Source organism: Caretta caretta, chromosome 6 (assembly GCF_965140235.1).
Source record: "Caretta caretta isolate rCarCar2 chromosome 6, rCarCar1.hap1, whole genome shotgun sequence".
Classification (NCBI taxonomy): Eukaryota; Metazoa; Chordata; order Testudines; family Cheloniidae; genus Caretta; species Caretta caretta.
The window spans coordinates 94882901-94954989 of record NC_134211.1 but is presented as its reverse complement, the minus strand read 5'-3'; the positions used below and the strand labels follow the sequence as shown (position 1 = coordinate 94954989).

Genomic DNA, 72089 nt, shown 5'->3' with positions numbered 1-72089 from the left:
CTTATTAAACTGCACATCCCAAGCACCTCTTTACTTTTCAGGATTAGAGGGAAATGTTCTATTTTAGGGAGAACGAAAGGCCATTTGGGAGTGGACGGCCCAGAGCAGTTACAGGTAAGGCCTGGATGAGAGCTGGAATCAGCCATTGTTATCAGCTATTTCTTTTTTGTCATTCAAATGATTTTGGGTCATGGCTGACATCCTAGCCATCTTGTAAAATGCTTCCCTGTGGCCTTCTGACATGCACACAGAGGTATCTCACTGCCAAGTCCCTAGCCTAGGAGGGGAGAGGGAAGGCTGCAGGATCATCTCCCACCTCCATGCAGCCAGTGGCCTATGCTTGCCACTGCCATGCTGGAGCCTCCACATTTATTTATTGACAAAATTTGCAGAATTTTAAAATATTGTGCACAGAATTTAATTTTTTGGTGCTGAATTTTCTCAGGAATATGGGGTGCTGTGCAGCTGGGGGACTGTGATGGGCACTGGGGGGGGGGGTCTGTGCGTGGGAGATTGCTGGGCATAGGGATCTGTGATGAGATCTCTGGGTGAGGGGCCATTGGGCATGGGGGTTGCTGGGCAAAAAGGGGTGTGGAGTACTGGAAAGTGTGGCGGGGCACGCTGGCAGTGCAGGGCTGGGTTTGGGCGTGCAGGTAGGAGGGACATGCAGGGGTTAGGAGTAAAGGCAGCACTATGCAGAGGTTAGGGGTGAAGGCAGCACAATTAAACTGTTTTTAATAAAGTGCACGTGGCAAGTTTTCCAATACTGCAAGCTTATGTTTGAGTTGCTAAGAGCAAGTCGGGCATAGGGGCACCAGTTTAATAATACTGTGTAGGGCCCCATAAATCCTAGGGACGGCTCTGCGTGGCAGCTTGGACTAGGTGCCCGATTCCAAGCCCGTCTGAGTGCAAGCTCCGGCATCTAGCCTGAGCCACTGCCCTTGCTGCTAGTCCACACTGTTAGCTTGAAGAAAAGGAGGACGACTTGTGGCACCTTAGAGACTAACCAATTTATTTGAGCATGAGCTTTCGTGAGCTACAGCTCACTTCATCGGATGCATACCGTGGAAACTGCAGCAGACATTATATACACACAGAGATCATGAAACAATACCTCCTCCCACCCCACTCTCCTGCTGGTAATAGCTTATCTAAAGTGATCATCAAGTTGGGCCATTTCCAGCACAAATCCAGGTTTTCTCACCCTCCGCCCCCCCACAAACTCACTCTCCTGTTGGTAATAGCCCATCCAAAGTGACAACTCTCTTCACAATGTGTATGATAATCAAGGTGGGCCATTTCCTGCACAAATCCAGGTTCTCTCACCCCCTCACCCCCCTCCGAAAACCACACACACAAACCCACTCTCCTGCTGGTAATAGCTCATCCAAAGTGACCACTCTCCCTACAATGTGCATGGTAATCAAGGTGAGCCATTTCCAGCACAAATCCAGGCTCTCACCCCCCCCCCCCCTTTTCCCAGGGACACACACACACAAACTCACTCTCCTACTGGCAATAGCTCATCCAAACTGACCACTCTCCAAGTTTAAATCCAAGTTTAACCAGAACATCTGGGGGGGAGGGTAGGAAAAAACAAGGGGAAATAGGCTACCTTGCATAATGACTTAGCCACTCCCAGTCTCTATTTAAGCCTAAATTAATAGTATCCAATTTGCAAATGAATTCCAATTCAGCAGTTTCTCGTTGGAGTCTGGATTTGAAGTTTTTTTGTTTTAAGATAGCGACCTCACCTCTCAGCAGGAGAGTGAGTTTGTGTGTGTGTGTGTGTGTGTGTGTGTCCGGGAAAAGGGGGGGGGGGGTGAGAAAGCCTGGATTTGTGCTGGAAATGGCTCACCTTGATTACCATGCACATTGTAGGGAGAGTGGTCACTTTGGATGAGCTATTACCAGCAGGAGAGTGAGTTTGTGTGTGTATGGGGGTGGGGGGGTGAGAAAGCCTGGATTTGTGCTGGAAATGGCTCACCTTGATTACCATGCACATTGTAGGGAGAGTTGTCACTTTGGATGGGCTATCACCAGCAAGAGAGTGAGTTTGTGTGTGGGGGGGCGGAGGGTGAGAAAACCTGGATTTGTGCTGGAAATGGCCCAACTTGATGATCACTTTAGATAAGCTATTACTAGCAGGAGAGTGGGGTGGGAGGAGGTATTGTTTCATGATCTCTGTGTGTATATAATGTCTGCTGCAGTTTCCACGGTATGCATCCAATGAAGTGAGCTGTAGCTCACGAAAGCTCATGCTCAAATAAATTGGTTAGTCTCTAAGGTGCCAGAAGTACTCCTTTTCTTTTTGCGAATACAGACTAACACGGCTGTTACTCTGAAAACTGTTAGCTTGATCATGCAAGCGCAAGGTGAGCTACTGCAGGTCTGCCTACCCACGCTGGGAATCACATCTCCCAGCTGCAGTATAGACATAGCCTTGGAGTTTGGGACAGTGGAGATTTGAGGGGCCGTTGAATGGGACACATTTCTCATTTTTATCTCAACAAGTCAGCAAAAACAAAACAAAAAACATATCCCTACTAGAACCTTAGGTAACAGTGCAGCCTGGTGACATTTGTTAGCCGTTCTGTTAAATGAAAACAAGCTGATAGTAACCAAACAGCTGGCCAGTAATAAGGGCTTACTGCAATTAAGCCAGTTTTTCAGTGGAGTCTGGAAATAATTGAACTGAACATCTCTGCCACCCTCTACAGCCTTTTTCTTTTGGCTTTAGTTTCTGGGTTCTTTTATTTTAATTGTGTGGCCCATATTTTTTTTCTCCCAACCTTTGCTTTCATTTACAGCCAGCTACATTTTAATAGCATTAAGAACACTTGGAGGGACAAGAGCAGGAATAGCTTATTACCACTGGTTCGAAGTATTATTGACTCGCTGTGTTCTGCACTGAGGTGAGAGACCTTCTGTACTGCTTAACCTTACATGTCCAAGGCTTCCTCTTTAGAATAAACGTGTTGCTAAACTGATGCCTCCGCTCCCAAAAAACAAACAGCAGAGAAGAGTTGATGAAATAATGAAGCTGTTTCCCTACGTTCTTATCCCAGTGGGGGGGGGGGGGCTTGTTTGTTGTCTTTAGAGGGCTTTCTTAATTGCTTCAAGACAGCAGGGCATTTTCACAGTTTGGGACAACTGGGGATAATGAGAATAACTCCAATATGACAACAATTAGATAAAGAGAGAGAGAGACCATTGGGACCATCTACTCAGGCTTTTTCCTTTTCATCATCCCTACATTTGCTTCCATTTCTCTTTGTGTTCTCTAGGTCATATTTAACTTGTCAGCTGTTTTGTTTCACCTATTTGAATTGCGATAGTACATAAATTGTTTACACTCCTAGAGCAACTGATACAGACTGACAGCTTCTGTTGTTGGTGTTCCTCAGCCTCATGTAGGGCAAGAAAGCAAGAACGATCAGGTGGGACTGAGATCTGTCTCTAGAGGGAATGGCTGGATTGGCAGCCACACCACACTCTCACTGCATCTGAAAAGAGGAGGAGGTCACTGGCTGATTTAAACACCAACAGGAAACATTTAAGGATCCTAATGTTTCAAGGGGGTGGATGAATGTGATCAGCATCTTCTTACCACCATTGGTTTTGACCATGCTGTTTCTTCGAGGAGAAGACTGTGTCACTAACATTGTCTCCCCACTCTTGATGCTACTGTGCCAGAGACCAAGCCATTAAAACAGGGAATGAGCCAACAGGTGAGAAGTGGCTATCTGAGGGTCTGTCTACAGTGCAGTTTAAAACCCAGAGCAGCAAGTCTCAGAGCTCGAGTCTACAGACTCAGACTCACACTATGGTGCTAGAAATAGTGGAATAGGCATTGTGGCTCGGTCTGGAGCTCAGGGGATGGGCTTCAGAGCCCAAACATCTACACTGCTGTTTTTAGTGCTGTAGCACAAGCACAAATCCTTAGAGCTGGGCTCTGAGACTTGCTGCTGAGGGTTTTAACCTGCACTGTAGACACACTCATAGATAAGTAGTCACGGGTATTTTTAGTAAAAGTCATGGACAGGTCACAGGCTGTAAACAAAAATTCACGGCCCGTGACCAGTCCATGACTTAATAAAAATACCCATGACTAAAACTTGTGAGGGGGAAGGGGCTGCCCAGGGGCTCCGTAGGTGCTGAGGGAGGGCGGCCTGGCTGCTTGGGGGGAGGCAGGGGTGGCAGCGGGCAGCCCAGGACCCCTGCTGGTGCTGTGGGGGGTTGGTGGAGCTGGCAAGCTCTCCACCTGGCTCCGCGCCTCCCACCCCCAGCAACAGCAGAGTTTGAGTGTGGGAGGTGGCAGGGGCGGTTCCCGGCCAATGGGAACTGTGAAGGCAGTGCTCCGGGCAGAGGCAGCGTGCAGAACTGCCTGGCCATGCCTCTACCTAGCAGAGGAGCGAGGGAGGTGTCACCACTTCCGGGGAGCACCCCAGATAAGCACCGCCCAGAGCCTGCCTCACCGCAGCCCTTGCCCCAAACCTCTACCCCCTCCCACACCCAAACTCTGCTGATGGCGGGATGGGAAGTGCGGGGGCCCAAGACTGCCCCAGAAGCGGCTGATGCGCCTAGCTCAGTGGCTGCCTGAGCTGCCCCTGAGCCAGGTGCACCGGCCACTGCAGAAGTCATGGAAAGTCACGGAATCCGTGACCTCTGTGATAAACTCGCAGCCCTACTCATAGAGGTTTCCTCAGGAACATTTCTGATGCAGCAGCCTGATGTCATCCACCATCACCTGTACTGGATTTTGTTTCATTTCTCACTCAGCACTGATTCTGGGTATTTAATGCAAATATCACAATTTCATGAGCTGAGTGATGGTTCATTCTTTTTAGTTTCTCACTAATCCATCCAAGAAAACATCAAGACCCTTCAAGACCCTTCAAGAGTCTAAGATGTAAGAGGTAAGGCCTCCAGGAACAAACCAGACACAAGATGATAAAAATTACATTATCCACACCTTTAGTATTTGCGAGTGACTCATAAATCAGGTCTACTACAACCAACCTGAAGAGGAGAGGGGGTATCACTCCTTTCACCTACTTGCTAAACCTGTTTTTACAAGCCATTTCCCATATCCTGACACAAAGGCAATGCCCCGTTGTTCACATTCACAGCTGGATGCAGAAGAGTTGGAAAAAATAAAATAAAAAAAAAAACCTACAAAGCATCAATTAAAAGGATGGAACAAATTGTGTACTTGGAAGTAGAATTTGGCTCAGTGGGCCAAACTCACCCTTGATGTCATTCCACTGAGGCCATGATGGTTCTAACAGGGATGAATGTGGCCCACTGTTTGGTTCCTGTATAAAGGCGAGTTTCAGAGGAACAGCCGTGTTAGTCTGTATTCGCAAAAAGAAAAGGAGTACTTGTGGCACCTTAGAGACTAACCAATTTATTTGATCATGAGCTTTCGTGAGCTACAGCTCACTTCATCAGATGTATACCGTGGAAACTGCAGCAGACTTTATATACACACAGAGAATATGAAACAATACCTCCTCCCACCCCACTGTCCTGCTGGTAATAGCTTATCTAAAGTGATCAACAGGTGGGCCATTTCCAGCACAAATCCAGGTTTTCTCACCCTCCACCCCCCCACACAAATTCACTCTCCTGCTGGTGCTAGCCCATCCAAAGTGACAACTCTTTACATAATCAAGTCGGGCTATTTCCTGCATAGATCCAGGTTTTCTCACATCCCCCCCACCCCCATACACACACAAACTCACTCTCCTGCTGGTAATAGCTCATCTAAACTGACCACTCTCCAAGTTTAAATCCAAGTTAAACCAGAACATCTGGGGGAGGGGGGTAGGAAAAAAAAAGAGGAAACAGGCTACCTTGCATAATGACTTAGCCACTCCCAGTCTCTATTTAAGCCTAAATTAAGAGTATCCAATTTGCAAATGAATTCCAATTCAGCAATTTCTCGCTGGAGTCTGGATTTGAAGTTTTTTTGTTTTAAGATAGCGACCTTCATGTCTGTGATTGCGTGACCAGAGAGATTGAAGTGTTCTCCGACTGGTTTATGAATGTTATAATTCTTGACATCTGATTTGTGTCCATTTATTCTTTTACGTAGAGACTGTCCAGTTTGACCAATGTACATGGCAGAGGGGCATTGCTGGCACATGATGGCATATATCACATTGGTGGATGTGCAGGTGAACAAGCCTCTGATAGTGTGGCTGATGTTATTAGGCCCTGTGATGGTGTCCCCTGAATAGATATGTGGGCACAATTGGCAACGGGCTTTGTTGCAAGGATAAGTTCCTGGGTTAGTGGTTCTGTTGTGTGGTATGTGGTTGTTGGTGAGTATTTGCTTCAGGTTGCGGGGCTGTCTGTAGGCAAGGACTGGCCTGTCTCCCAAGACTTGTGAGAGTGTTGGGTCATCCTTTAGGATAGGTTGTAGATCCTTAATAATGCCCAGCAGAAGCAGCTGTTCTATCTCGGGGCCTCTCCTTCTGCCCCTCCACCCCCACGAACATGATACAGTTCTGTGGTGACCTAGAATCCTATTTTCAACGTCTCCGTCTCAAGGAATATTTCCAAAATACCTCTGAACAACATACTAATCCACAGAGGTCTCCCTGCCAACACTACAGAAAGAGGGATTCTAGATGGACTCCTCCTGAAGGTCGAAACAGCAGACTGGACTTCTACATAGAGTGCTTCCGCCGACGTGCACGGGCTGAAATTGTGGAAAAGCAGCATCACTTGCCCCATAACCTCAGCCATGCGGAACGCAATGCCATCCACAGCCTCAGAAACAACTCTGACATCATAATCAAAAAGGCTGACAAAGGAGGTGCTGTTGTCATCATGAATAGGTCGGAATATGAACAAGAGGCTGCTCGGCAGCTCTCCAACACGAGTTTCTACAAGCCATTACCCTATGATCCCACTGAGAGTTACCAAAAGCAACTACAGCATTTGCTCAAGAAACTTCCTGAAAAAGCACAAGATCAAATCCGCACAGACACACCCCTGGAACCCCGACCTGGGATATTCTATCTACTACCCAAGATCCATAAACCTGGAAATCCTGGGCGCCCCATCATCTCAGGCATTGGCACCCTGACAGCAGGATTGTCTGGCTATGTAGACTCCCTCCTCAGGCCCTACGCTACCAGCACTCCCAGCTACCTTCGAGACACCACTGACTTCCTGAGGAAACTTCAATCCATCGGTGATCTTCCTGATAACACCATCCTGGCTACTATGGATGTAGAAGCCCTCTACACCAACATTCCACACAAAGATGGACTACAAGCCGTCAAGAACACTATCCCCGATAATGTCACGGCTAACCTGGTGGCTGAACTTTGTGACTTTGTCCTTACCCATAACTATTTCACATTTGGGGACAATGTATACCTTCAGATCAGCGGCACTGCTATGGGTACCCGCATGGCCCCACAGTATGCCAACATTTTTATGGCTGATTTAGAACAACGCTTCCTCAGCTCTCGTCCCCTAAAGCCCCTACTCTACTTGCGCTATATTGATGACATCTTCATCATCTGGACCCATTAAAAAGAAGCCCTTGAGGAATTCCACCATGATTTCAACAATTTCCATCCCACCACCAACCTCAGCCTGGTCCAGTCCACACAAGAGATCCACTTCCTGGACACTACAGTGCTAATAAACAATGGCCACATAAACACCACCCTATACCGGAAACCTACTGACCGCTATTCCTACCTGCATGCCTCCAGCTTTCACCCTGACCACACCACACGATCCATCGTCTACAGCCAAGCTCTGCGATACAACCGCATTTGCTCCAACCCCTCAGACAGAGACAAACACCTACAAGATCTCTGTCAAGCTTTCTTACAACTACAATACCCACCTGCAGAAGTAAAGAAACAGATTGATAGAGCCAGAAGAGTTCCCAGAAGTTACCTCCTACAGGACAGGCCTAACAAAGAAAATAACAGAACGCCACTAGCGGTCACCTTCAGCCCCCAACTAAAACCCCTCCAACGCATTATTAAGGATCTACAACCTATCCTAAAGGATGACCCAACACTCTCACAAGTCTTGGGAGATAGGCCAGTCCTTGCCTACAGACAGCCCCGCAACCTGAAGCAAATACTCACCAACAACCACATACCACACAACAGAACCACTAACCCAGGAACTTATCCTTGCAACAAAGCCCGTTGCCAATTGTGCCCACATATCTATTCAGGGGACACCATCACAGGGCCTAATAACATCAGCCACACTATCAGAGGCTCGTTCACCTGCACATCCACCAATGTGATATATGCCATCATGTGCCAGCAATGCCCCTCTGCCATGTACATTGGTCAAACTGGACAGTCTCTACGTAAAAGAATAAATGGACACAAATCAGATGTCAAGAATTATAACATTCATAAACCAGTCGGAGAACACTTCAATCTCTCTGGTCACGCAATCACAGACATGAAGGTCGCTATCTTAAAACAAAAAAACTTCAAATCCAGACTCCAGCGAGAAATTGCTGAATTGGAATTCATTTGCAAATTGGATACTCTTAATTTAGGCTTAAATAGAGACTGGGAGTGGCTAAGTCATTATGCAAGGTAGCCTGTTTCCTCTTTTTTTTTCCTACCCCCCTCCCCCAGATGTTCTGGTTTAACTTGGATTTAAACTTGGAGAGTGGTCAGTTTAGATGAGCTATTACCAGCAGGAGAGTGAGTTTGTGTGTGTATGGGGGTGGGGGGGATGTGAGAAAACCTGGATCTATGCAGGAAATAGCCCGACTTGATTATGTAAAGAGTTGTCACTTTGGATGGGCTAGCACCAGCAGGAGAGTGAATTTGTGTGGGGGGGTGGAGGGTGAGAAAACCTGGATTTGTGCTGGAAATGGCCCACCTGTTGATCACTTTAGATAAGCTATTACCAGCAGGACAGTGGGGTGGGAGGAGGTATTGTTTCATATTCTCTGTGTGTATATAAAGTCTGCTGCAGTTTCCACGGTATACATCTGATGAAGTGAGCTGTAGCTCACGAAAGCTCATGATCAAATAAATTGGTTAGTCTCTAAGGTGCCACAAGTACTCCTTTTCTTTTTGTATAAAGGCGGTAAGCCCTCCTCTACCGGATATAATCCTTTGGTTATATTTGCTTTCCGGTATTAGTTCAGGTATTACCTGAACTAAGGTTTTAGAACATGTTGCTTATGCAGTTTAACAAAACACCTTTTATCTTATGCAAGACAAACCCATTCATAGGTGATGTGCATATAACTTTAGCCTCCAGAGTTGGTGGATGCTGACCCCTTTCATATGACAGGGGTGTTCCCATTTTAGTCAGGTGCATCACACACTTATTACGATGTGCAGAGTGGTGTAAGTTACACTTTGATAACCAGACTTTGGGTGTGATTGAGTTTAAGTGGGTGAAAAGCACTCTGCATTGGTTCACCTTACCTGCCAAAGGTTCAGGTTAATGTAAGAGCCTTCTTTAATTTGCACCTCCATGCTTTCTCACATCCTCCAGTTATTTACAACACTCTAGACTCTCTTGAGCTCTCACTCTGCAACACTGTGTAGCTTACACATCACCTCTGGATTTTGGCTTCTGTAGTCCATTATGACCCTCCAGAGTAAGTCAACTCACTGGGCTGTTCTCAATTTACCAGTAAGAGCTCCCAGTCTCTTGGCATCTGACTCTGCATTAATAAGAGATTAATAAGGAGAAGAGGTGTTATATCTATTCAGTTTTCTTACACATTTCTTGCAAGCCACAGCATTGATAGCTGATTTAAAGACTGAGCACAGCTTTATCTACAGTCATTTGTAAAGCAGCCCTTAGTGACCTTGCCCACAGAAATGTGAGTTTGAGTGTCAAGGTAACAGTGGAATCATTATAGTCTCCACTGTTGAATTAATAAACCAGCATTTCTCAGACTTTTTTTTTAAAACACCTTTCCCCTTAGCTGAAGAAAAATACCACACAACAGATCATGAGCTAGTATTTTTTCTTACCTTTTTTCTATTGTTGTCACAATGGCAAAGACTAATAAAAAGGCTTTGTGAACAAGCCTTCTCTCTCTGTTCCCTGCTAGTGTCCACTAACAATGTTAGAGGGTTGGGGGGGTTGTTTTTGACAGGGTCCCATGTGCTGACTGGATGAAGGAGGCAGGAAGGCTATATTTCAGTACATAGAGTCTTCCATCACAGCCTAGAGAGAACAGACCTGTGTTTACAAGTAATGTCTGAACTTCAGGTGGCATTAGAAGGATTTTGGAAACAGAAAATATCAAATTACTGAGAAGGAAACACAAAAAATATTAAACTCTGGAGATTTCCCCAGGAGCTCCCATTTAATTTTGGAAGGTGAATTTCTTCTGCTGCTGTTAAATAAGCAAAAACTCCCACTATTTTAAAGGAGATATATACCCTGTTGTTACTATGAATGTATAGCACCTTTCATCGGAAAATCTCAAAGCACTTTACAAACACTAAATGATCATGCCTTGTACACCTTATTATCCCCTTTTGTAGATAAACTGAGGCACAGATTATAAAATTTACCCAGTCACATGGTGAGTGAGTCCCAGGTTTGGGAATAGGACCTTGAGGTCCTTACTGCTGGTCTGTTGCCACTATGTAACCATTTTCACTATAGAGGCAAAAGGGGGGAAAAAAGTCATTCTGACTCATATTTCAGCATACTCAGTAATACGGTGATAGACGAATAGTATTTTTTCATGCATGCATTGTGGAATTATTTCCTGTGTTTTCTCTACTTGCCCATGTTTTATAATCCTGAGAGTCAGAGCTTTAGCAAGCCAACACTCTAATCCAATTTATATTACTTATTTGATGTAGTATATTTTGTCCATCGAGACTATGGGTTCTGATTCAGCTATTGCATTACTGCAGTTTTACACTAGTGTCACTCCACTGAAATCAATTTTACCTGGGTAGGATTTTATTGCTTTGCAATGAAAAGCTGCATTTACTTGCCCAAAAATACAGCATGGGGAGAAGGTCCCTGAATTAAATTCATTGGATGCTTCAGGGACTGCTACCTTTCATGGGCAAATACTTAAAGAGCTGAAATTGGTTGCTCTGGTGAACTCAATTCAAAAATAAGGCTCACAGCAACATGAACTTCATGGACACTTCCTAATTAGTATTATTTATATTATACAAACAGAAGCCTCCAGTGCCCCATTATGCAAAGCATTGTCGTAGCAAAGCGACGACTCACTGGCGCAACGCCTCCTGCTGGTCGTCCAGGGAATTAGCTCTTTTTAAGCCTCAGAGCGCCCTCTGCAAGCCAGTGTCTCGCCTGCTGCTGTCCCCATGTCCCTCCCAGACCCCAGTGCTCCTTTTCCTGAGGGTTCTGCCCCCAGCAGTAACCCACAGTATGGGTGTCCCCTCCCAGGGGAACCCCCAACCCTCTAAACCCACCTTGCCTCAGTGGCTACTGCCAGTCGTCATCTAACCCCTGCTCACTGTGGCAGACTGCAGTGTAATGGCCACTCATGCCTATCTCTCGGCTGTATCTCTGCAGCCCCAGTACCTCTGTAGGCCTTCACCAAGGCCTGCAGCCTGGGGGTTTACCAGGCTGGAGCTTCCCAGCTCCTCTTGCCCTTTTCCCCAGCACTGCTCTGCTTTGGTACCTTGCTCCCAGGCAGCTAGCCCTTCCTACTCGAGGGACTCCTCCAGGTCCTGGCCCTCAGCTTTCTTATAAGGGCCAGCTGGGCCCTGATTGAGCTGGCCACAGCTGTGGCTGCTACTCCAATCAGCCTTGCTTGGCTGTTTTAACTCCTCTTCCCCAGCTACAGCCCTCTCCTCCCGAGGCCCGCCAGGGATATCAGCTAGTGGCTCCTTCATGGGGCCATGAGCACGGGCGTGTATTTGGCATGGTTTACCCCTATCCCAGACACCTGCCCCTTCTGCGGCGAGAGGGAGACTCTGGCGCACGTTTACTTGGAGTGTGCCAGGTTGCAGCCCCTATTCCGGCTCCTCACAATTATTCTGTTACATTTCTGTTTGCACTTTTCCCCTCACCTCCTTCTCTATGCACTCCCTATCCATGGCCCCACAATGTCAGGGGACCTCCTGGTCAACCTCCTCCTGGCCCTGGTTAGAGCGGCCAACTATAAAACCAGGGAGAGGAGGTTGGCCAATGGAGACTCCTGTGACTGTGGGGCCTGTTTCCGATCCTCTATCCGTTCACGTATCCGGGCAGAGTTCCTCTGGGCGGCGTCCACTGGCTCTCTTGATGCCTTTGAGGAGCAGTGGGCACTGTCTGGGGTTCTCTGCTTGGTGTCCCCATCAGACTCCCTTCTTTTGACCCTTTGACTGCGCTCCTGTCCCTGTTATTTCATTAGTTGTCCCCCGGAATCATTTGGTTTCCAGGTCATGTAGATCCTCCCCTTAGGCTGTGGGGGGGGAGGGGGTCCTTAAGCAGTGGGGGGGGTGGTCCTTAAGCAGTGGGTACAGCCCTCTCAAGGGCTGCTTTAACCCATTCAGGGCCGGAGTGGGGTGACCACCCTGCTACAATTGTATAAACACAGTGAGAGACATCCCCTTCCTCAAGGAATTTACAATCTAAGGTCTTGCTCACATGAGAATAACTGTATGGGTCCCATTGAAGTCTATAGGCTCTTCAAGGGAGATGCCAGTGTCCCCATTTTTGGAGTCATTACAGGATTAGAAACAAAATAGACAAGACAGGAAGAGTGAGAGAAAGGCAGTGTTAGCCTCAATGTACAGATGGAGAAGTGAGGGACGGAGGGATTAGCTGTGTCAGAGCCAGGAATTAATCCCATTTCTCCTGAGTCCCAGTGCACTGCCTTAATTTCAAGAGCATCCTTGATCTCTGTTTAAATCAGAGCTATGAGAGTTAGTGACTTTTTCGGGGGAGGGACGGGTGGCAGCTGAACAAATAAAAAATTGAAGTAAAATTTGAAACAAAAAATGATTTTAAATAGAAGACTTTTTTTTCCAATTGAAACAATTTGACAGATTTGACACAAATTCATTAAATATTTTGGTCAAACTTGAGCCGTCTTTTTCAGTAAAAAAGTTGTATCTGAAAAATTTCACCCAGCCCCAGTCAAAATCACATATAATCTGGTGCAGCTGGTTGTCTCTATTCAGAGAAAACTTAGAGACACATTGGCACATGGGATGCTATAAATCATGAATGATGTTGAAAATAGCCAAGAAACTTTTCCAGCGATTGACTAGTCTGGCCCATCCTTCAAGGTGTGGCATAAACCTCTTGCCTGGGGTTTACTACTTAGAGAGGCTTCTCTTCGCTCCCCGCATAGGCTGGATCCTGGTTTCTTTATCTAGCATATGGTGATTCACCTAAGGTGACTCCTTACTCTGCCTGAGACACAAGGGGTTCTGTCCCTTGGGAAAATTAAAAATGTTACCACTGCTGGCAAGGAGTATAAAACCTAGTACACAAGAAACAATAAAATATGTGTACCAGGGCTCTCTCCTCTTGAACACTTCCATGCGGCTGGGTGCAGAATCACAGTTCTTTTCTCACCCCGGGTGCCCCCTGCAGGCTGCTGACTTACCTTGGTAGGTCATCAGTGGCTTGGCTCTCCAGCCAAGTCACAGAGTCCCAATAAACCCCTTCCAGGGTATTAAAGGTCCAGAAAATAAATGTCTCTTTGCCCTCTGAAAGGTCTGCAACCAAGCTCTGGATCCTTTAAATGCAGCCATTTGGACTCCCAAATAAGTTCTGCCCCCTTAAGGGTTTATACCATTTTATCTGTAGCAGCAGGGGAACCTGGACCCACCCACTTCTATGGGTTCCAACCCAGGGACCCTATACACAGCAGCCACATACCACTTACCTGTTAACTCTCTGGGCCTCTTCCAACCAGTCTCTTTTTATCTCCAGCCCTATATCAGGGCCAACATCCTCAGGTCCTTCTCTCTGTCTCCACAATCCCAGTTAGGTAAGTTCAGCCAGCCATAAACTCTAGCTACTTGTCAGACCCTTGAAGCAGGGAGGAGGTGCACCCATCCTGACTTCTCTCAGCTCAGCCAAGAACTGACCTGCTAAGGTTAGGCAGCAACTTTTACCCAGCCCAACAGAACCCTGATTGGCTATTGCTAGCCTCTCTAGCCCTTAGAGCAGGGATCAGCAACCTTTAGCACGCGGTCAGCCAGGGTAAGCCCCCTGGGAGGGCGGGCTGGTTTGTTGACCTGCTGCATCTGCAGGTTCAGCCGATCGCAGCTCCCACTGGCTGTGGTTCGACGCTCCAGGCCAATGGGGGCTGGGGAAAGTGGCAGCCAGCACATCCCTCGGCCCGCGCCACTTCCCGCAGCCCCATTGTCCTGGAGCGGCAAACCGCAGAAAGTGGGAGATGCAATCGGACGAACCTGCGGATGCAGCAGGTAAACAAACCGGCCCGGCCAGCCAGGGCCGCATGCCAAAGGTTGCCGATCCCTGCCTTAGAGGAATAGGTTTCTGTGGTTTTCAAAATGGCCACTCCAGAGAGTCCTCTCTAGGCAAGTTTGGAGGACCAACCTTCACTGCTCTTTTCATCTCTGCTCTTTGGGGCAAGGTGTAATAGGATGGAGTAGATCATGGGGCCCCAAGCATGGAGCCTCCAAGGCCCAATACACCCCATCACAATACATCAATGCAAACCCCAGCCTAGAAATTACATGCCCAAAAATAACAATATGACCAAGGGGGACTTTGGAGCAGAAATGCATGATCTGGGCTGGAAAAGGTTGGGGTTAACTAAGTACTCAAGCATCAATTAAGTACTCAGGCATCAACAAACTGACTAATTCCCCACCTTCCAACACTCACAAGTCTTCCCAACCACCAGCTCCTTCCCTGGCACCTTTCCAGGCAGGTAGTACACTGAGGATGAGTCCAGACACAAGTACTGTGAACACTGGGTGGCTTAAACAAAGAAAACCCTTGCGATTCCCTTATACTGTCTTTTCCCCGGGATGATGCAGGGTCCTCTCCTGGCTCACTGGTCTGGACTCCTGTAGAGGTCTTGACGGGCTCTCAGTAGCTGGTGCTCGGTTGGATCTCTGCCACTCTGGATGTTGGTTTCTGCAGGGCAGGAACTGCCTGAGCTATCCACTAGATTTTACAGCAGTTCAAAGACTCTCTTCCTGGGGAGTGGGAGTTAATCAGAGACTCCCTGAGATGTCCTGCTTCTCTCTCAGCTCCCAAACTCAAATCAAAGCTCAGAACTGAAACTAAAATTAGTTTGTCTGTGAGTCAGACTTTCCTCTCCTGAGGGGTTGAGCAGCCCTGGCTCATTACAGGCCCAGCAAATTGCTTGTCCATATCAGCCCATGCAGAAACCTCTTTATTGGCCTCAGCTGGAGTTTCTAGTCTATTCTGTCCCCACCTCCAAACATGCTGGGGAATGGTGTAAAAGGTCTTTGGTAGCCATTATTGTCAAAGTGCAAAGGGTAGGACCCCTTAGAGGCACAGTCCAGCGTTCTAAGGATCTGGCAAACTCCAAGTGGAGGTTACACTTGCACTATGCTTACCCGCGTGCAACCTATCCTCCTAATCCACCTGCAGCCTATTCTCCTAATCCCCCTCTCTCCTACAGTATTACAATTCAGCATATGACAAGAGAGGGTTCTGCCTTAGCAGAATTCTGAGTGATAACAACTCCAGCAAGCAAGAAACACTAAGTTCTTGCTTTCTTCATCTTCCCCAGGCTGCTCTTGCAAAGGTCAGCAGCTACATAAGGAGTCCAGCCCCCAGAGTTTGAGTCCATTTGGGAAGAATGACCCTTGGCTTTCAATCAGAAATCCTGCTGCTGCTAATACTGTGGAGTGAGAATAAAAGGAGGATGAATGACTACTAGTGACATCCTGCACCACGTACCATTCCACTGTTGAGACTCCACTATGGCCTTCCCAAAACTAAGCAACTGGATACTTTTCATTAGAGCTGAACACAAAATCAGCTCCGTCCACCCCCAACTTGAAATTTAAAGATGTTCGAACCAGATCAAAATTTTGGTAGTGACCTCTTTTGGTATGATGGGCAGAAAACAAACTCTGGAAGCAAACACCTCTGCACGTACAGAGCATACACATTCTGGCTCCCTTTCAGAATGTTGTAACTGGGGACATCTTCAGTTTTCCATTGTGCAAAGTCTGAAGATGCAGGGAAGGAGAAATGGTCCAATACGGGACAGAAAGGACACAGCCTACTGGAAACTTTCAGACACATGTAGTTCATCAGGGAGTCAATAAAGTGCTTGAGCTTTTTCCTTTAAATCAGGGTTGCAGAAAATTATTTGATCTAATTATCTTTGTTTGAACAGGTTTTAAGAAGTGGGTTAAAAAACAACAACCCTTTATCTCCATAACTGCTTGCTCAGAAAATGGAGGTAGAAAGGGCCTGATTCTCACTTAAACTAAAACCACTGGTCTGGCAGTATAAATGGGCCTTAAATGGGATTAAATTATCATGACTTTCATGTTAAGGCCCCTTTGCATTGAGAGAATGGTGGTAAAGTGATTTTGGTGTAAATTAGAATCAGGCTCTAAATTATCATTCAGCTAGTTCCAAAAGTGAACCTGATGGGCATATCTGGCAGAATAGTAAAGAAAAAATAAAAGATTTGCAAGCTTTTTTACAGCTGATTAAGATCTCTGCTCCAACCATAACATCAGTAACAGTCAGGAACAGTATCCCCGATAATGTCAAGGCAAACCTGGTGGCTGAACTTTGTGACTTTGTCCTCACCCATAACTATTTCACATTTGGGGACAATGTATACCTTCAAATCAGCGGCACTGATATGGGTACCCGCATGGCCCCACAGTATGCCAACATTTTTATGACTGACTTAGAACAATGCTTCCTCAGCTCTCATCCCCTAATGCCCCTACTCTGCTTGTGCTACATTGATGACATCTTCATCATCTAGACCCATGGAAAAGAAGCCCTTGAGGAATTCCACAATGATTTCAACAATTCCATCCCACCATCAACCTCAGCCTAGACCAGTCCACACAAGAGATCCACTTCCTGGACACTACAGTGCTAATAAACGATGGTCACATAAACACCACACTATACCGCAAACCTACTGACCGCTCTACTTACCTACATGCCTCCAGCTTTCATTCAGACCACACCACATGATCCACTGTCTACAGCCAAGCTCTATGATACAATTGCATTTGCTCCAACCCCTCAGACAGAGACAAACACCTACAAGATCTCTATCAAGCATTCTTACAACTACAGTACCCATCTGCTGAAGTGAAGAAACAGATTGACAGAGCAGGAAGAGTACCCAGAAGTTACCTACTACAGGACAGGCCCAGCAAAGAAAGTAACAGAACGCCACTAGCCGTCACCTTCAGCCCCCAACTAAAACCTCTCCAGTGCATCATCAAGGATCTACAACCTATCCTGAAGGACGACTCTCACAGATCGTGGGAGACAGGTCACTCCTGGCTTACAGACAGTCCCCCAACCTGAAGCAAATATTCACCGGCAACCACACAACAAAACCACTAACCCAGGAACCTATCCTTGCAACAAAGCCCGTTGCCAACTGTGTCCACATATCTATTCAGGGGACACCACCATAGGGCCTAACCACATCAGCCACACTATCAGAGGCTCATTCACCTGCACATCTTCCAATGTGATATATGCCATCATGTGTCAGCAATGCCCCTCTGCCATGTACATTGGCCAAACTGGACAGTCTCTATCTAAAAGAATAAATGGACACAAATCAGACGTCAAGAATTATAACATTCAAACACCAGTCGGAGAACACTTCAATCTCTCTGGTCACTCGATTACAGACCTAAAAGTTGGAATATTACAACAAAAAAAACTTTGAAAACAGACTCCAACGAGAGACTGCTGAATTGGAAATAATTTGCAAACTGGACATCATTAAATTAAGCTTGAATAAAGACTGGGAGTGGATGTGTCATTACACAAAGTAAATCTATTTCCCCATGTTTATTTTTCCCCCCTACTGTTCCTCACAGGTTCTTGTCAACTGCTGGAAATGGCCCACCTTGATTATCACTACAAAAGGTTTTTTCTCTCCTGTTGGCAATAGCTCACCTTACTTGATCACTCTTGTTACAGTGTGTATGGTAATACCCATTGTTTCATGTTCTCTGTGTATATAAAATCTCCCCACTGTATTTTCCACTGTATGCATCTGATGAAGTGAGCTGTAGCTCACGAAAGCTTATGCTCAAATAAATTTGTAGTCTCTAAGGTGCCACAAGTACTCCTGTTCTTTTTGCGGTACAGACTAACACGGCTGCTACTCTGAAACCTATCAGTAATAATGAATCACTGAGTTTGGTTTGGAGTCACATTATTATTTAGTGAAGATTCAGAAAGCTGCTGGGTATTGGTGAAACCAATACATCCCTGAAAATTGACAGATTTTAGCATTGATGTTCATTCATCCACAATTTGAGATTAAAAGCACATTACACGCTGATCTTGACATTGCCATTGATCTCACTGGGCTCAGGATCAAGTTCTATTTGATTGGGTTGGAAAGAAAGAAAAAAATGCAACATTTTCTTTCACAGTCACCAACAGTGGAAATTGTAATGAAAAATTTGAAAAATGTCAGCCAGTTCTATTAATTATTTATACAGTATTGTTTGCTACCCATTGGCCTGCTATTTGAAATGGTTCAGACACTTAATCAGACTATACAAATACTTAAAAGCATTCACAATAATCAGGACTGATTCACAATTTGCATGCTTCATTCGGAACAGATATTAGTCATAGCAATTTGAGTACAGCTTCAAGAGGGAAGATTGAGAGCACTCCACCCCAGAAAACCCTACAGCCCAGTGATTAGGGCACTCATGTGGGACGTGGAAAACCTTTGTTCAATCCCTGCGCTCAGTAAGGCAGAAGAGGAATTTGAACCTTGGTCTCCACATGCTAGGTGAGTGCTCTAACTACTGGAGTATTGCGGGGGCACCACCTTCTGCTTCTCTTTTGTGGGTGGTAGGCATGCTCTAAGCACACCTACCAGATCAGGCCCCAGAGGCAAGAGAGGTGGGAGACACCTAGTTTGTCCATCCTGCCAGGGGCTTAGGCATGAGCTGAACACCAAGCAGCTTGGCAGTGCCAGGATTTGGGTGGCTTTGTGGATGCCCACCCACAAAAACTTCAGTACCTAATGGATTTTAGGCACCTATAATATTAGGCAGCAGCTGAGTGGTGGTTTTATGAATGCCAGTGACACTTATACCCCAAAAGGGGCAGCCAGGTGCCTAACTTCTTGTGAATCTAGACCTAAGTAACACATCTCTCTGTAAGTGGTCGCATTAAAGTCAGTAGGATTGTTCATGGAATACGATACTATCCAATGTGAGTAAGGGTGGCAGAATCTAGCCCTGAGAAAGGACATTGAGGGAGGGGGAAAGAGAAAGGAAGCATGGCTGTAAACATAGTTCAATATGTATAACTCAATACCTTGTTAACGTGATCCAGTTGCCTGGAAATCCAGGCTGGCTCTAAAATTCACTCACCAGATTAAACTAACTGACAAAAGTGCATAAGCAAATAAATGAGCTGTGTGTAATGCTAGCTGGAATTCATTGCTGTTATAGTCCATTGGCACTGTGACCTTGACTCCTTCACTGATTTCTCCTCATAATTAATTCAGGAATTAACTGTGTCTGTTTTGTAGTCCACAAGAGGGTAAGTAATAGCAAGAAAACCCTGCTTCACTGGTATGCAGCATTAGTAGCACTGTGTCCAGAAATGCCAACTGGATGATTATTTCTATGGTACAATCCCCCTGTGAGTATTTAGATACCCTGCTGGCTTTTGCAGCTGCACCGTCTTAACGATACCAATGTTAGTTAATAAGGAGACATGTTTCTAGGTTGCCAATGGAAACTGCAATTACCTAATCAATCCATATTCTGTGGTTATCTTTAGGATACAGCCCCATCATATCTGGCTCCTCCAAAGAGAAGGATGGAAGAGATAACATGATAGTAGTCAGCTCGACTCACCTCCTTACTTAAAGGCTTGGCAAAGACAGCAAAGTAATTTAGTTGGAGTCCAGAGTTTGCTGCCTTCGCTTAGCTTTGGGTACTCCTGAAACTTTCTCAGTCTGAATCTCTCAGAATAGGAAGGTGTCCACAGGCGCCGACTTTCTTCTTTCCAGGTGGGTGCTCCACCCCCGCTCTGCCCCAAGGCCCTGTCCCCACCCTGCCCCTTCCCCCAAGGCCCCACTTTTGCTCTGCCTCTTCCTGTCCCTGCTCCGCCCCTGCCCCCCCAGCACCCTGCCCTCAGTCCACCTCTTCCAACCCCGCTCCCCCCCCCGCCACGCCTCCTTCCCGCTGCTGAACAGCTGATCAGCAAGGCCCACCCAACAGCTTATTGACAGGTGGCTCCAGCCCCAGAGCATTCACGAAGTTGGGACCTATGCACAGGCCTGTCAGCGTTGTCTAGTTGACTCTTCTTAATTTAGTCCTGCTGATTTGGATGAATTGGTTTGGCAATTCGGGCACCAGTCAATTTGGCAGATAAATAGATTTTCTCAGGTAAACTGAAACAACGTGGAGTCCTTGTGGCACCTTAGAGACTAACAAATTTATTTGGGCATAAGCTTTCGTGGGCTAACACCCACTAGTCTGTAAGGTGCCACAAGGATTCCTCGTTGCTTTTGCTGATACATACTAACATGGAAACCCCTTTGAAACCTGTCCCCAGGTAAGCTGAGGCATTTCTTGTCAGATCATTACGTATGCATTAATGGTACTGCATAATATATATGTGGGGCCCTACCAAATTCAGGGCTGCAAAACACATGTCACAGACCATGAAATCTGGTCTCCTCCATGAAATCTGGCTATTGGGCGGGGGGAGGGGGCTATTGCCACCCTTATTCTGTGCTGCCTTCAGAGAGCTGGGCAGCCAGAGAGCAGCAGGTACTGCCAGATGCCCCACTCTAAAATCAGCACCACTCTCAGCAGCAGTGCAGAAGTGAGGGTAGCATGGGATGGGAAGGGGGGGTCTCCACTTTTTGGGGGGGGCAGCCTTATGGGTGGGTGACATGGGCAACCTCCCAGGGCACCGTGGTCGGGGGGGTGGGGTGCCATGTTCACCCCACCCACACGCATACAGCCAAGGCCGCTTTAGCCACCAAGCACTGGGCCCAGAGCCGGGGAGGGGCAGGGCAGGGCATGGGGAGCCCGCCGTGCTCCGGCTCCAGCTGCTGGAGAGGAACAGGACTTCCTCTTTCATTGCATGATCCACTCCTAGGGCCCACCTCCAGGAGCCTCCCCTGCTTGAAGAAGCTCTGCGGTTGCTGACTGGGAGCCCAGCTCTGAAGGCATTGCCGCCGCCAGGGACAGCACAGAAGTAAGGGTGGCAATACCGCAGACCCCTTACAATAGCCTTGCACACATACCCCAACCCGCTTTTGGGTCGGGACCCCCACACTTACAACACCACAAAATTTCAGATTTATATATCTGAAACCATGATTTTTAAGATTTGTAAAATTCCATGACCGTGAAATTGACCAAAATGGATTGTACAATTGGTAGGGCCCTATATAAAAGAAGTCAATAGCAAAGTCACTCCTGACATCAATAAAAGTAGTATTAGGCCAGTAGAATCAGGGTTGTCCAGAAATACTATATCATCATCATTATCTTTACCCTTATTTTCCAGTAAGCCAGGGTTATGTAGCTTGCATGGACTCATAACAAGCAACTGGAAAACTTCTGGGTTGACAGTGCTAGTGAATAAAATCATCTGTATATTCAACAGGTAGAGCACAGACCAGTTTGTCTTTAACAAGAATATGGATCATCATTCTTAACATTTCTGTTTATATAGCATTACCACCAAGATACTCAGGGATTCATACAACATATATCTGAATTTAACAGCCTCGTATTCCAATAAATGCACTATAAATGGTGACACATTACAATAAATACATTCAATAGAATGTGCAATGTCAGAATCAAGTAAATATATTGAGTTTTTTTATTGTTATACACACAAAATATGTTAAAAGAACATTAGTAAGGTTGCAAAGTCAAGCACTCAAAAGTCAGGAAATGCCAGAATTAAGGTTGTCTGTGCAACCATAATTCAGCCCCTTGTGCACATGCATTAGGATTGTCTTTAATGACATGTTCATGCTATTATTTCCACCTACCCCTGTCTCATTCAGTACACAAGATGGACGGTGCTCACCTAATGAGCTGCTATTCAATATTTTGTTTTCCCCTTGTTGTTCAGTGTGTGGCACCAGGCCTTGTTTACTGAAAACTATTAAGAACATGCTCTGAAAACAGAATTATTAATTTCCTCATGGACTTTTCGATGGTGCTCATTACTATATTGTGAGTATTTCACAAATATTAATGAATTTATTTTGACAACCCTCTGTGTGATGATGATGTAGTAGTATCCCCATTTTGCAGATGGGAAATTGAAGCACAGAGAGATTACGGTCAAAAGTATCCGCTAATTTTGGGTGTCCAATTTGAGACACCTGGAACCTGGTTTTTCAGCATGCTTAGCACTTTATGTGTTCAAAACACAGCCCCTATAGACTTCAGCTGCATTTGTGAGTGCTCATCACGTCTGCAGATCAGAACCCAGGATCTCAAGTTGGGCACCAAGTAAATGAGGAACACACAATTAGTGACCACCTATGAAAAGTTTTATTTATTTAGCATCCCCTAGGAATGCGGTGAAACAGTCAGACATAAAATCCAATTCTCCAGGGCATGAGAACCATCCTTTCTCTTCCTGCAGTCCCTTGCCTCATTCGCCACACACTTTCCAACTTCTGTAACAATTGAGCCTGGGATCCTACAGACTACAGTCTCCTTCACCACAATCCTGATTCAATTGCAGAGTAGGTCCATCCTGTGCACTGAATGGAGCAGGAGTCCAACTGAAAAAAATAGTACATGATCATGTAATGAAAGGCTGTCTCATTATGCATATGCACTAGGAGGGCTGAATTAAGGTTCCACAGGCAACTCTTGAGTGATTGACTTTGCAACCTTAGTAATGTTTTTTGATGTAATGTTCTGTTGTTTGTTTGTTTGTACTTTCCTAGGATTTTAAAAAAGCAAACTGGAAAACAAGACTTTCCATCACATGGCATCATATTGACACTCACATGAGACGTCATCAGGATTGGAATGTTTAGGTCCACCACACAGACCTCTGCCACTTGAACTAATGGAGGAACTGATAGCAGTCATGGTCATCCTATGTGTGGACCAACACTAGAGTCGGATAGGACATTTTGTCAGAAGGATTCACATTCGCTGACAGCAGTGGAATTGTGAAACCCAAGAACCTTGGATTCCCTTACAGGTTCTGGAGGGAAAATGTGTTCCAGGGATCACAAACTCTTCTGCTCTTTCCTCCCAAGAACAACCCCTTCTGCCCCATCCCCTCCAATCTGTCCCAGACCTGTCTCTTCCTCATCCCTGGCTCCTTATCCCAGTCCCATTCTCCTCACCTAGCCAGTCCCATGTCTACTCCTCAGCTTTAGCATCCTGGTCTCCTTTCCCTACAAATCCTAGTCTCACCTCTCCAGACTCCCCATCCATTTCCCAATCTTGAAAGTCCCAGTTCCTCCCTCCCAGCTCCTCATATTGCCTGTCTTTCAAATTTCTTGCCCTTGCTTTCTAGACACTCCATTAGGTAGCCCTTGTTATATCTGTGACCTACTCCCCTTCAGTATTCACCCCATGCTCCTTCCGCTCTGCTAATGATACCAGACTTGATACACTTTTTGTCTCCTCTAGTGGACTCCTCCTCTGTGACTTCTTTCATTTGCCCTCAGACATAAAATGCCCTGCCTGATCCCTTTCTCCAAAGTAGCTCCATTGCCTCAATCAAGTCTCTCACTTTTCCCATTTTGCTTGCTAAAAAAATTAGGAGGAAAGGGAGACAATTAATTTTCTATATTCATCAAGATATGAGCATGTATTATAGTATGATCATTATTTATTATTGCCCCTCATCCCTCTTTTTGTCTGTTTTTGACCTTCACTTACTGTCCAGTGCTGAAATCATACTATACGTTCTCAGGGGCAGAGCCTACCTAACTTTTGTTAGCTGCCTAGCACACTTTTGGATGCTCAAATAACAGTGATGATGCCAGTGATAACAATAAAAGTAGCTGTTTGGTAGTGTTTAGGAAGTTTGGCAAGGTTTTCTCTTACATTTTAGAGAAGAACAACTTAAGGTCAGATCCCACAATTGTAAACAAATCTCAGAAGGGCGTAGAGAGGGAAATCAGCTGTTCTGTGCTTGATCCTTGTCAGCTGCTGTGAAATGAGCACCTAAAGCCTTTACAAAGAAGGCAGTTAAATATCTCTTGGTATTGTGTTGAAGCAGAAATCTTTTCCCTTTGAAACTCTGATTGCCAAGCAGTGGGGTCAGAAGAAATGCAACACTAGAAATTCTAAAAAAATCCCTGTCTAAAGCAAGGAAATGCCATCATCCTCTTTGTGAATGCAGCCTTAGATGAAGTGCTATTTTAGTTTTGGATTATATTGTGGAAAAAAATTGATCTGCTTTCCAAACCACTCGACTCTCAGGTAGGACTAGATATAATTTTGATTTCAGGTGATGCCAGGCTTATAATGCTAGCAGCAAGGGACTTAGAATTGCTCAAATGTGTAAATAAGGGAGGGGAGGAGGATATGCATGTCAAAGTGTGAGGGGGTAGGGGGCAGATTCTCACAATTCATGTAAACCAGTTTTATGTTTGTAAGAGTTGTCCTCCCTTGCCTGTTTCTTTATCAGGAGATTCTCCTCTATTCCCAAAAGAATTATTTTTCTTTAAAATCCTTTAGTCCTGAAATACCAATTTCAGGTCAATTACAGCTGCACATTTAGGCTTTGAAAAATTCAAGACCAATACAAAGTCTATTTAGATCACTAGTTACATTAGATTCCAGTCTACAAAGTGTAATGTTCCCCTGGCGTGCTTACAACGTAAAAGCATCACAGTCTGGCGCTAATGCCCAGACCCAGAAAGAAAGGCTCACTGGAAACTAAAATGAAACTGACTAGTCCTTATCATTGTTCAAGCTGAATGAAATGCAAAAGGTACTTATTAAACATTAATGCCAAGAAGTATCTGATTTTAAAAATGTTTCTGTTTTGATAAATGTAAGCTGTTATCAATAACACAAAAAAGACTGTGGTTGTTCTTTTTTTAATATATGGTTTTTAACATGAGAGTATTCCTTTGAGAAAATATGTTTAAAAGGATTACATGGTCTAAAGGGCATGTGCAAATTGAAACAATGCCCTTTTTCTTTGAATGTGAGGTAATTTAAAACAACGATACTTTGAACTTCCACAGCATTTTTCATCAAAGCTCTTTACAAGTATTAATTCATTTGTATAGAACCCATGTAAGGACTGTAGTTTAGAACATTAGCCCCATTTTACAAGTGGGGAAACTGAGGGTCGGGGGATTAAGACACTTGATAAGCTTTTCAACTGAGCTCATGGTAAAACCTGGAGCAGAGGCAAAATGTCTGGCTCCCATTTCCCTGCTCTGCTCACTAGACAATGCTTCAAAGTGGAACCTCTTCCACAGTGCAGAGGCATTTGGGCTTCAGGAAAATTGACTCTGGCATTCTGTTTATAAAATAAAATTCTAATATGAAAAAAACAAGAGGGCTGTTTACACCAGTAATATAGGCACTGTACTTAGTGGGCTGTGTTATTCCTTGACAGCTCTCAGCTCCCCCCTTCAAACCACCTCCAGGCTTTTAGTCATGATTGTGTTCCCTTCTCAAGCCCTGTAAAGACTCTGCAGAAGAAAATCTTGCCAGTTTACACTAAGCTGTCGTCCTTGCTGCCCCTGCTGCACGCCGCTCAGATGTGCTCTTTGCATCTATAGTGTTAAAATTACTGCAGTGTGGCTGCAGTTTAGTTGCTATAAAAGAGGCAGCGTTCAGTCCGTTCCACATTGTGTTCTATTGGAGCTGGTATCGCCAGTGGCCTTGTGAAAGTCACATGTGAAGTTATATGAGAGTTGGTATTGGAAGGCCACTGTTTTAGAAGTTTGTTGTGGAACATAGGAACTACCTTGCCAGGTCAGTCCATTCTAGTCCAACATCCTGTGTCTGACACTGGCCAATTCTAGATAGTACAGATAGTATCATCTTGAAAGCAAGGTTCACCCAACCTCAAATGAACAGTAAAAAACTTATCCATAGAGGAAGTATCACACCAAGTAAGCACCCAGTTAATGGGCAGTGCCATTTATCAGGGGACAACTAAGTTCAATCTACTGGACAGGGAGGGTTTCAAAGTTAACCACCTAATAAGCCATGTTTAGGGTAAATTCCTGATTTGTACTCACTGCCTGAGTATTTGTGCACACAAATTAGACACTTGTGCACCTATCTGGCCCTAGGTATCACAGATTAATAAAAACCTCATACCAGGAGGAAGTAGTAACTGGGCCAAATCTTGAAGACCGTGTTCACTTTTTACTCACGCCTCAAAAAATCTCTCACTGAAGTCACTGGAGATTTGTGTAAGCACAGGCCGAATAAAAGCTGAGCATTTGGCCCATGAAGATTTCCTTGCTATCATCTCCTCTTTATGTTTTCTCCATTTGTTGGCTGCAGAAGGTCAGAGCCAGGAAAAGAGTTCATGAGGCTTTGGGTTTAAACCTACCCATTTTGGGAAGGGAGTTTTAAGAGCCAGTGTCTTTTCTGATTTGAGCCAAGCTTTAAAAGCTTCAAATCTCAGCTCTGAGGAGGAAACAAAGTTGTTTCCTTGAGACGTATCAACAGATGATAAAAGAGAAGGGCAGATAGCAGTCACAGAGCTGTTTAGGAGTCTCCAGCTGGGATGTGAAAAATAATTTTAAAATGTCAAATGAGCTTTGATCCTGAGAGCTGCCAAGAATCCTCAGCTCCCATTGATTTCTCAAGACCAAAAATCGGAATCAGATGGGACTACGCAGTTACAGTCAGAAGGAAGTGGGAAGGAAGAGAGTAGGATGCAGGTTGACAGGATATTGACCAGAGCAGACTACAAGGCTGAAAAGAGAGTTTTTAAGAATCCATGGCCAACTAGGGGAAAAGATTTTCAGTGGTACCTTCGCCCTCATTGCTAAGGTATGTGTGTGCCCATAAACAGAAGTGTAACTAGTCTCCTCAATACTGGCCCAACCACTGTGTGCAAGGTCTCAATTCATTGCCATATTATGATGTCATCAGCACATGATATCTTTCAATGGATCAGTCCAAAGGAAAAGGGCACACTGATTAGCTCTTAATAATACAGCATTAGAAATGTGCTAAAGGCTTTACAGACAAATGAGACAATGGCTCTCTCCCAAAGAACTGAGCCCTTCAATGAAACCTGCTCTTCAGTCATGGAGTGACAATGATTTATTGGCCAATAGCCAAGCAGGATGTGTCTGACTGATACTGTCCCCAGTCACTGTTCATGGAAGGAAAATCTAACAACAGGCTATTAAAAATAAAGCTGGAAGGAACAGGATGCAAATGCTGAAGCCAGGGGCACAGATTGGCTTTTTAGAGAGTTTGTCTGTACCACTGGGAAAGAATCTATCAAACCTCGTTGAACTATTTAAAGTACAATGCCCAAATGGGTGCCACTGCATGGTGGATTGACATCCAACCACAAGTGTGAGGGCTGCACCTATATTGAATCACATTTACATATTTTGTAAAAAAAAAATTGTTGCACACTGAAGTGTGCGGTAAATCACTTAGACCCAGGACTATAACCCATTTGTGCTGGAGTGCTTATTTTATGTAAATTGTGTGTTATAAGCCATACAAAAATAGAATGTCATTTGAAAACATCAAAAATATTAGCTCATGAATAAGCTCCTCTATTGTTGTGGGAAGTCACCGAGAGATTGGTGATTGGTCTCTGTCCAGACCACCCTCTGCTATTTCTGTCTCTCTGAGTACCCGAAGCGAAGCTTTTATAATTGCAATCAGAGCCCACACAGCCCAGATGTGAACGAATACTCCTACTATTTCACCCCAATTAGACCCTTTATAAAAGTTGATCCAGCTGTTCACTCAGTTTCTCTAGCTCATAGCTAGTTAGTGTACTACATGCTGCTCCATATTATCCCTCCCCTAACATTTGAAGACATTTTTTTCATATAATAAATAAAAATTGTTTGTTGCTTGAGTTCACCTGCATTAACTGGCTGGAGTTGATCAGCTTTGCTTATCTGGGAGTTTCCAGAATGGAGTAGCTATGGGTTACAATTTGTGACCTTAGAAGGCATTTTTGGCTCTTAGGAAACACTTTTCAACCCCCTAGTTTATTGGTTTCTTTTAGTAGTACATCAATTTTAGCTCATCAGATTTGGAGCTGAAGGGTGGGATCAGTTCTATTTCCTGGGCTGTATGCATGTGCATAACTAGCTGCCCCTGGGGTCTGTTTATATACATGGCCATGCCTCATTGTTATACAATATTGACAGAGACCTCTGGCTGGTGTGCTCTATATCTTGCTTAGTATTTGTGAAATAGGGGTTAGCAAGAACTCCCAAACATAAATTCAGCTGTGGCATTAAAGCCAGAGAGGAGCTGCTTTTTATCTATAATTAGAGCCCAGCTTTGTACACAGGGAAGCTTGTACAAACTGGAGTTTGGTTGGAACAAATTGCATCTTTGTCAACATAACTAGGAGCTCAGCACTTTTCTGATTATTAATGTGCCTTAGAAATCTGCTGGGGCTGGTTACACAGAACCAATGAAATATTGTTGACCTACTCAGCTCTCTGTTGCTTGGGAGGCTGGACATCCTTTCAGCTCTGGAGCCATCCCGTTTTCAGCATGTGCTGAAAGCAAAACAAATGTAGTGTGCGTATAGCCACATCCACATGACGAGCCTATTCGCTGCTAATGATCCCATTCCCATCTGATGCTCAAATACCATCAAGCTGTGGATCTGCTAAAGGTTTGCAAGGTTGGTTAAACTTCAGTTTTACAACAGAATGAGACTTTTCTTGCCAGGAGTGGGTATTTTTCAAATCATGGTGAAATGTTTCTTATTTCTTTATTTTAGTCTTTTTTGAATATATGATTGTCCAGTTGCCTCTAGCGCCCTCACATGCCTTTCTCCTCTGCTCCTTGGCTCTGGGACCTTCCGCTCGAAGCACAGAAGGAAGATTCCAGCGCAGAACTCAAAGTGCACCGGTATGAGTTTGGCTCTTTATTTCCCTTTTTAGTCCCGCACTGGAGCTGGCTAAGTCCTGCACAGTTTTTGCATTTGATTCTTGAATAGCTGTTTTATTCAGCCATGTACATGTCCCTTAAATTCCCCTATTTGTGAACATTTGAATTCATAAGATTTGGGGGGCATGCATTTTGGGGGTGGCTGCTCTTTGGAAGAGCACAATATGCCAGTTAAAAAGGGTTCACGCATAAATTAGCAACATATAATACTCTGATTGTGAGCTCTTGGGGCAGGAACTGGTTTTTGTTCTGTGTTTGTACAGCACCTAGCACAATGGAGCCCTGATTGGTGCCCTTCGGGGTTGCCAGAAAGCTAACAATAATTTGTCATTGGTTTGTTATTCTGTTTAAAAAGTTTCACTCACCCAGTCTGGGAGAAGTAAGATACCACTGGGTTGACATTCAGAGCCACTAAGTAACCTCAGGTTTCAGAGGAACAGCCGTGTTAGTCTGTATTCGCAAAAAGAAAAGGAGTACTTGTGGCACCTTAGAGACTAACCAATTTATTTGAGCATGAGCTTTCGTGAGCTACAGCTCACTTCATCACTTCACTGATGAAGTGAGCTGTAGCTCACGAAAGCTCATGCTCAAATAAATTGGTTAGTCTCTAAGGTGCCACAAGTACTCCTTTTCTTTTTAAGTAACCTCAGTTTCCAAGGTCAGAGGGAGCCACAAACATACAGCACCTTGAAAAAGGAAGCCACCAGAGACTTACAACTAGACACCACAAATCATTATTGGTCACCGTCAACAGTTCAAACCATCAGCTGATATTTTTTCCACATCAAGTGTTTATGAAGCAATGAAATCAAAGTCTGGGTGTACTGCTTCACAGGCAGCAAGGGCTACATTTGACAGATCATTTATTAATTTGACCACCCACCAGAGCTGCTGAGAGCTACATGGTGAGAAAAGGGACAGCATTCAGATGCTTCCACTCTCAGACCACAGACAGACCTATTCCCTTTTTACTCAAAGGAGATTACATTTCAGTTGTTAGCAACAGAGGGCCCGGGCCTATGATACACAGCTGAGCAGTTCTGATTCCGTTCCGCGGAGGGCAGTGGCAATCGTACATGCTAGCCAGTTTATTATGTATTTCCTGAGTTACACAAAAGGCTTATCCTGAAACATTTGGGGTTCACAGGAATTGAGAGCTGAACTTTCACTGCAAGGTGAGGGGTTCATATGCCCTATTGGGCCTTTATCTTTAAATTTACACCCACACACACCAAGGACAAAAGTCTCCAGGATTGTCAGGCTGGCTCCTTTCACCAGCTCCAAATCTTGGCACACAAAAATAAAAGCCTCAGAACTCCACAAAGGAATTTCTTGCTGTATTTTTGCTTTGTTCCCAGCGACCTCTCCCTAGTTGGGAGAATATTGGAAAGGATTCTGTGTTTCTCAGCTAACTCTCGGCTGACAGCCCACTGTCCCAGCCAGAACTGCACAGCCCACCAGTGTTAGCATATTGCAGCCAGACAATGGCAGCACATCCATGCACAGAAGAATAAAAGAGGAAATGTAATGATGGCATAGGAGTGGGTTGATGCCAAAGGGAGAAAAAAATAAATGCTGTAAATATAAATTTCTGCTGGAAACCAGATGCAGGGGTTTTTTAATTCCAGGAGACAGAGAAACTTTAGGGAGGGTATTAAGTAAATTTGGATGATATGTTGTTTTGACAAATTTGGGTTAAAGATATTGGATCAGTTCCTTAGCTGATGTAAAGCAATGTAGCTCAATGGACTCATGTGGCTCTTCACCACCTGAAGATCTGACCCAACAGGTGAAAACCAGGGTGGGAACTGGAGGTTTGATGTTGTAAAACTCTTGTGACAGGTTTTGTAGTCTGGGAGAGCTATGCTTGGCATAGAATCATAGAAAGGGGTCCAAAGGTGGCTCTTGGCCATCTGTGTGCCTCCCTGATTCAGGATCTAACCTAACTATTTTCCAGACTCATCTCCTTTTCTCCAACTATGCCTGCTAGGCTTGGGGCTGGGCATGGAGTGGCATATGAGTCACTACGCCACCATATGTCCCTTTGGATTTCTTTACATAAGGGGAATCCTCAGGTAGCCTGTTAAGACAGCTTTCTGCTTGTGTTGTGCACTGAAGCCAGAATGGGGCTTGTTTTTAACATTAGCATTTTACACATCAAAACTGAGGGGCTACCCAGCCCTAGAATAGTGTCATGTGCTGGAGGTCAGCATTGAGCTCCGGTGACTTAGATGCATGTGCAGCCCAGGACAGGAATAGGACTGAGCTTCAGAAGCACAGTTGTATGGGGAGCCTAGAACCAGCATATCAGGAAGGATACGAGGCCAGTGAGTAATGCTAATTTATCGAATGCAGGGGTTTTAACCCTAAGCCTAACTGTGCATAAAGCAATAAGAGGCAATCTTCTTGTCCCGCATGAAAGAGACGGGGAGGAGAGAGACACTTGAGAATAATCAGAGCTCGATAGGAAAATTTAGTAGCAGCAAACTAAATTTATATTTCCATAAAGCTGCCTTGGTGGGGGGTGGTTTCTCCCAGCGGGTTTGCATATTCTTATTAATTGTTCCCCAAGAAGACTGGATTCCTTTTCTTTTGTTCTTTTTTCTCTTTTCCCACTTCAGTAGAAAAATGTCTAGAGTTTTGTTTTGTTTTTGTTTTTTAAAGGGAGGAAATGAAAGGTCATTCCTTCCCCTCCACCAAGGTTCTCTTCTCGCAGCTGAGTTTGTCACTTCACATTTTAATAAGCTCAATTGGTGCAGCAGCTCTTCATTGGGGGAGGAGAGAGAAGAGGTAAATGAAATTCGGTAACAAGAATTAATTATCACCAGGAAATTTATTCCAGCCAGACTCATACATCAGCCTTAACCGCATCCCTTCTTCCCACAGTGCACTTGGAAGGGGTGGAATTTATGCAGAATGCTGCCTGAGGAAAAGCTAATGTGATCTGTGAGTATTCTTTGTATAGAAGAAGTGATGGCTGTAGGAGCTACATTCAGACCTTGTGCAATCAATGGATTTGCATCCACTGACACCCAAAAAAGCGAATAGTAATTGGGGAGGGTCACAGGTAGATATTGTCAAAAGGGGAAGGAAGAGAGCACAGGGATGGAGCAGTAGGAGAAGGAGGGTTGGGAATGGCACCAGGTGGTGCCAATGGATCAGAAAGGGAGTCAGCAGTGATATGGGAAATGTATGGTATTCTACAGACAGAAGCAGCAGGAAGGAAGGTAATGGTAAGAAAGGGAAAGGACTGGCTCTGAACTGGGAGGGAAGTTACCCAAGGCAGGTGGGGACTCATCATAGACTGGGTAATAAGTCTCCAATGGGAATGGCATATAGCAGAATGGTGGGGAGGAAAACCCCAAGAGGATGAGGGGGGGGAAACTGAGAAGAACTCCAACAGTGAGAGGTGTAGGGCAGGAGAGGGTGGAGGTTGCAAACACAGCTACTGGGCAGTTTTATAACACCTCAAAATAAAGCATCCAATTCAATGCATCCCTCACAATGAAGTCTGTTGATTTTTCCATGGAATTTTTTCTTTCACTTTAATGTATATTTTTCCTATGATAACAAAACAGGTTGAAAGGCCTCCAAATCTATGAAAGCGTCAATTTATAGTTAATTGCTGAAAGAATGGTTTGTAAGAGTAAATTATTTTGTGACCCAGGAAAAGGAGCTCAGCCTGGTTGCTCTGTTCATGTTGGCCATGCCCTGACGTTTTCTCAAGTCCAGGGTCTCAGCTCTGACCCTGCCTGGTGGAAAAAGCAGCCAATCCACAGAGAGACCTGCTAAGATACAGTCAGTCACTCTTCCATGTGAACATCTCCAAAGGGTATTATCTCAGAACCATAGCGATTACAAATGGAAGAGACCTATTGGATCACCTAATACATCCCCTTCCCGTCCTGCCAATGGCTGTATCTAGTGAGGCACTATCATTCCCTACAGGCTTTTGAAGAATGTCGGCACCTAGGAGGAAGAGAAATTGTTTATGGTGGTGTGAGACATATTGAGACATACTGGATACAGTGGAAATAGAAATATTGAGATAAAAGAAGCATAGATGACTTGTGCCTCCCAACACTCAATGGGCACAATCTAAAAGGGAGGAAACATGACCACCCATGTGCCTCCTCTGCCCAGTGACTCCTCCCACCCTGCCTGGGCTGCCGTGCTCTCCTGCCCCATGTTACCTGTGGGGGGCAATGGGGAATGCACTGTCCTTCTCTCCCTGTGCCTCCCCCCAAGCATGGTTGTCTGCTCTCCCTGGTAGCTGGGCCGGGAGCAGGACAGAGCTGCTTCTGCCTGAGAGAGCCTTCCTGGGAGGCAGCAGCGGCCCACTCCCTGCCTGGGCTCGGCTGCCAGGGACAGGGGCCAAGCAAGCCAGAGCCCCCCTTGCCCCAGCATGCTCTGCCCCGACCCCTGAGAGTGTGGAATATAATATACAAAGGGAAGTGGTGGTTGTTCTGTTGTTAAAAGGGAACTGATAGATGGGAAGGAAAATAAATGACCTTTCTCCCTCTCATGCACCCATCCCCATAGCTTTGGGCATCAAATCCTAATGGACCCTTTTCAACTCTGGTTTGTATGACCATTTTTATTCCACCAGATCAGATCATGAACAATGACATGGCAAAATTATGTTTCCCCCAACCCCCAGCACACACTGCTCTTGAGAGGAGAATTAATTGTGACTGGACCATGAGATATTCCATTGTCAGTACAACAAATTCCTGTTAGTTATTTTTTTTATAGAATCATAGAATATCAGGGTTGGAAGGGACCTCAGGAGGTCATCTAGTCCAATCCCTTGCTCAAAGCAGGACCAATCCCCAACTAAATCATCCCAACCAGGGCTTTGTCAAGCCTGACCTTAAAAACTTTTAAGGAAGGAGATTCCACCACCTCCCTAGGTAACACATTCCAGTGTTTCACCACCCTACTAGTGAAAAAGTTTTTCCTAATATCCAACCTAAATCTCCTCCACTGTAACTTGAGACCATTACTCCTTGTTCTGTCATCAGCTACCACTGAGAACAGTCTAGATCCATCCTCTTTGGAACTCCCTTTCAGGTAGTTGAAAGCAGCTATCCAATCCCCCCTCATTCTTCTTTTCCGCAGACTAAACAATCCCAGTTCCCTCAGCCTCTCCTCATAAGTCGTGTGTTCCAGTCCCCTAATCATTTTTGTTGCCCTCCGCTGGACACTTTCCAATTTTCCCACATCTTTCTTGTAGTGTGGGGCCCAAAAGTAGACACAGTACTCCAGATGAGGCCTCATCAATGTCGAATAGAGGGGAACGATCACGTCCCTCGGTCTGCTGGCAGTGCCCCTACTTATACATCCCAAAATGCCATTGGCGTTCTTGGCAACAAGGGCACACTGTTGACTCATATCCAGCTTCTCGTCCACTGTAACCCCTAAGTCCTTTTCTGCAGAACTGGTCCCTAGTCTGTAGCGGTGCATGGGATTCTTCCGTCCTAAGTGCAGAACTCTGCACTTGTCCTTGTTGAACCTCATCAGATTTCTTTTCGCCCAATCCTCTAATTTGTCTAGGGCCCTCTGTATCCTATCCCTACCCGCCAGCATATCTATCTCTCCTCCCAGTTTAGTGTCATCTGAAAACTTGCTGAGGGTGCCATCCACACCATCCTCCAGATCATTAATGAAGATATTGAACAAAACCGGCCCAAGGACCAATCCTTGGGGCACTCCACTTGATACCGGCTGCCAGCTAGACACTGATTGGAGCCATTGATCACTACTCGTTGAGCCCGACAATCTAGCCAACTTTCTATCCACCTTATCGTCCATTCATCCAGCCCATACTTCTTTAACTTGCTGGCAAGAATACTGTGGGAGACCGTGTCAAAAGCTTTGCTAAAGTCAAGGACCAACACGTCCACTGCTTTCCCCTCATCCACAGAGCCAGTTATCTTGTCATAGAAGGCAATTAGATTAGTCAGGCATGACTTGCTCTTGGTGAATCCATGCTGACTGTTCCTGATCACTTTCCTCTCCTCTAAGTGCTTCAGAATTGATTCCTTGAGGACCTTCTCCATGATTTTTCCAGGGACTGAGGTCATAGATCATAGAGATCATAGATCATAGAATCATAGGGTTGGAAGAGACCTCAGGAGGTCATCTAGTTCAACCCTCTGCTCAAAGCAGGACCAAACCCCAATTTTTGCCCCAGATCCCTAAATGGCCCCCTCAAGGATTGAACTCTCAACTCTGGGTTTAGTAGGCCAATGCTCAAACCACTGAGGTGAGGCTGACTGGCCTATAGTTTCCAGGATCCTTGTTCTTCCCTTTTTTAAAGATGGGCACTACATTAACCTTTTTCCAGTCATCCGGGACTTCCCCGGATCGCCATGAGTTTTCAAAGATAATGGCCAATGGCTCTGTAATCACAAGTTCACAAGTATAGTTCAGCCTGCCTGCCACAAACACAGACCCTGTGATCAGAGGTCACCACTGACGAGATAAAGCACAGCAGATGTGTTTTACTACGAGATGATAAATCAATGATGAGACAGAGAGGTCCTGCGAGGGCTTGTGCAAGCCTCCCTGTTCAATTCTGGGACTTAGGAAGGAGAATATCCACTTTCATTTGGAGGCAATAAGTCTCTAGGCCTCTTCTTTGCAAAGAATAGCTTTGAAAACACACAGATCTAAATAGATCACTGGAGCTGAAAGCAACAATCAGCTTGGCTCTCATTCTGCAGCAAGAGACGAGGTGTATCTGAAGATCCACACAAACACACTCACTTTCATATAAAATGAGTAAGTCATGTTTGAAGTGTAACCCAGAGAATCATCTTACTAGTATTCCCCACAGTCCTGAGGCCATCTCTGCATATAGGGATGTGATCCTGCAGGACAGGAATTGATTATATTAGAGGGTAAGTGAGAACAATAATATATGTTTAGACCTGTCCAAGGCTGGCTCTGCTTTTTAACATTTTTAACCAGATCTGAGCCTTGGGTCCAGCTAACTGTTGGTCATTCAGGCAGCTGTTGCCCAATGGTTGTGCCTGTTAGTAGTGCAGCTGCTTTTGCAGGAAAACTCTTCTCCTGCCCACCGAAGAGAGCTGTTAAGAGTGTTTGAGGGGATGCACTTGGATGGTACTTATGCAGGCAACACACATACACACCCATATTCATTTCAGAAGGAGGAGGAGGAGAGAGAAGGGCAAGCTGCGGAGGTATTGAGTAGGAGTCCTGCAGCTGCTGTTCCCTCAGCCAGTATCCATCTTCCCAACTCCAGTCCAGCATTTGAAGAGGCAGTACTGGGAGGAACTTTGAGTCCCACTTATCCTCACACCAGTTAGGGGAGACCCCAGGTAGGGGAGACCCCAGCTAGACTGCAAGGATTTCTACCCATTGAGAAACCAAAATCACAGAATCATAGATTAGGCTTGGAAGAGACCCCAGGAGGTCATCTAGTCAACCCCCCTGTCCAAAGCAGGACCAACCCCAACTAAATCATCCTAGCCAGGGCTTTGTCAAGCTGGGCCTTAAAAAACTCTAAGGATGGAGTTTCCACCACCTCCCTAGGTAACCCATTCCAGTGCTTCACCACCCTCCTAGTGAAATATTTTTTTCCTAATACCCAACCTAGACCTCCCCCACTGCAACTTGAAACCATTGTTCCTTGTTCTGTCATCTGCCACCACTGAGAACAGCCGAGCTCCATCCTCTTTGGAGCCCCCCTTCAGTAGTTGAAGGCTGCTATCAAATCCCCGCTCACTCTTCTGCAGACTAAATAAGCCCATTTCCCTCAGCCTCTCCTCATAAGTCTTGTGCCCCAGTCCCCAAATAATTTTCGTTGCCCTCCACTGGACTCTCTCCAATTTGTCCACATCCTTTCTGTAGTGGGGGGCCCAAAACGGGATGAAATACTCCAGATGTGGCTTCACCAGTGCCGAATAGAGGGGAATAATCACTTCCCTCCATCTGCTGGCAATGTTCCTACTAATGCAGGCCAATATGCCATTAGCCTTCTTGGCAACAAGGGCACACTGTTGACTCATATCCAGCATCCCATCCACTGTAATCCTCAGGTCCTTTTCTGCAGAACTGCTGCTTAGCCAGTCGGTCCCCAGTCTGTAGCAGTGCATGGGATTCTTCCGTCCTAAGTGCAGGACTCTGCACTTGTATTATTGAACCTCATCAGATTTCTTTTGGCCCAATCTTTCAATTTGTCTAGGTCACACTGGACCCTATCTCTACCCCTCCAGGGTATCTACCTCTCCCCCCAGCTCAGTGTCATCCGCAAACTTGCTGAGGGTGCAATTAATCCCATCATCCAGACCATTGATAAAGGTGTTGAACAAAACCGGCCCCAGGACCGACCCCTGGGGCACTCCACTTGATACCGGCTGCCAGCTAGACATAGAGCCACTGATCACTATCCATTGAGCCTGACAATCTAGCCAACCTTCTATCCACCTTATAGTCCATTGATCCAATCCATACTTCTTTAACGTGCTGGTAAGAATACTGTGGGAGACCATATCAAAGGCTTTGCTAAAGTCAAGGTATATCATGTCCACTGCTTTTCCCATATCCACAGAGCCAGTTATCTAATCATAGAAGGCAATCAGGTTGGTCAGGCATGATTTGCCCTTGGTGAATCCATGCTGACTATTCCTGATCACCTTCCTCTCCTCCAAGTGCTTCAAAATAGATTCCTTGAGGACCTTCTCCATGATTTTTCCGGGGACTGAGGTGACGCTGACCAGTCTGTAGTTTCCCAGATTCTCCTTCTTCCCTATTTTAAAGATGGACACTATATTTGCCTTTTTCCAGTCATCTGGGATCTCCCGCAATCGCCATGAGTTTTCAAAGATAATGGCCAATGGCTCTGCAGTCACATCAGCCAACTCCCTCAGCACCCTCAGATGCATTGCATCCTGCCCCATGGACTTGTGCATGTCCAGCTTTTCTAAATAGTCCTTAACCTGTTCTTTCATCACTGTGGGCTGGTCACCTTGTCCCCATGCTGTGTTGCCCAGTGCAACAGTCTGGGAGCTGACCTTGTCTGTGAAAACCAAGGCAAAAAAAGTATTGAGTACTTCAGCTTTTTCCACATCATCTGTCACCAGCTTCCATTCTCCAACCAGTCCTCAGGTGTCCCAGACATGACCACCACCCCACAACCAGAGGATGATCCGCGTGCCACACTACCTCTGACAGAACAAACCACCAGACTCTTGTCTGCCATTACTGCCACTGTGAGGAACAGCAGCTAGACTGGGGAATCTCCATAAGGTGCTGCAAAGAGGCAACACTGTGGGTCAGAAGTGTTGGGCCCAGGGTGGAGGGACTCACATGTTCATGGGAGCAGGAGGTTTAATGAGTATGGGGGGGGGGGAACATTGCATTGATGGATAGTTGGGGGGGGAGGGGTAAAGAGGAGAGAAATCAGGGAATGAGACATTAATCACTAACTGAAGTGGACAGTTTTTGAGACAGCCTCTGTTAAAATGTAAGATACACATCTCTGTGAAATAATATTTTGTGTTAGCCACAGGACCAGTTTGTCAGAGTGGAGAAGACCCTAATGTTTTCTAATAGTTCTGGCCTTCTAGCTTTACTTATATTAAGCCTGGACAAGAGCAACGACATCTTCTGAGCTCCATTAATACACTTGCGGTACTTTGCTTACATGGACATAGAGGCTCGTAATGTTAGGGCTGAACTCTAGCAAGTTTTTTGCTTCCTCCTTTTCCCTTATTTTCTTTTCAACTGAATATTTGTGAGTGTAGTGGTATATGAAAGTGATGAACTAAGCACAGGTGTGAGGCAGGCATACAGCAAGCCATCACTGTGCAAACTTCCTCACAGAGCTCTGTTGATGCTCCTCTGTCTTGACTTCACCACCCACTCCCCTGCTATTCCAGTTCTGCCCACATCCAACACCCACTGAGATCTGACATGACACCTCAAGCTTCACCTGCAAATCACACCGCCTCTTCCCCAAACCTCCAACTGCTTTACCAGTCCCCCTCCCCCATGCACATTTAGTTCTAACTCAACTCAATCCAGACTTGCAAACCACCCCCTGTGATTATAAAACCACAGTTCAACAGAAGTTGGTGAAAACAATGTAGTAAAGTAGAGCAAAGGTCTTTTTTTGCGTCACTTCAACTGGAACATATATAAAAGTATTGAAGAAAACCAAGTGGGAAATTGAGACAAAAACTATTTTATCAAGCATAATTTTGGCTTGAAATACAGTGGATAAAAAGCCTTTGTTTGGGAAAATGTCATTAGTTGAGATCACAATGGAAAAACCACACAAATGCCTCAATCCCCAAAGAAAAGTTAAAAAAAAAAGATTGTTTCTACACTACCTACAAAAATCTTGCTCCTTTTACATTGGACCAGATTAATCATTGTAGCATCAGACAGGTCATCAAAGGAGCTGAAAGACAGACAAGAGATCCGAGGTTTACTGGACTATCTGCCATGATGACCAAGCCTAGAAACTGGAAAACCTTTCGGGCTTCTGCTCACATTTCCTGCTCAAAAATAGCTCCCTCCTATTTTTCCTCTTTGATCTTATAAAATGTTCTGGTCAAGATTTTCAAAAGTGACTAGTTATGTTACCTTGATTTTTAGATGCTCAACTTTTCATAGACATGTATGTTTCCACAAAAAAATTAATCAGGAAGGTTTCCTCGGGTCCAGGGTGTAATTTCTGGACAACACATTCAGGACAGAATCCAAGAATTCTTTTTAAGAAATTTTTTTTTTACTTTTGACCTTTTGTTTCATTGTGGATCAAAACAAAACTTTTGAAATTTTTCATGGTGGTTAAAAGACCCAAGAATAACTAACAGCACTCAGCTGGGATGTGGAAGACACATGTTCAAGTTTCTGTCTAAATCAGACAGGGGTGTGACTTGAAAGTGCCTCTCTCATATCCTAGGTGAGTGCCCTAACCACTGGACTATGGGCTATTCTTGGAATGCTTGCTCTTATGTTGACCAGAAATTACTCCCTGGACAGGATAAGAGGATTACCTGGAAACCTGGGTTTTCACCTAAGTGGAGCTATGAACCTGTTGCTCCATCAGTTAAAGCAAAAATAATTGAAAATGGACTATTATTTCTCTTTTTCCACTTCTTACCTATCTTCCTTTCATGGGCATTTCTTTTCATTTCTTTTGTGTTAAAAAAGATTAACCTCAAACAATTTATCTCTTTAGAATGTACTTTTCATACAATGCATAATAAACCTGTGAAACTCATTGCCACAAGATATTAAGAAAAAGAGATTACTGTAGTAAGATTCAAAAAAGAACAAGAGTCACATGAATAACAAGGCTATCCACTATATTAGCTAGAATAGAAATGTATGAAGGCTAGAAAGTCTCATGTTCCAGGCTGTACACCAATCATTAAATGTCTGTGGATAAAGTAGAAATATCCACAGGGTCATGTTTGTGTATAATTGTTAAACAGCTTCCTTTGAATCACCTGGTACTGAGTGTTATTGGGGACAGGATACTGGACTAGATGGGCCATTGATAGGAAAATATGCTCCTGTGTTTTTTAAATTACAGACCTACTCTGAAAAATTACTCTAAAAAGGACTATGTGGGGTAACATGCATATAGTGCCTCAATGATTTCCAGGTCAAATGTGTTCATTGTACATATAAAGATATGTTGTTGTTTTGTTTTCTTCAGCTGCCCGTGCTGTAGACTCAGCCTGGACTATGAGAGTGAAGCTGGGTTTTTTCCATCTTGTAACTCTGCAATAAAAGTGTTCTGCAGACCAAATTATTCTCCGTAAACATATGTGCGACCCCAATGTCACTGAAGGATTTGCACAGGTGGAGCTGATTGAAATGTAGTTAACAATTCTGTTTATGATGCACAACAAGAATAGGCTGCTCCGTGGCTCTGCTGGCCTGACAGAAGTAAAAAGCAGTAAAATCTTATTTTTGTTACCAAAATCAACAGATCTGACTCTGCATACACAGAGGGAGAAGGTCTGGTGAGATAGAAGGAGCCATTGTTACACTGTCACTTGTCTGAGGTGAACCACAGACCCAAGTTTCCTTCATTTTTCCAGTAAGAAAAAGGAAGTCTGTGCTTAAACAGCATTCTTTGGATGAAATGAAGAAAGGGGGATTGAAAGAGTAAATGCCTGTAATTTTTCTCTTCCTAATTTTTTTTAATTCTTTTTTCTGGTGTGTGCTTCTCTTTCTCCCCCTTTGCTTTGCCCTAGCTGAAAGAACTCACAGTAAACAGCTCAGTGTAGATACAATGACACAATTTCCCCTGCTCCTGCTACATCCCCTCTCCCAGCTCACTGTTCCAGTCCCAGTACTTCACACCGCTCTGTCAATGCAACTCAGTCCCAACTTGCCATGCTAGTCTGTTCCAGTCTTGACTCCCCCTACAATTCCACCAGTGCCTTTCAGTCATCATATATAACATGCCCCTTTTAGAGACCGCCATTTGTTCCTAACTGTGCCCTGATTTTGGGATACATAGAAATGGAGACTAGGATGAGACCCACCAAAGGCCTGTCACTCTAGCATTCAGTATTAGAACCAAGAGAACATATTGCTCAATGGTGGAATTCCCTTATCTCAGAGGAACAACACTAGGGAGGAATTTGGTCCATGGGCTCCAGAGCTAGAAAAAGGACTAACCCCAAACGGCTGCATTGCCCGGCATCTGCAAATCCTACATCTGGTGAAATAAGCACACAAGTGGAAAAGGGATGTGGCTTCCAAAGGGAAAAAAAAAAACCACAAAGGACATGAGAAAAAAATGGAAAATCGGCAACTGAAAATGCTCTATAGTGACCCCAACTCTTTCCTGTTCTCCATGTCTCCTTTTTCACTTTCCTTTCTCTCATCTTCTTTGCCTTCTCTGGTTCCTGGTGCCTACTTTCCCTTGCATTGTCCTCTTCTGTAGTTTGTTTACTGTTAGAGCTGAGAGCTGTACCTTCAGGCTGATATTAGTATGAGCACGGGAATTTGGAGGAGGTCCCTATGATTTCCCAGAAACCATTTCCTAAGATCATTACTGTGTTTTTATGCAGTTATTGGCCCTGCTGAATGTAATTAAACAAGTTATTTTCCTCATTCACAGCTTGGTTAGTAAACAATTGCACAAAGCATCACATCCCCTTCTCACAGGAATAAGAGATGGGAAAGTAGAAAAGACTTAGCCCACTACAATATATCACCTAGCCTAACCCCACACCAACAGGCTGGAGCAGAATCATCCCTGGAAGTCTAGTTTGTCCAGTTTTAAATAACTCAGCAATCCACCACTTCCCTGGGTGGACTATTTGACAATCCAGCAGCTCAGAGTCCAATAATGATAGCTGCATGGTCTAAACTTGTATTTGGCAATGCATGGATGCAGCTGCAGAGATGGGCACCCTCAAAATGCCTACAATAAGAAAGACACCCAGAATCCCTGGAATTCCATGGGCTGTATTCAGCTCTCTATTCCTTGCATGAATTCCTTGCAGTTTGCTATGTGTGCGACTAAGACCTTATGAGGCCCTGGTGCCTCCCATTCTTGCACAAGCCATTGATCTTGGATAGTCGTTGTTCTTTTTTAAGGCATCATGCCTTCTAGAGCCACCCATTGGCTGGTTCAGGTCCATACCACCTCCAGCAAGAATCTGTGCCTTCCTGACACCATTGTGCTGTTTGGGTAGTAAGATCTCAGAGGCATGGACCTTTGTAGGGAGCATACCTCCATAAAGTGCTCTGTACATTGTGTATATATTCATTGTAATAGTAATGCACGGTTTGTGGAGCACTTCTGGGTGAAAAGTATTAGACATGTATTATTCTTTCCCTTCCTCTTCTTTCCCTATCTCGCCAATTTCAGTCCTCTTACTCCACGCACTGCTGCGGAGTAAGTCCCTGTTGTGATGAGTCAGTGACTGGCAATTGGCTACAGCTTCTGTCACTGCCAGCAAAGCATACTGGGTGCCAATGGATTTAGCAACAAATATGGCGTCATCAGCAGTAAGAAGTTTTTTGCAAAAACTAATGAATAGAATGAGAGGCCCAGCAGCACACAATCCTGGGTATGTTAAACAACTGCACATGCGGGGTTTGATCCTGACCTCACTTACTCCGGTGTAAATCAGGAGTTAATCAGTAAGCAAAGGGAGTTATGCCAGTGTAAGTGAGAGCTGAATCAGCCGCCGCTATCTTCAGTAAGGGGGAGGGCACTGAAAATATGATTTTGACAGATTTATGTATCCAATATTTGGTAATGTTGAAGGCAAATAATGATTTCAGCATAGTGCTGCATAGCCTACGCTCTTATACTCCTCTCTCCTGTCAAAAGGAGTCACCTGCCATTCCACCCAGCACCCAAATGCCTTGCTGCTTTAGTAATGAAATAATATGATCCCTTGCCACTCTCCTGTCAGTCTGTGAAATTCCGGATCCCACAGCATGTGTATGTTTCATCAATAAAACTCTCATCAGTTTTTAATGATAACAGCAGCAGGAATCTCTGTACAGTGTGTTCTGTCAACGAAGAGGCCCCCTAATAACCTAAGAAATGTTTTTTTCCTTTCCTCACCCTCGCTGTATTTTTTGCGGACTGACAAGAAGAAGTCACCTCTTTCACTTATGCTTGCCAAATCTAGACAGAAGCAAGTGATAAAATATTCATTGAAAGGGGAAAAAATGCATTATAATAATGTTAGCAGAGCAGCTGGAAGCAACAGAATGTACCAATAACTGTATGTACTTTATCTCAGCCACCCCCTGGTCTGGCTTGTCCATGTGATTATACAGCGAGATGGAGGTAGAAAAAAATGCTTGGTGCAATCAAGTTATATACCCTAGGATACTAGACAGCACCAGAAGGCAGAGACTGCGGGGACTGTTTGAGAAGCTGTCTACAGTACACACCTATTCACAGAGAAGATGACCACTAACAGTTTATTAGATCATATGATGTTGCAGCTGGGTGTTTCAAAGTATTCAAATCACCAATGCCACTGTGTGGAAAAAAGTGTCTAGAAACTCATGCTGCAGTGATAATGTGATGCAATTCTCCAGTTTACATGAAGATCTGAGATGTGAAATTGTTTCAAAATCCTCAGTTTAAGGTGATATACAAAGCAAGGTAAATCTCTGCTCAGTAAATTAGTGTTAACATCAGCGGTGTATTAACATTTAGAAGTATACTGAAAGATTAAGCGGCTTGCATGCATTATGTAAGATAATTTAAATTCTTAGTTTTATGCATTTACATAGATTTACAGTTCAATACATTAGACATTCATAAATCATTTGTAAATCAGTGTAAGACTTCAGTTTACACACAGATTTAAATTTCAGAGTGTCTGCAAAGAATTACTGTCTGGAAATGAAAGGGAGTACTTGTGGCACCTTAGAGACTAACCAATTTATTTGAGCATAAGCTTTCGTGAGCTACAGCTCAAGTACTCCTTTTCTTTTTGTGAATACAGACTAACACGGCTGTTACTCTGAAACCTGTCTGGAAATGGACCTCATAAAACTACAGAAAAAAGGCACTATGCCTTTTGGCATAATAAACACATAAACACAGTAGAAGCAGTGACGTCAATAGTTAAGATTGCCTGATATTTTCCAATATAAGACCTTGTTTTCAGTAGCTTAAAACTTTGCGAAACTTGGGCTGAAATTTTCCACTGTAGATGTCTGCCTCTGACTCAATTTCTTCAAATTTTTCAGAAAAATGATTCAGCCATTTCTCAAAATGAGATTAAGGAAAAATACATTGTTTAAAAAAAAACTATAGCTGTTTTGTTGTGAATAACTAGCACCTCCATGCTTTGGAGCAGGGATTTGAGATGGGAGGGGGGGCAAATTTGATCAAATTATAAACTCCTGAAAAATCTCAGTACAGACTTGTTAGAGTTTAGCAGCCAAATTCTCTGAAGATTCCATCTGTACAGAGCATGCTCCATCCCCTCACAAGGCCTATCTACTGACTGGACTGTGCATGTGCCATCTCGCAGAGTAACTAATCATGCTCCATACCAGGGCGACAGACACAGAGCAGGACTTTCCTTGCAGTTGCTCCTCCCAGGGGTTGTTGTGGTGAAAGGCATAGGGGCTGAGAGTAGAGACCGTCTCTACAATATTTTCAATATTCCTCCTTGCTGGTGCCAAGGCAGCTAGGAGAAGGAGAGAACAATCTGATTAGAAGGCAGAGCCAGGACTGAGGTGGGGCAGCAAGAAGACTGGGGAGGTGATCTGAGGGATCAAGGTCAGAAGAGATCAGACTTGGGGAGGCACGGGACAGAAAGGTCTGCACACATTGTAACCAAACTCCTTCAACACCTGAGTAGAACCCAGCATTCCTGAATCTCATCATTTCTCTTCTCTCAGCAAATAGCAGTGAAACCCACTGGCAAAAATGTGAGCCTCCTCTCTCTGTACTGGCTGGCCAACATAATGCAAGACAACCTACTACTGCTATCAGTGACTTGCTTAAAACAAGTAGCAGAGATCTGTGCTGTGGATTTCAAGGTTCTAACCCTGCTGAGAACCCATGTGTGAGTTAATATTTTGTTTCACGTGATGGAATTTCTGGATTTTTTTTTTTAAAAACAAACCTATGGAATTATATTTAAAAACTACATTAAAAGAATGTTAAGATTGCAAGTTAGGGAATCAAAAGTTAGGAAGTACTAGAATTAAGGTTGCTTAGCCAAACTGAATTCAGACCTCTTGTGGCTATGCATTCTGACAGTCTTTAATTACATCGTCATGCATTATTTTTTCCACCAGAGCCCTGCCTCATTCAATGCACAGAGTGGATGGTGCTCACTGAGCGGTAGCCATTCATTGTTTTAATATCTGTTGTATGTAGTATCTTTCTTAGAAGCTTGCAAAGCAAAGGGTAAACATTCTGAAAGGGTAGCCTTCCTTTTTTGGTTTCAATTTGCATGATTACTATTTAGTGGCCAAATTTGACTTGCAGATGCAAATCCAAATACTTGTGCCCGCAACTACTCAATTCTAGGTGCAAGTCAGGTAGCTAACAGTACTACTGGCTGGTTTGCATGGAAATTTTGCCTGCAATAGGAAAGGCTGAGTCTCAGCATGGCTACAAAAATATAAGCCAAAATCTCTTTCCCTATTCTCTTTATCCTTTTCCATTGGACAAACTTTTGGTATGTTTATTCAAATTAGCTGTTGCTAATTGCAGTTAACATTGGAACAGTTTGCTTTGCACTTCCTCTGCTTGGTCAGTAATGGCAGGCAACATCATCTTTTCGTTTCTAACCAAAAGGAATGACGGCTTCAAAAGAGCTCCCACAAAACACACACCCAAGGGAAGCAAACAGACCCTTGAAATAACAATAAACCAGCATATTCCAAGCAAAAAGTCCAAACATACAGAATTCTGATGCAACAGTGAGAAAAACTTTACACATCATTCCCATAATATAGATGTTTATATCTATACACCCACCTTCTCCCTTGCCAGTTCCTTACTTCTTAATTGAACTGTACTTCATAAAGGCTGTTTCTGAAGCTTTCAGATAATGCTATCCACAAATCCACATGCACTTGGAATGCAGTGGTTCATGAACGACCTTTTCATCATATTCACTAACCAAGATCTTGATGCAACCAAATTCTTTGGCTCACTTCATCCTTCCCTTGTGCTTTAAACAAACCACTTCCCCAGACCTAGAGGGCCATAACTGTGGTTGTTTGAAAAATTCATTTAACACAGTTGATTGCAACATCCTCTCTGTTCCCCTCAGCCCCCTTGTAATAACTTCCTTATTTGTGTGATTGCTGTTCATACATACCAGATGTGTACTCAAAATTTCTGAATGTATAGAAATGTACTGTTCATGACTATCTTCCTCTTCATGTCTGCTGTATAATTATATTTATGATAGGTAGCTAGCTTATTTTCTGTAGTGTACATATTACTACATATCTGGTGAGAAGCTGGGAAATTCTTCTTTTAGAGGTGCAGTTCTTGCCATCTGCAGCCATACCACCTATGGCTGCAAACACTCCAGATCTAACAAGATGAGAAAAATTGGGCTAAATAGAGAGAAGGCCTTCACAGAAAACTCAAGATACTGAGAAAATAATACTAATGGCTCAGTAGATGACACTCTGACTCATGACTGAAGCAAGGCCCCAGCGAAGTGCTAGGGGATGCTAGGTTGTCATGGGTGCAGTTGATCCAATGAGATGTGAACAGTAGGGCTGGCTGAAAGTTTTCCAAGAAATCTGATTTCTAATGGAAAATTGGGTTTTTTGATTAAATAATTTGTTTTGCAAAAAACGTCTGCTTCCTGTGGGAAATGTCAAGTTTTCATTAAAAAAAAAAATAACAGAAAACCAAAGATTTTTGACAAAAAGTCAACATTTTCCACAGAATCACCCCTTACGCTGTTTTCTGACCAGCTCTAATGAGTGATAAATTCTGACCTACTTGACTCACTAAAAACTTTCAGAGTATTCAGAAGTGCATGTTCCTGCAGTTTCATATGCAGAAAAGTGATGTGCCCATGCAACCACAAGTGCATTTTATCCATTACATGGGCTTTACAACTTGGTCCCTAAAAACCTAATGGTACTTTCTGCAAGTGTCCTGGGAAAACTCCCTCCTGAATATTCAACTCACCATCCCTACATACATAGAGAAGCCATAGTCATAGCAGCCTTTATTTTAGATAAAGAGAATATCAAACCATGTACATTCTCCATGAGAGGGAGCACAGTTTGTGCCAACTCTCATGATTGCCAACTCTCATTGTTGCCAACTGTCATGATTTTCATGAGTCTTGCAATAGCTGGTATTTTTCTCAATACTCCAACTCTTGGAGTCATGTGAATCTGTGAGAATCTCAGCTTTTTGTTGTTGTTGTTAAATAAATTTCTAGTTGTGGTTGCAGAGAAAAAGGTTGAAAATGTGACGCTGTCCCCCCTCCCCACCAAAGCTCAAAAACCAGGAGCTAAATAAAAATCAAAATTTATAATTTTTGAACATTTCATGATTTTTTTTCATGCCTGACCCACAATTTTTAACTGTGTGAGGTTGACAATACGATGTGTGTATGTGCCTGTGTGCGCATGTGTGTCCAAAATGCCCTGCATTGTTCTGAACACTAGATGGTAACATAGCAACTGCATCTGCAGTGGGGAATGGGGGGAAGTGATTTGGGAGGGAGAAGACACCCCTCCACAGCCCTCAAAAGACAAATTGTGACAGATGAAAGCTACACATACCATAACTCTGCAGCTTCAACTGCATGCATAACGCTTCCCGTCCAAATTGTTATACAGTGGTTAAGTAAAAAGAACAGGAGTACTTGTGGCACCTTAGAGACTAACCAATTTATTTGAGCATAAGCTTTCGTGAGCTACAGCTCACTTCATCGGATGCATCCGATGGTTAGTCTCTAAGGTGCTACAAGTAAATAAATTGGTTAGTCTCTAAGGTGCTACAAGTACTCCTGTTCTTTTTGCGGATACAGACTAACATGGCTGTTACTCTGAAACCAGTGGTTAAGTAGATTCCCTGTTTCATCAGAGAGACAAATGCACTTTAGTAGGTGAAGAGAGATGCTCAAATAATTCTTTGAAAATGTTGTAGCTTTTCCAGTAATGAACAGATTCTAATTTTTGGAACCTATCTATTTTGCAGTAATATCTGTTAGAAATGATAGAAAGTGAAAAATGAACAAATGAAACATTTGACTGGCTAAAAAACTTTTCTGGTGTCATGGAATGTTACCCTAAATGCTCTTAAGAGACCCTCACAACTTTTCCCTTTATCTAGGTACATGGACCAAAATAGATATACACAATGAAGTGAGCTGTAGCTCACGAAAGCTTATGCTCAAATAAATTGGTTAGTCTCTAAGGTGCCGCTAGTACTCCTTTTCTTTTTACCCCAAACGGAGATTACCCCCTAAATGTGATTACTTTGCCTGCTCAAATTACACCTTTTGGATATTCTGTGATCTCATTGGCTGCAAAGCAAGTCCCAGTGATCATTCCAGTTTCCACTGCTTGCCATCTGCTCTGCTGTGTGCTCTTGAGAAGAGGATTTCAATCAGGCAGGGTTCCCATTAGGAGCAGAAAATGCTCAGTACTAATGGAGCCCTGACTTCAGGCTCCATAAAGCTGCCTTTTTATACACACCTCCGGGTGCCTCTTTGTTAGGCATCACTTAGCATCATCAGGAGGTGCAGAAAGAGAGCAACTTTTTATAGTCTGCATGTGTTATATTATCAGCCATCTGTGTTCATTCAAGATCACTACAGCTAATCCAAATCCTCCATTTGTGCATAGAAAAGTTCGGTCTGTCTAGGTACTTATATAGCCCTCGTCATCACAGTACCCAAGCATCTTAAAGAACAGTTCCCTCTCCCCCAAAGGATTTCTTCTTGCACTGTATGTGAAATGAGTTAATGGCATTACCCTACTAGTCGTCCTCCTCAAGTCCTACTGAAACCAATGTGACTAATGCCAGCGTAAGATGCTATTCAGTATGAGTAGACCCCTACTAAGCACTTGGCCCCGTTGCTGGGATCCATCAGTGGCACTTCTTAAGGATTAAGGTATTACCCAAACCTGAATATGGGCCTGTTAGACTGCCAGCTTTTGGGGGCAGGGGTCAGCTCTTTTGTCTGTGAAGTGTTCAGCACCCCTTGGAAGCTATAATAATAATGAATCATAATACATACTTAAAGAAACAAACAAACTTTGGTCAAAATGTAGCCTAACAGTATCTCCTTTAAACAGCCTCTAAACATATAATTCTGAAACAGGAAGTGGCATATGGTTTCATGTCAAGCACAGAAAAAACAGCCATTGGTGCCAGCATCTAATCTCTTTTCTATTTAAAAACTGATTCTGTTTCATATGAATCCAGAACCAGTGGCTGGTTAACCCTACATATTATTTTTACACAACATATCACAGGGCTTTAATTCAGATTTTCCTTGTTATTATAATGATAATTCTTCTTTTGACCATGGGCTCCTGAAGGTATTAGAGTTTTCACATAGTGCTGTTATGTGGCCACAGCAGGGAATCTGCATTAAGCAACGAGATTGGTTTCCATGTTATACCCAGCTGCCCCTATTATGGTATGCAACAATACTTTCTCTACATTTAGATCCCTTGCTGGCTGCTCCCAATGGAAAGAGCCAGAAGGGCAGAGAAAGACAGTGTTGCACATGGGTGGTTTTAACAGGTCACATAAATCTAATTATAGCCTGAAACTTCTGAGACCACTATTAGACATGCTTTACTTGTCTTGAGGCCATCAGTTTTCTGTAACTTCCAACTTTCTCTTCTCTCCATAGCAAGAGAACAACCCTAAGGGTGTGTTTTCAGGCCCACACCCGCAGGCAAGGTTAATTGCTTCCCTACTGCTGCTTTGCATGCAAGGTCCATCCACTAAAACACACTTCCAGTCCTGCAAGATTCAGCTGGTATGTTAAGATTAGTGTAGCATGAATTTATTCCATCTTGTTTCAGGCCCACCTACTGCCTCAGTTTCTCTCAAGGTGGTGTCTGTTTCCCCTCATAGTGTTCACTGATTCCCAATGTAGTTAGGTTTGTGAGGTCATTTAGATCTCTGGCTAGGTCACAGAAATCCACCCCTTAGATAGTTAATCAAATGCCAAAAGGAATCACAAAAAAACCATTGTTCTGCCCCAGTCTCTTGCTGTGCACAGCCCTTCCTCACAGGGTCTGTTATCCTCCACCACCATCTTTAGCCCTTCTCTTGGCCTCAGCTTCCAGTCCTCCTGGGCTCCAGTAAGACAGGGCAGGCTGCACCACTTTACAATGTGATAAGACAGGAGGAACCCATATCCACCCCCTACTATGGGTACCCAGCTCAGGGATTCTAAACCATTTGACTTTCTGACCTGTAACCTACCCTACCCTGTCTTATCTTCCCAGGGCCTCTTTCTGTGTGTTCAGCCTAAGCCTCCTGATAGGGTGACCATATTGGCCGCTTGTCCAAGACGCCCTCCCCTACCCCCACGGCTATTGCCCGTCGCTGGAACCCTGTGGGCCCCCCCAGGAAGCTATTGCCCATCCCCCCCAGCCCTGCCTGCCCCCTTACAGGGGGGCCGGTTTGTTTACCTGCAGCGTCCACAGGTTCGGCCAATCGCAGCTCCCACTGACCACAGGTCACTGTTCCAGGTCAAAGGGGGCTGCAGGAAGCAGATGCCTGCACATCCCTCTGCCCACACGGCTTCCCGTGAGCAGGAGAGTGAGCAGGAGAAAAGAGATTTTAGAGCATACTTTTTTCATACTGAAAGCAGCAAAAATGTGGACAACCAGCATGATCATTTTTCAGAGTAACAGCCATGTTAGTCTGTATTCGCAAAAAGAAAAGGAGTACTTGTGGCACCTTAGAGACCAACCAATTTATCTGAGCATGAGCTTTCGTGAGCTACAGCTCACTTCATCGGATGCATACTGTGGAAACAGCAGGAGACATTATATACACATATATTATAATGTGTATATTATATACACATTATATACATTATATCATGTTCATAAAAATCAGTGAGGAGGATTGTGGAAATATACAGTACACACATTTCTATGGCTGGCTGTCTACATGAACCTGAACAGTTGTTACAGATGGTAGGCAGTCAGATTAGACTTGCTTGGCATCTGAACTTACATTTGTCTGTTCTTTCCATGATCCTTCCTTTTCACTTTCTAAATGAAACCACACACACACACACATACACGTCCACATCACCCTTATGAAAAACTTACCCCAGGTAACGTATCAAAAGATGACAATTTGCTCCTCAGCAGCAGTAGCCTTCATTGTATTTAATTACATCCATTCTTCAACTATGTTGAAGTTAAATGTATTTACAGCTAAGTAAATAATTTATTCAAAGAATTTCAGTTCCTCTTCTCTTTGTGAACCACCTGTGAGCAACTTACATTTTTCTTCAATTCCTCAGTTCCTCCTTGGTCTTCAGATCGTTTTGGGGAAGTTTGTTGCAAATACGCAACATTTGAAATTTGATCTGTATTGATTAATTCTGAATGAGCACACATATGTAATGTTCTGGATTCCTGGCTGAATCAGTGTAAATCTTAAAATAAGACTTCCCGTGCAAATACTTGCAATTATAAATTCAAATGCTATCTTCTATGAATAAGGCCAAATATTCTGATGGTATAAATGTGTGAACCTTCACTGAAGCCAATTAACACCACTTACACCAATTAATAATTTGGCCCACATTCTGCTCTAGAAACTTTGCTTCTGGACTTTTTTACCAATAAACTCATTCAGTATTTGAGTAAGCAAACGGCTTTTCTGGGAAAACTGTTTTTATGGCAAGATCATGGTGAAAAAGAATTTGTTTACAAACTTAACCACATATTTTCAGAAAATATTGGCACTAAGTATGTGAAAATCTTTAATAAAATATCCCTGAAACTACTGCAATCCTTTAGTATTTATCACTTGCCGGCCTTTCATGGACTGAAATGGAATGTAAAGCTAATTGGCATGGCTGGAGCAAGCTGTTTGCTCCACTTCCCGAACCTGGAGATTTGCTGCTACAGACTATATTTTTGTGGAAATAAATGGCAATTTCACTTCATTGTTGTTCATGGGATCATAACATTTGAGGTTCATGAGGAATCAGATGGTTTATTTATTACAATTCTTCACAATACCTGGGAGTTTCATGAATTTTAGCAAACATAATTTGTCTAAAAACTCATACTAGAAAGTGGGGTTATTCTTTATTCATTTTTCATCCTTCTTGCCTATTTTAAAATATTTCACTTAGCCAGTTAGGGAACAGACATAATACCATGAGACTCAAGTGACCAACGATATGCCACAAATAATGAATAGGGGATAAGAGAAAGTTCAATTCTTGAAAATCCATCAACTAAAACGTCTTCACAAAAATGATATGGTAAATATTTACAAATAACAAACACATTTGTAGCAATTCTGTTCTCTTTGTGAATGATTCATGAACAGAAAAATATCTGTTTCAATTTAACGTCTTATTTATTCACAGCAAATAATTGAGTGTGCTCTGGTTAACACACCCCAGGAAGCATCGGTGCTACAGGGGCCAATAGAGAGGTGTTTTCAGATTCTTGATGACACTTTTACCCAATGTTTGCAGCATCAAGGACCTAAGTGGTAACTTGCCAGGAGGCTGAAGATTACATGGAATTTGAAATATATATGTCAAGGTTTTTTTGCAGTACTACCATGCACTCAATGATGATTTGTCTCTTTAGAGAAATAGAAGTTGCTTGTTGGCCCATGTTCACCAGGCATGAAAACATGCACTTTGTCTGCCTGTCACTTCAGATGATGTGTTAAAACCAAAGTCCCTGAGATTCCTTCACATCAGGTCAAGAGTGACAGGTGGGAGGAGCTGTCCAGGGGAAAATTAAGGATTCCCAGATAGCTGTGGTTTCTCATCCTACTTTCCTTCCCGCCCCTAAAAACTTTTTCTAATATCCAGTGCTGCTTGAGAGTTCTTTTAACCTACAGAAATGATGTTGCATCTGCCTACGCAATTTTGTACTACCAATATCTAGCTCATCACTTTGTAAAGTTTTGGGAGATGATTTTATGGTATATTTAATCATCATGAAGCTTCTCTTTTACTTGGGGTTTGTTTCATGGCTAAACCCTTCCTGCAAAAATTGAAAACTGTCTTATATTCAGTGGAAGGTTTCTATCATGCATGTATGCACATTTTCCTCCACCTTGCCACCTCTTATCTCTCTGTTTGCTTCACTCTGCAATTGCATATTTACGCTGAATGCTCTGTTAGTCTAAAAACGGTTGGGCTGGCATGCTGTGCCAGAGATTGGTCATTACACAACTTTGTGTCAATGCCTTCCACATGTTGGCTGTCTTTGAATTCTTCCCCTGATAAGTGCAGTACCACAAGCCACCACTAATACTGGACACCACTCTTTATTTCAAAGTGGGATTGCCAAGAATATGGGGCCAATTACCTCCATGGAGCTACACCAGTTGACACCAGCTGAGGATCTGGCCCGTATTATTAAGAGGCACTGTGGACCGTATGCATTCTGGATGGCACAGCCCTCATTTGTATGCTATATGGCGTAAGAATTCCCTCTCATTGGTGACTTTTTCATATTCATTAGTCTAAAAGCATATCTGGCCATACCACCTTGGGCTGTGCTTTGAACAGATCTCATAAGGAGTGTTGGGCCAAGCTGGCACTTAGAGGGATGACCTCCATGAACATATAGGGGCACTGTTGATTCAATAAATTAATGCCTCTCCATCTTGTTATTATAGCACAATAACAGGTGTTCACAGTGATTTATGGACATATGAAGTGTACAGCAAAAAGTCAATGCCCCAAACTTGGAGGTAAGGGAACTGCATGAAAGTGCAGTAGGTAGATTCATTTATTTCCAATCTGGAGACCCCTCTTTTGGAGCCATGTAACCTAGGCTCTGAGACAAAGAGATTCTGTAGGGAAATACCCAGGAACAATTAAGCATGGGGAGAAAGCTTCACTGAGATTCATATTTGTATGTTATCTGAATTACCAGTAGACCCAAATGGTGAAAGGGACTCTGACAGTTCCCAGCAAGTGTAGAAACTTTCTTGAAGTAATAATCTAACTGGGATATAGGGGAGATAATGAAGGAAACAAGTCAATCTGAGATATAATGTTCCCTTTATGAAGCATACTCAAAGGGCTATATGAGTACCAAGTGGTTTTGTTTTGAGTAGAAAAAAATGTAGGAGCAGATACACTTGAATGTGTGTGTGGGAGAGGGGAGTGGTGTGGATCTGAGGAACACTGCTCCTGCTCTCATCCTTGAGCCCAGACTCGTAATTAGGTTATGCCCTGCACAGGTGACTGGAACAGGGAATTTACCTTCCCTTACCCCCAACATGGCTATGTAAAGTTCAGTTACAATCAAGTGCTAAACAAAGTTACAGTAAATTTTTCCATGCTACTTTAAAGCCTGATGAAGACTCCTAGGTTAAATCCATAGATGCTGTTTATCCTCGTAGCTAATGAGTCGTGTGTTGCTTTGTTAGTACTGTATGGAAAATCGGATTTGGAAATTAATACTTTGTGTTCCACTGCGATTGTTGCTGACCTGTGTGGGTTGCTTTATAGCTTAGGGACCAGAGTCTGTCACTCTTGTTCACACTGAGCAGTACCTTATTCTGCAAGTAGTCCTAGTGATTTCACTGGGAATGCCTGCAGAGCAAGGTATGGCTTAACGTGAGTAGGTGTGGAAGAACTGGGCCCTAGATTTTAAAAAAATTCCCTGACTGAGATTCTGACCCTTTAAAAGTCCCACATAGCCAAACTGCCCATTGTAGAATAGATTGTCATAGAACATGATTGACCATTAAAAGTGTTTATTGACTTTGTGGGAGAGTGGATGAAAGTCTCCTTTATGAAACCGGTTAGTTTCCAATAACCTTTGGGAAAGCTAAATAAAACTCTTGATGGGTGGTTTAGATGTAGTGAAAGCAAATCCCAAAGTATCATCATTTCCATGTCTCTGCCAGTGCCTGCAGTTTGCGAGAGGAGGGGACGGGGGCGGGGGGGACAACCAAGCTTTCCCTGTGTAATAGGCAAAACTGGATGGCATCTCACAAACACAACAATGGCAAATGTGTTAGTGAAAAATGCTAATTGTTCAACCTGTACATGAACTAATCATGTATGCAAGACCTAAAGATCCTGATTCTCCTCTCATACTCACGTGTAAATCAGAAGTAACCTGACAAAAGTCAATAGTTCACCATGGTGTAAAATGGATGTAAGTAAGAGAAAAACCAGGCCCAAAGAGTCCAATTTTCTACCAGATCCAATTACCTGTGCATATGGGTCTCTTCCAAAACATTATTTGCATGGTATTGTTCACAGGGAATGCAGTACCTGCTATTGTCAAATTAGGAGTGTATTTTCAGGCGTGACCTCTCCATTTGCATCCAGCATTTTGGTCCTGATTTTTTTCACCCATATCAGTCAGCTAGATGTCTCATCACCTGATTTGCAGGTACAAATATAAGAACATGGCTCAAGGCCACTTTAAAAATGTGGTCCAAAGTTTAAACAAGTTGCCAGAAAGCTCGAAACACTCCTCCAACTTCAGCTGAGCCATGAGTTCCAGTCTATTCCTATCGATACCTCCAAAAGCTATGACTGATAGGAGGGGTTTATGTTTGGCAGTGAAGGCTTAGTGCAGCTAGGTAACCTGATGCTTGGGTTGGGAACTCTCCACGCAGAGATGCTTTGGCAATCAGAGTTGCATTTTCCCTGAAGATAAATGGAGGGGGTTGGGGGGAAATCATGATCCAACTCCATGTATAACACCAGATCGCATCATAGGGCAATCCATCCTGTCAGATGATCACATCCCCTCTCCAGCTTGTCACTGACAGGGGAGTTCAGCAGCAATACACAACCTGTACCTACTCTGTATGTTTATTTTCCCTTCGAAGAATCAGAGGAAAAACATGACACCAGGTCTTGACTTTGTAGTGTTGCTAAATCACTCTTACAGGAACAATGAAAACACCATCTACTTAATAAATATATGTTGATATTTCTTACCTAATTGCTTCCAATGGGATCCTAAATATATCCCCTGAAGTGGAAGGAGTGCATAAGTCAAAAAGGCAGAGAACATATGAGTGATGTATATGTTTTTCATGAGTCATGGATAAAACTCCAGAACTACACTTCTTTCTGTCACTTTTCTCCCTGTTGTCTCTATGAGATGGATGGGGGAGTGGGAGGAATGAAGGACAGACAGGTCTATAGTGTAGCTAATGGAGGAGCACCTGTGTGAAGTGGCAGAATATAGAATAAGGTATAAAGGGGCTTTCCATCTCAAAAACACTTTATAAATAGTTCATTTAGATGTGTGTGGGGCGGGGTACATGTGTCAATTCACTTTCATAAATTACTTTTCAGCTGAGTTCTGATTCACTGTGCAGATTTGGGGAAGTCACTTCCCCTCTGCCTCAGTTTCTCCATCTGTAGAGTGGGGATGATAATCCTGGATGCTTACTTAGCTGTCAGGGCATTTGGAGGTCGAACTGATGTTTGATCCGTGCTCTGAATACATAAATCACTATGGAAGCACTAAGTATTATTACTATTGCCCCACCACTTCTTGGTTCCATTTGTTATGCCTGAAGCAGAGATGCTGAAACTGCAAAAAATAGGCTTGTAATGGACATGAACATGCCAATTACTAGGCAGCCACTTCCCTAGCTGAAGAAAACTGAGCAGCTGAGTATTTATGAAGGGCCTGGATAACTATCTGGTTCTAAGGCAGAGGGACTACGATAAAGAGGACAGATAAAGAGGAGCTGTGAATCTTATCCTGCAACCCTTCTCCCAAGCATCTCTAGGTCAATCCCTCTCCATCACACAAAAGACTGTGTGGTGCCTAAGTGAGAGCTGCCATGTCGTGGAGGATTAACTGCCTAGTGGAGCTGGAAGCCGGAGGATTCCAGGACAGTTGTGAGGAGCCATAGGGTGGGGTCACCATCTGCTGGCTTGTTACAACAGTATTTTTTTTCTCATTTGAGGACTGCTATGTTGAAGAATTGGGTTTTATATTCTGATCTGAAGTTGCTGAGATTCATGGCCATTCTGAACTCTCCGCACATGAATTATTCAGTCACATCCAGGTGCAGCTAAAGGTCTGTCTGCCACCCTCATGAGTCTCACTTTATATATACACAGAGAATATGAAACAATACCTCCTCCCACCCCACTGTCCTGCTGGTAATAGCTTATCTAAAGTGATCATCAGGTGGGCCATTTCCAGCACAAATCCAGGTTTTCTCACCCTCCACCCCCCCCCCACACAAATTCACCATGATTTCAACAATTTCCATCCCACCACCAACCTCAGCCTGGTCCAGTCCACACAAGAGATCCACTTCCTGGACACTACAGTGCTAATAAACAATGGTCACATAAACACCACCCTATACCGGAAACCTACTGACCGCTATTCCTACCTGCATGCCTCCAGCTTTCACCCTGACCACACCACACGATCCATCGTCTACAGCCAAGCTCTGCGATACAACCGCATTTGCTCCAACCCCTCAGACAGAGACAAACACCTACAAGATCTCTGTCAAGCTTTCTTACAACTACAATACCCACCTGCAGAAGTAAAGAAACAGATTGATAGAGCCAGAAGAGTTCCCAGAAGTTACCTACTACAGGACAGGCCTAACAAAGAAAATAACAGAACGCCACTAGCGGTCACCTTCAGCCCCCAACTAAAACCCCTCCAACGCATTATTAAGGATCTACAACCTATCCTAAAGGATGACCCAACACTCTCACAAGTCTTGGGAGACAGGCCAGTCCTTGCCTACAGACAGCCCCACAACCTAAAGCAAATACTCACCAACAACCACATACCACACAACAGAACCACTAACCCAGGTATTTATCCTTGCAACAAAGCCCGTTGCCAATTGTGCCCACATATCTATTCAGGGGACACCATCACAGGGCCTAATAACATCAGCCACACTATCAGAGGCTCGTTCACCTGCACATCCACCAATGTGATATATGCCATCATGTGCCAGCAATGCCCCTCTGCCATGTACATTGGTCAAACTGGACAGTCTCTACGTAAAAGAATAAATGGACACAAATCAGATGTCAAGAATTATCACATTCATAAGCCAGTCGGAGAACACTTCAATCTCTCTGGTCATAAAATCATAGAATCATAGAATATCAGGGTTGGAAGGGACCCCAGAAGGTCATCTAGTCCAACCCCTTGCTCAAAGCAGGACCAACTCCCAGTTAAATCATCCCAGCCAGGGCTTTGTCAAGCCTGACCTTAAAAACCTCTAAGGAAGGAGATTCTACCACCTCCCTAGGTAACGCATTCCAGTGTTTCACCACCCTCTTGGTGAAAAAGTTTTTCCTAATATCCAATCTAAACCTCCCCCACTGCAACTTGAGACCATTACTCCTCGTTCTGTCATCTGCTACCATTGAGAACAATCTAGAGCCATCCTCTTTGGAACCCCCTTTCAGGTAGTTGAAAGCAGCTATCAAATCCCCCCTCATTCTTCTCTTCTGCAGGCTAAACAATCCCAGCTCCCTCAGCCTCTCCTCATAACTCATGTGTTCCAGTCCCCTAATCATTTTTGTTGCCCTTCGCTGGACTCTCTCCAATTTATCCACATCCTTCTTGAAGTGTGGGGCCCAAAACTGGACACAGTACTCCAGATGAGGCCTCACCAATGTCGAATAGAGGGGAACGATCACGTCCCTCGATCTGCTCGCTATGCCCCTACTTATACATCCCAAAATGCCATTGGCCTTCTTGGCAACAAGGGCACACTGCTGACTCATATCCAGCTTCTCGTCCACTGTCACCCCTAGGTCCTTTTCCGCAGAACTGCTGCCTAGCCATTCGGTCCCTAGTCTGTAGCTGTGCATTGGGTTCTTCCGTCCTAAGTGCAGGACCCTGCACTTATCCTTATTGAACCTCATCAGATTTCTTTTGGCCCAATCCTCCAATTTGTCTAGGTCTTTCTGTATCCTATCCCTCCCCTCCAGCGTTATCTACCACTCCTCCCAGTTTAGTATCATCCGCAAATTTGCTGAGAGTGCAATCCACACCATCCTCCAGATCATTTATGAAGATATTGAACAAAACCGGCCCCAGGACCGACTCTTGGGGTACTCCACTTGATACCGGCTGCCAACTAGATATGGAGCCATTGATCACTACCCGTTGAGCCCGACAATCTAGCCAGCTTTCTACCCACCTTGTTGTGCATTCATCCAGCCCATACTTCCTTAACTTGCTGACAAGAATACTGTGGGAGACCGTGTCAAAAGCTTTGCTAAAGTCAAGAAACAATACATCCACTGCTTTCCCTTCATCCACAGAACCAGTAATCTCATCATAAAAGGCGATTAGATTAGTCAGGCATGACCTTCCTTTGGTGAATCCATGCTGGCTGTTCCTGATCACTTTCCTCTCATGCAAGTGCTTCAGGATTGATTCTTTGAGGACCTGCTCCATGATTTTTCCAGGGACTGAAGTGAGGCTGACTGGCCTGTAGTTCCCAGGATCCTCCTTCTTCCCTTTTTTAAAGATTGGCACTACATTAGCCTTTTTCCAGTCATCCGGGACTTCCCCGGTTCGCCACGAGTTTTCAAAGATAATGGCCAATGGTCACGCAATCACAGACATGAAGGTCGCTATCTTAAAACAAAAAAACTTCAAATCCAGACTCCAGCGAGAAACTGCTGAATTGGAATTCATTTGCAAATTGGATACTATTAATTTAGGCTTAAATAGAGACTGGGAGTGGCTAAGTCATTATGCAAGGTAGCCTGTTTCCTCTTGTTTTTTCCTCCCCCCCCCCCCCCCCGATGTTCTGGTTTAACTTGGATTTAAACTTGGAGAGTGGTCAGTTTAGATGAGCTAATACCAGCAGGAGAGTGAGTTTGTGTGTGTATGGGGGTGGGGGGGATGTGAGAAAACCTGGATTTATGCAGGAAATAGCCTGACTTGATTATGTAAAGAGTTGTCACTTTGGATGGGCGAGCACCAGCAGGAGAGTGAATTTGTGTGGGGGGGTGGAGGGTGAGAAAACCTGGATTTGTGCTGGAAATGGCCCAACCTGATGATCACTTTAGATAAGCTATTACCAGCAGGACAGTGGGGTGGGAGGAGGTATTGTTTCATATTCTCTGTGAATATATAAAGTCTGCTGCAGTTTCCACGGTATGCATCCGATGAAGTGAGCTGTAGCTCACGAAAGCTCATGCTCAAATAAATTGGTTAGTCTCTAAGGTGCCACAAGTACTCCTTTTCTTTTCACTCATGAGGGTGGCTGTACCTTGTTTCCCGAAGGAACGTAGCTGTTGTAGTAGGTCACGGAGGCTGAGGCAGTCCTTCAGGGAGCATGGGCCTACAGAGGGCTTTGAAGAGTTGGACTGAAACTGGACTTAGCAGTATCACTCTGGGAGCCATGGCCAAGAGCAGAGCACCCTTGGTGGTCTGTACTGCTCAATAGGCAGGCTGTTGAATTCTGAACTCATTGGATCCATTTTAAGGTTTAACAGTTTCCTTCCTAGGGACAGTCCCTTGCCCTAAAAAACAACCCCATCATTATGTATGTCATGAGGCTGAATACTGCACACTCCTAACTGTTAGGTGCCTAAAAAAAAAATCACTGGAACAACAAAGCCTGGGTTAGGCACTGAGGCTCCCTGTATAATGTAAGGGGAGAGAGAGGCACCTGACAAACCCAGGATATGGGAAGCTTTGGTTCAATTCCCCACCACCACCCTCTGCCTGACGAGGAGAAAGGATGTGAACAGGGGTTCTGCACCTGCCCAGTGAGTGCCCTAACTACTGGGATATAGAGTGATTCTCACTTTCTCTGGCTCAGTTATACAGACCCCCAATCCATAACTAGGACTTGGCACCTAAGTCTCAGTTTTGGCTCCACTGAAATCCACTAAACTCCTGCCAAACCCCGTAGGCACCTAAACTCACTCAGTGCCTGTGTTTTCAGGCTAAAATCTCCCTCTGTTTTCACCTCTGGGTATCATCACACTGCTGCTTCATGCTAGACATCCAGATGCCTATCTCCCTCCTAAGCCCCAGAGTAATCCATGAACTGGGAAAAAATAATCCACCAGGTTGTGCACAGGGCCAGTTTGCTCAGAGGCCATGTACCATATCAGGTCCCAGGCAAAATCGGAGCAGAGGAGGAGGCAGCCTCTGTCCATGAGAGAGCAGGTGGCTGGCAAGGTCACCCCCTTCCCAGCACCTTGGCTTTGGGAATCAGATCCCATTCATTGTACAGGGAGCCTAAGTTCCTAACTCAGGCTTTATGATTGTAGAGATGCTCCTGTGATTTTCTAAGCACCTAAAGGTTAGGCACCGCCACGTTGAGCCCCTTGTGGATCCAAGCCTTGGAGATCAGAGGCGGAAAGAAAAGCCACAGCAGTATTTTTGCTCTTGAAGCTATCTTTTTCCTCCTCCTCTTCTCTAGTTTATTTCTGGGGAGTTAATTTTACTCCTTCTTTCCTTTTTGACCTTCTTTCTCCTCCCCCCCTTAAAATTCTCAGTAGACTCACTAGGTTCCTCTTGTGTTTGATTAACGTTTGGCCACCAAGGGAACTTGCTCAACAGCAGATTTCATTCCCAAGATCTCTCAGCCCAAATAACGCAGCTCTCCCTTGGTTGGATAAACATTCAGTTTGCTGTCCAATTTATCTTCATTTGACAGTGTTCATATTCCAGTGAAAGTGTTAGGTAGTACACTAATCACTAAGAACGATGCTATCTTTATGCTGCTCCAGTGGCTTCAAGATAATTAATGTCTACTGATGGACACATTCAAAATACCATTAATTAAGTTATTAATGTTTTAATTAACTTCAAATGCTTCAAATGTTTTCAAATAATTTTCCCATATTTAGGGACGAAGCCACATACCTGTTCCAGCTCTCAGTCTCTCTCTGGTGTTTGTTTACTACAAACATTTATCCCAGACTGTGAAAATGTGACTTCGGAAATTAACTCTAGTTCCATTTTATGAGCTGCTTTCTTTTTTCCCCCCTCTCCAATAGTAAAAATTTAATAACAAAATAATTGGATGTGTTTATTTTTGGGCGTGTCACCTTAAGTCTGGTCTCCTTTGTGGAGTCCACCTCATATTGAGTTGTTCAACCAACGGCAAAGGATGGAGCTAAATGCTGCCTGGCCAATGGCTGTAAACAGTTGTTTAATACGCCTGAGGGGGTTATTTTTTCTTGTGTTGCAACAGTTAGGATGAATGGTCTTACTACAGCATGTGCCTTTTGCAATAGAAACTGTGGAGAAAGTCTGTTCTTTCTTTTTTTTCGTCCTTCCATGATTCTTCTAAAACTAAGTATCAGAGGGGTAAGCGTGTTAGTCTGTTTCCACAAAAACAATGAGGAGTCCAGTGGCACCTTAAGGACTAACAGATTTATTTGCGCATAAACTTTCATGGATAAAATATGCCCAAATAAATCCGTTAGTCTTTAAGGTGCCACCGGACTCCTCGTTATTCTTCCAAAACTAGTTTTCTGTCCTTTTAAAGTACAAAAGCTACTGTGTTGACAGCCCTCAGGCCTGATGCCCTTTATTTAATCACACAGGAGGGTACAGCCTGTGGGCTATAGTTGTACAAGCTCTTCCCATGCAAGACTCCTGCCAGTGTGCTTCAACCATGACCACCCCTGGGGTGAGAGGGTAGCACAATTGCCATGTCCTTCGATTCCATGACTTCTCTTCAGACACTATCACCAAGTGGGGATGATTTAGATTAGAGACACTAGTGGCAATGATTCACTAGCCCATTGTGGTGATGGTGGCGGAGACATTACTCTACTAAGAACTTCAACAAGACCCACAAACTCATTCATGTAAATATTCAAACCGCAATCATGCAGTGTCTATTTAACTTGGCTTACTATCTCCCTGAACTGGATGTGACCCAGTAACCTGAATATAAAAGACTTCATATTCTATTGTTCACCCCAGAGTCATTTAATACCATTGAACCTGGATTTCATTCTTACCAGTTTTTCTCTGTTTTTGATTTTGTAAATTCATAATTTTAAAAATAGCTGTATTTATATCTCCATTTGAAAAGACAAATAGAAAGGCAACAATTCTGAGGATGCTGGCTAAGGCCCTGATCATGTGACTTAATCCGCATGGGCCGACCCTGGCTTAAGCAAACAGAGCTTTGTGCAGACATGGGGGTTCCAATACATGGAGCCAATTGCAAGATCAGATCCCCAGGGGACATAACAATTTCCTATCTATAACTGAAGGGTGTAGATCTCAAGAAATAAGATTAATTACTTAGGGTGTTTAAAGGGTGTATAATTAGATGAAATGAGCAAATATTTGGGGCTAAATATCAGGCTAAATTTCCTGACTCTGAGATCTGTTTGGCTGCAGAATAGTTTCCAGAGAGGTACTGGCAATTGGCTAATTTGAAAGTAGACAAGACAAAGTACTGGAGAATATATTGTAGAGAATAGGATTGTATGGGTAGGGTTCTGGGCTAGCTTCCATGGTTCCTTGAGGTGAATATACACGTCACACTGAATAGAGAAAAGCTAAGTATAGAGAAAGTCACATGAGGCAAGTGACATTTCCTTGCTGAGAGTTGTTGTTCTAACAAATTCTAAAGCTTGACTTTACTCAGACTACTGCCTTCTTTGAAAAATGGGACCATCCAGGCACAAGACATATGGAATTTCTTCCATCTTCTTTGTAAATGAACTGAGTTTATGTGAGACAAGAAAAATGTAAGAGAAAATTACAGCTGCTGGCACCCAAAAAATGTTCAGAAATCACTGTTCAAAGATATCTGCAATGCAAGCAACTCCCAGCAAACTTCTTCCTTCTATAACCCTGGGCAATGGTGAAGGGCACCACTATCACACTGTGCTTGACTAAATTTAAAAGCCTTCCAAGCACAGCTGCATTGCATCAACTAGCTCATCACCAGCAGGTGAGAGCTGTTCCACTTTTAATTCAGAGACGAACCTTAAATGAGCTACAGGTGCTTTCCTTTTCCAGCTTCATAACCCAGCAAACCTTAGACTGGAGTATTTCATTCACTATGTAAGCCATTTTAGCTGTGTGGGAGATAAGAGCATGTGAAGCCCTAGAGGGAAAATATGGCTGGACACAGAAAGCAATCATTTTCTTCCTCCATCCATATGCATTATTATTATCATCATTTGCACTCCAGCAGCTGACCAAGGGCTGTAGCAGGTCAAGACTAAAGTGCATTAGCAGAGCTATGTGGAATTTGCAATATCTGTTTACACCGGGACAGAACCAGGCTTCAGCCAGGACTAGGGCCCCACTGTGCACACAGTAAGCTATGTAACCTCATGGTATTAGTATTGTCACTCTCCTCCTCTCTTCAACTTTCCCTCATTTTGTTTTTCATGTTCATTCCTCCTCATGTCTTGTCTTAGGTGCTGATCCTACATCTTGTTCAACTGAAGTCAAAGGCCTGGTCTACACTGGGGGGCGAGGGGGAATCGACCTAAGATACACAACTTCAGCTATGAGAATAGAGTAGCTGAAGTCGACGTATCTTAGGTCGACTTACCTCGCGTCCTCACGGCACGGGGTTGACTGCTGCTGTTCCCCTGTCGACTCCCCTTCCACTTGTTGCCGCGGTGGAGTACAGGAGTCGATGGCAGAGCGATCAGGGATCGATTTATCGCTTCTACACTAGACGCGATAAATCGATCCCCGATGGATCGATCACTACCCGCCGATCCGGCGGATAGTGTAGACGGAGTCCACAGCCTGAAACAAAGAATCTCTGCCCTAAAGAGTTAACAATCTAAGGCATAAGCAGTGCCACTTTGTCTTCAGCATGCCAACTGCACCTGTATGTCTGCTCAGTGGCCCAGCAAGGGCATCCAATCTCAGGCTTCCAGCTTCCCAGCCATTGTCTTTCTTGGGTGGAGACCCACATCTCACTCCCTCTTTTCCTGCCTTCACTGTGTTGTTCCCAGCACAGACAGGCTGCCCAAGCACTCCTGATTGTTTTCTTTTCAGAGACTGAGTGATTGTCAACAATTATAAGTTACCACCCAGCTCCACAAGCCTATCTTATTCTACACTACACAGAAAACATATTCAAAACAATAAAAGAAACTACATACATGCTAATAAGCTTTCCAGACATCACCCCAAACCAAATAAGGGCTTTGGTAGGAGCAGTTCTTCATCACTCGACCCAAGGGATTTCCTTTGTGGTCACAAGTTCTTCACAGCTTCAGCTCAGAATAAGCCCACTTATAACATATCTAGTACACATTTTACACAGTTCAGGGGTCTCTCGAACTGGAATTTGCAGGAGAAGTTAATCGACAAAAAGGAGCTTTTCTCCTCAGGAAAGAGTTTTTCTCTTCAAAAGAGGGAATTCGAAGTGGGTCATTTGCATTCCCCCTACCCCTAAGGACTTTGTAGGAAGTCCTCTTCACATATATTGTTCCAAAAAACCCTATGAAGTTAATACCTTCCAGAGATTTCATTAGTCCATTTCCTATAGAAGTTACATACATACAATTCCACACTCCATTGTCTCAGTAACACTGGACGGCCCAATAGAGAGTCAGCTTTTGGTGTATGACAGTGTGGGACTTCGTGTCTCCAGCGACACCATTAAATTAGGCTTGAATAAAGACTGGGAGTGGATGTGTCATTACACAAAATAAAACTATTTCCCCATGTTTTTTTCCTCCCTACTGGTCCTCACAGGTTCTTGTCAACTACTGGAAATGGCCCATCTTGATTATCACTACAAAAGGGTTTGGTTTTTTTTCCCTCTCCTGCTGGTAATAGTTCACCTTAACTGATCACTCTGGTTATGGTGTGTATGATAACACCCATTGTTTCATGTTCGTTCTCTATCTAATTTTTTCCTACTGTATTTTCCACTGCATGCATCCGATGAAGTGGGTTTTAGCTTGTGAAAGCTTATGCTCAAATAAATTAGTCTCTAAGGTGCCACAAGGACTCCTGTTCTTTTTGTGGATACGGACTAACACGGCTGCTACTCTGAAACCTGTCATTATGCAAGGCACTGAATTTAGCTGTATAGAGTGGAAATCCATCAACTTCATGAAAAAACTCGTACAGATACAGACAGACATCTTCCTTTCCAAATGCAAACAGATGAACGTCATACCAAAAGGACTGAACGTAAAAAAATCCATTACAATCTACATACCACACAGAGGGATAGCTTAGTGGTTTGAGCATTGGCCCGCTAAACCCAGGTTTGTGAGTTCAATCCTTGAGGGGGCCATTTAGGGATCTGGGGCAAAAATTGGGGATTGGCCCTGCTTTGAGCAGGGGGTTGGACTAGATGACCTACTGAGGTCCCTTCCAACCCTGATATTCTATGATTCTATGATTCTAATAACACACACACATACAATTACATTTTTAATACAATGGACTCACAAAGGTATTAAGCCTCATCCAATAAGGTTTATTTTAATTCAATAAAGTCCATTCAGGATTTTGCAGGAAACTGTCAGTCTATCACACACGCCACCACTATTCTGCAACTGTTGAGTGTGTAAGTGACCCTTCTCCAGCTAGGCCCTGTATTACTAGGGTACGGTTTTATGACCCACAGAGGAGTGGGTGGGCAGGGTCCCCTAAAATACGGTAGACACCAATTTTCCATTGATAACAATCGTATTAGGAGAAAATAAGAACCCTGCTTCTCCCAACAGGCAAAGTCCAGATCTCTTGGTGGTGTCCTGCACATTGCCAGTACCACCAATGCCACAGAGTAGTACCCTTGGTGCTTTACACATGTGCTTTACATGTGTGTCATCAATGGCCCCAATATAGTAGGGAAACCCCATTTCCTGAAAGCCAGCTATTCTTTCTGGAACATATCAAATGCCAACCACACGTGGATAAGTCACATTCAGAATTGCCTAGCAAGCGTCCACTACCACAACCCTCACAGTTGACTTGCCAGTGCCAAGCTGGTTAGACATGAACCAGTAGCAGTGTGGAGTACCCAGCTTCCAGGGGGTAATTGCCACCTGCTTCTGTACTGGTGTGGCCTCCCTCAGTCAAGTGATGTGGAGGTCAGAGCAAGCCCCTTACACAGCTCCAGGAACAACTGCCTCCTCAAGTGGAAGATCTGCACCCACTCCTGGTCATCCCAGGCCTGCAGGATGTTTTGGTCCCATCACATTGTACTCGTTTTCCTACACCAGAAATGCTGGTTTACACATAGAAAATAAGCACCAATTGTGGCATTCACAATGAACCCCCTGGAGTCCTACCACCTTCTTCTCTCAGAAGTGCTCCCACAATGCCATCCAGCATCGCTCCAAATGTCTGTTCTACAGTATAAACCATTCACTTGCAAGAAGGAGCAGCTTACTGGTGAGCTAGTGAGCAGCAGGCACAGCCTAAAGTGCCTCAGAAAAAAGGCATTTAAAATGTGGCAGTCTGAAAGCACTTCTACACAGGGGTCTGTGAAAGACAGACAAGTTCTCCCACAAATACATCAAAAACCGAGTACTAGAGTGGTTCCAGGTGGCAAGGATGCTCAGGACTGTAAGATGTGCACCCATAAATCCAAGCACAAAACCTGTGTATTTACAGTGACAATGTGGATGCGATTGTACGGGCATGGTGAGTGTGTAACTCTGCAGCGTGGAATGTGGTGCTGGGCTTAGCTAACAAGTGGACACGTGCACGAGCCAGAACATTGGTACACACACAGGGTAAACATGCTTTTAATTCTGATGGCAGCATCCCCTGTTACTCCAGTCTCCTGAAGACAAGCTATCAGTCACACCAGTCAGTGTGGTAGTTGTAGGAAGCAGACATAGCTCAACTGGAGATCGGTTCAACTCACCTTCTCTGATGGCCTAAACAAAATTTAAACCTAGTTCTCTAGAATCACTAACTCATTGTGCCACCTACTCTAGACCTCTGTAAATCCCTTAACTACAGTCTCCTGGATGGGACCTTTATCACACTGTGCACTTTTTGCTAATAAAATTCCATTGTAACCGTGCTCTGTTACATTCTGTGCACTAACAATAAATAGCTTCACAAGGCTGATTTTTTAGCCACCAAGGTCTTAGCTGGGCAGCCAGTCTCATTACACATCTCTTGCTTGGCTCATCTAGATAAAGATTTCCATATCACAAAGAGACCAACTCTCCTTTCATTGGCAAAAACTGCCCAACACTAGTAAATTAATCACTTACAATTAGAAGAGCAGTTGTTTCTTTAATACAATATATATTTTAACAGCTACATTATTCACAACACGTTCCCCGAAAGCTCTTGACTAACAAACAATAGCCTCTCTGGGGAGACCAAACCGACAGGGCTGGAACCTAAATAATAAAAGTTTAATCATTATCAGCAATGATCATATTTAATAACTGTGATCTCACTGGGAACAATTTCCAGGAGGAATAATTTTTGCTTCATTACAATACGTGAGTGATGATACAAATAAACTCTCACATGAAGAACTCCAAAACTCTCAGCTTGCTTTCCCAAACAAGCATTCATTACTGCTCCACAAGACTCTGAAGCTGGGAATCCAGCAAGCAAAGATCTGAGTTGTGCTTGCCAGAATTAACTGCTCACTGTAATAAAATATATAGTGCAGAAAGTCAGATGATATTCCACACAACGTGGGGGTGAGGGAGAAACACAGGAAAGAGAAACAACCAAACCTGACTGTCTGGAGCTAAATGAAAGTAGATTTTTAGGGAATAAGTTGCTTTTAGTCTGAATAACTTCAGACTTTTCCTTTTTTTGAGCTCAGCAGACGTGTCTCCGATGCTGCTTTCTCTCACATGAAACAGAGGAATAAATATATGAGCCGATCCGGTGTGAGATGTAGTTTGGAAATTAAACCCTGCTGTTGTGAGCCTGGAGGGCCAGGAAGGAAGCCAAGTGAGAACGGCTTGAACCTGAACTTGCTTCGAAGGCTGATTCAGACATCCTGCTTGGGAGGGCGGAAGCAACCTGTTTTCTCATCTAGTTTCTATGTAAATTGGGCTCTCTGGAGATGCGACAGTGTTAGACTGTGATCAGATTAAAAAATTATGGTTATTGTGCTTAAAAAAAATTTAAAAGGAGATCTCTTAATGCACTCTCTTTTTTTTTGAGGCATTTGGCTTGTTTTGCACTGCTTTTTTTGAGGCATTTGGCTCCCTTCTGCATATTTTTTGTACTCCTTTGTGGAATGTGGATGATTTGAAATACACTGCCAAAGTATTTTAAATGGGAATGAAATATGTTAGACAAACAATATCTAGCCTGCAGGAATCCAGCTGAAATGAAGAAAGTGAAATGGTTCTTACCTGGTAGCGCTGTTCTGTTGCTTTTTAGGGGAATATTTAGCTGATCTAGGCTGCCCCAATGATAAAGAAATAACCAGTATTTCAAAAGCACTGCAACTAGAGAAAGAGAAACTAGGCATGAGTCCCAGCTCCTAAGACTGGTTTTGGATCTGGATCTTCATCCAAACTTGGCCATTATTAGGATCTCAGTCTTTAATTCAGCCCAATATAGTCTTTGGCCTAGCTGTGAACTTCAAATCTGACATGTCCCAAAGGTTGGGGATGTTCAGATCGGGAGTAGAGGCAGACTACTTCATACACTGACCAAGTAAGGCTAAGGGAGGGCCATGTTCTCCTTTCCAAGAGACAAGGGAGGGTGCAGGAAAAGGGATGGTGGGAGGTGATGCTCAGAGAGAGAATGCTTATCCTCAATCCCAAGGGTTAACAGGATAAAATCCTGTGAGATCTGTTACCAGAAATAAAATAAAACGTAAGAGAAGCAGGCCCCAGACTCTGGCAATGTGGTGACTCTTCCCTGCTCAGAGGGCATTAGTGTGCATACACAATAAGTGGGTTTAATTGTTTGTTTAAATGAGACCAAGTTACTGCTTGCTGCAGGGTAAAAACATGTCCATGCATCCGATGAAGTGAGCTGTAGCTCACGAAAGCTCATGCTCAAATAAATTGGTTAGTCTCGAAGGTGCCACAAGTCCTCCTTTTCTTTTTGCGAAGACAGACTAACACGGCTGCTACTCCGAAACCTGGCATTATGCAAGTGTTAGCTATGTCACTGTTCACGGCAACACTTTTGTCCGTGAAACTTGGATGCAGGTGTGTGGTTTTTTTCACGCCCCTGGCTGACAAAAGGTTTACCAACCAAAGTGGTAGTGCAGACAAAGCCTAAGTGTCTAGAGTAGTCAGCCTGGTACCAGGACTCCTGGGTTCCATTCCAATACTGCCACGGACACCCTTTGTGACCTTGGGTGAGTCATTTATACTCTCCCTTCAGTTTATCCATCTGTATAATGGGGAAATTATTATTCATCTTCTGAACCACACAGGGAGTTGAGACAATAAATGAATAAGTGAAAGTTTGTAAAGAGACTTTAGAGTCCTGGAATTATGTCACATAGTGTTTGATTAAAAGACTGATAGGTCATAATGTGAATGGCACTTTATAATACCTACAGAGAGAAAGAGAAAGAGATAAAGAGACAGAGAAAGATAGAGGTGATAATTGATTTCAATAGGAGTTGATCTTATTTGTTTATTCTTCATGGTTCCATCAGATAATTCCAGATTAAACCCAAAGCTCCTGATTCTGTGAAGGGAGGGGTCTGGATTCAAAACCCTGGATCCAAACTTTCCCTTGCTGGGTTTAGTTCTGGATCAGAGCCCAGACTGGAAGGTGCCTATTTTCTGCTTGCTCTTCCTTCAGAGATGGACTCTCATATGAACAGCTTTTTTTAGTGAAACACTTCCATTGATCAGAGCGGAGTAATTTGCTTAATCAGAGTTTACTAGTTTGTCTCAAAAATAAATACTTATCACTTTATATAAACCCTTACATTTTTCAAAGCTCTGTACAAGCATTAGCCAATTACCCCAGATTAGATAAAATTAATGGATGAAGGGAATGTAAAATATGTTAAGTAATATATCCTCAAGGTCATAAAGTACTAGTATGTATTACAGCCTCTCATGAAATCTTGCTGGAAAGATTAATTTCAATTGCTTAGGATAGATTCACTTTCACATGAATGGAAAACTGGCAGAAGGGCTATAAACAATGGGCAGTAATACTGCAGATAAACAGCACTGTTTCAAGGGAGGGGGTAAGTCTAGAGGTTATTGCATTTATCAG

At 43.9% G+C, this 72089-nt stretch overlaps 1 long non-coding RNA gene across 1 annotated transcript; it reads left to right on the top strand.

The window, feature by feature from the left end:
* The first annotated feature begins 28860 nt into the window (after positions 1-28860).
* On the top strand, positions 28861-41061 carry LOC142072360 (uncharacterized). Its single transcript, XR_012668757.1, has 5 exons — positions 28861-28998; positions 29098-29228; positions 31932-32057; positions 32154-32213; positions 40969-41061. It is a non-coding gene; the product is annotated as an uncharacterized LOC142072360 (long non-coding RNA).
* The last annotated feature ends 31028 nt before the right edge of the window (positions 41062-72089 follow it).